Here is a 72089-nt window from a genome sequence, read left to right on the forward strand (position 1 = left end):
CTCTGTATTCCTCAGAACACAACTGTATTCAGAATTCTCACAGTGTTTTCCCATTCCAAGTGAATGCTTGTTCACGTGTCAAGGAAAAAAAAAAATCCTTCATCCTTTCTGATGAACAATGCTAAAATTGCATTGATATGTCTTTCATACAGTCATTACTGAAATCAAAGCAGTGCGTCTGCAACAAACAGAGATCAATCCTTTATTGGAGAGCTTTGAAGTTAAGTGACTCAGACTTCTCAATTATCTTACATTAAATTATGTTTCCAATTCAAAGTTGTTTGAAGCATCACAGTTTAAGTGGTTTCTGCTGTGAAGTACAGATCACATGGAATTTTTGACTCACCGCTCAACACATTTGCACTTCATAATTACTTTAAAGTTGACTGTGAATATTTTTAGGCACCTTGAATCTGTCTTTTTTCATAATGGTGACTTGAAAACAGAACAAGTAACCCAGTGTACAGTAATATCTTACTCTTTACAATTAACTGTCATTATATTTTATACATGAAAATGTAAAAATGCAAATTATCATACTGTATTTTAACACTGGACATTCAGTCTCACAATTACTGTGGCCTTAACAGCTATCCACATCAAGCTAAAAGTAATGGGGGGAAAGAGTGAGTCAGAAAAGGTGACATGGTAATTACTTTACCCTGTTCATCACAGAAGTTGTAGCATCCCAGTAGTTTTGGTTTTTGTTGTTCTTTTGTCTTCAAAAGAAACAATTGTTAAATTCAAATTCAAGTGCCATGCAAAAATACCGTGAGCATTACTTTTGGTTTTCCAGGTCGGTGCAGTATATACAGGTGCGGTTCACATTCTCCATATTTCCAGCTCTTGAGACAGCATCCCTGTAGAGGGCCGGTGACATAAACTTTCAAGGGCCAAATGTTTGAAACAGCTTATCTGTAACTGATTAATTAAGGTGTACAAAATGTCTTGTCTTAAGAATTGCAGTGCCTAGTCTGACCTTATGTTGTTCTGTGTACCTGAAAAATAAAAGACTTGAGACTTGAGACAATATGGTAGCATATTTTAGAATACCTGTTTATGTTGTGGAGGTCACATTTAAAATATAACAACAATAATAATGTGTGGTTCCTCAATCATCAAAGATTTATCATTCCAGAAGGGAGGACAACAGGCCTGGCTGTAGCCTTGTTGATGGATGATGCTGTAAGTGTAAATGTATTGTTTCCTTTGTCACTGCTGAAGCCATTGTGATAATCCCATTTAGCTCCTCCCATCTGCAAATTGCAATCTCATCACACGCATAACTACCACTGATAGCTGACTGTTTAAAAACACACAATTTATCTGCCAGTCATTTAATTTTCTCAATCTTCTTCCAGGAACCTACAGTATTCAATCCATAACATACAGTATATCTCCGAAACATCTGGATAGGTTTCCTAATCATATCCAAATTCCCAGCAAATTTACAAATGGACTTCAGGAAATCTTTTTTCTACACACTGTCCACACAAATCCTTTCCCACATCGACACAGATGTCTACTACAAAGTACTGATTATATTAGTTGTGAAACATCATAACTCACCAGCCAAATCTGGTTTCTTAATCCTGTTTTTTGAGTCTTCACTTTCTTATTATGCTGGGATTTTCCATCTGATCAAGCTCTCTAAAGGATATACACAAGGAAACAGCTAGTTAAGGATAGATGGCTAAATTCCAATACAAGGAGGATGAAAAGAGCTCTACTTATCTATGCTTTAGTGTGCCAATCATTTAACCCTGAGAAGAAAGGGGGGCATATAGCAGTATTAATAGAGAAATGAGGCTATGGGACCCTGTAATGGGAAGTTCTGTTTGGGGTATTCAAAGGACCTGGGTGGTGAAAGAGGAGGGCTGTGTCACAATGCTCCCCCTGCCACAACATCACAGATAGATTAGCTCAATTGCGTTGTGGGAATATTGTTTGAACGTGCCATTGTAAAGGAAAACATTGTCTCTTTGGCTTCAAAAAGACTTTGGATCTGTCAAAGCCCATGAACCACACACAGTAAACACAATCCAAAACATCACTACATTATTCTAGAATACAAATGCCGCTTTTTATATTTTGCATCAAACCATTTTGGGGATTTACTTTTCTTTTTGTTGTGTCTTGTGCAGAATAGTTCATCTAAAACAAAAACACCCGGTTTGCGGTGATGCACACAGTACAACCAGGTCGGATGATAAGTCAATGAGAAAAACAACAAGCCAGTCCACGTCAGTCATCTGTAAACTCTAACTGTCAATCCTCCACCTTCAGCCATCTCACTCTGACAGAGTCCTCCGTCATGAATCTCCAGCAGGATTATAGGACTATAGATCCATATTCTCTGAGCAGAGAAGTCTATTTGTCACTAATCCAGCAGCCATTCGTCAGATTGGCTGCGAGATAGAGGGAGAGGACACCTATTTGTTGTCACTAGAGGAGTTAATCCTACCTGAAATCTGGAGGGCTGTCCAGAGCTAGACATGAGGTGTGAGCTCTGACAGGAGCAGGGACAGAGAGGTGGGGAAATACGAAACTTGTTCCTTCAAATGTCACCTTGACAGTTCCTCAGACATTGCACTGCTAATTTATCATTCAATAGATTAGAGATTGAGTCTGTTATAATAATTCCCACTCTTTATGTTATGAATGTAATGTTCTGAACTTTTGGAAAGGCTTATGATGGTGTTGTTCTGTTTTCTGAGCCTGTGCACTTATGTATGATTCTGACCACCACAGTCAATGTCACATGTTACTAACATAACTCTTCCTTCACTGAGGATGGTGTAAGGAATTGTGACAGCTGAACGTGTGAAATCTGTCTGAAATATTGCTTCTCTCAAAGGGAACCTGTTTCTTCATGTCATTCAGTAGCTTTGTTTTAGCTATTAGCAGTGGGGTCATGTACGTTTTCCTGGAATCAATCATGCTGTACTTTAATTTAGCAAATGTTCGCCATGATAGATGACTATTTCCATCTAATGGTTATACTGTAAATGTATTACCGGCTTTAATCACCAACAAACTACAGTATGTGGTTCATTGGACACCATGAAGCTGAGACAGAATTTGCCACATACCTTCAATTCAACGTTACAAGGAATAAAATAGATCTGAACCGGCGTGGTGTACCAACTGCATTCACAATTATAATGATCTACTATCGACACAAGTACTGTAATATAATGACAGATATGTATTTGAGATTGCGATCCGTAAATTAACATTGAAGTGCAGTGTTTCTAAAGGTTATCTTCGTTTTCCAAGGCCATCTTCAGCACACCATTTGTAATCTCTCATTTTGTTTGCCAATGTAAATCCGTCTAAACTCGTTGTGGAGACTCCAGATTAATTTCTGTGTTTAAGACTGTACAAGAACAATAATGTGAAATAATCACTAGTGTTTTTCTTGTACAGGATTACCCACACAGTTACACTGCGGAATATGTATTGATTGAAAAATAATCTAAATTCTTTCCGGGGACAAAAGGCCAGCCCAGATTAACTGACAGGTTTAGATTCACCTATTCTACAAAGCATTTATCTATCTCAGAACGTTTCCTAAGAACTGTCTTTGTGCAGTCTACCTAACATTAATACATCTAGTTAATTTATACATGGTTTTAAGGTATTGCTAGAGCCCTAACCCTTCTCATAACCTCTACATGTCTACAATAACACATTATATATTAAGTACAGTTTAAGCAAATTGGGTGAGGATATTAAACACAAACATTTTGATATGTCTAAAATAAATTACTCAACACTGTCACCAATCTAACACAGTATTCATTTTTTCTTCTGCTCCTAAATCTTACATATTTTCCCTGTAAATTAGTCACTAATGTATTGACTGAAAGCAGAGGAAGGCAGACTTAACCTTTAATACAGGATTTCCCTGTATAAAAATTAGGAAATATGCTGGTGATTGATTTGCTACCATGATTATTAATCAATGTTTATAAACCATGTGTTAAATAGTATGCTCAGAACTAGTTAGGCTTCAGTAATTGGCCTTGCACAAATACAGTAGCAGAAAATAGTCCTGGGAGTATGCTTTTAGACTTTAGACATACTTTTACACATAATTTGATGAACAAGATATGAATACAGTTAAATTATGCATTGTAAATTAAATTAAAAAGTTCAAGTCAGTATTGTCAAAAATATATTTGGTTTTACATATCGTATTAAGTGTTTGGGTTTGCCCATATTTTGAGTCATTAGTATTAAAAGATGGTTTATATTGATCAGATTTTAACAAAAGACTGACATTGCTTATTTATGCTTCCTTCTTTTTTCATTGTCAATCATTGTTACACACTTTTTACATTTGCATGCAAAACATGAACATGTTTACAGGGGCAAAACCTTTCTTTTTTCTTTTAGGTTCACACTGTAAAAAGTATTACCAATTAGATGCATAGCATACATTCATACATACATTTTAGCTTAGCATAAGACTTCTAGGTTTCCTTACTCTTTCAAAGAGAGTTTTCTCATGCTTCTAACAAGGAAAAATTCAAGTACTTACATATAGTCCAAACATATTTATCCAATATAATGATGTATTGTTTGAGAAGTATGTGGTGACCCATTGGCCACAGATGTTCCAGCTGCTGATGATCTCTGTTAACCTACCCTGATATTCCTTTCAGATGCCTCCCGTTTACACTATACTGGAATGCTGCATGACTTAATATCTGCAATGATTCTGGCTACATGGGAAGTTTAGAAAAATAAGGTTTCAGTTCAACAGATCAAACAACAAAAATGCAATTTGTATATTGCAGTTCAGTGGAGTCAGAGACTGTATCATTAGTTTTCATAATACATGATAATTCTATGATGAGACTGAGTGGATGCTAACTCTCTAATTAAACTTGTGGAGCATGACTACGTAATAAATGACTTGAGTACATTTTTCTGTGATGTGGCATGCAGGTACAGAGTGGGACCTGCATGCTGATGCAGATAACCTGAAGGGGCTTGATTACACAGTAACTGCTTCTAGAGATGATGGAGGGTGAATACTCTGGTGAGCCATGTTCTCTCCTCTAAGATGGCTCTCTCTAAAAAACACAGGTCATGAAGAGGTGTTTTTACAGCTCCATGGACAAGTGGACAATGTCCTCCTTGAGATTCCATGCTATGATTGACTGAGCGGTCATTTAAAGAACAGATGCAGAAATGTGTTTTTTGATGTATGATGCAGTAATATATATCTTATAGGATTTATATATATATCCTAAAAACATCTTGTTTGTAGATGGGTAGAGTTCGGCTTTCTTTCTCATTCCTCAAGATTTTCTGAGCATTCTTAGCAAATAACTACATTTAACATTATTTAAGTCTAAATAGGGTCATAGGGGTGAAATAAAATCCAAAGCTTTCTAGCTGCTGAACTGGTCCCTTGCATTACCCATAACTAAACCTTTGAAATCATAGCAGTCCAAGATAATGTTACTAGTTGTAGTCCAGCTAAACAATAGATCAAGCCTGAATCCATAATGGTTTAAGTGGTGTGTAACTTCAAAAGTACCAAATAGATGTGTAGTGTGTACATTTCTTTGCTAGTGGCAGGGTGACATTTATACCATGACAAGAAAATAGGACATGATGTCAAAATTGTTCAAAGTTCCTTCAACTCCAGTCCCTGTTACTATCTCCAAGGGTGGGCTTGGGCTGGTTAAACAAATCTAAACAAAAGGAGTGCTGAAAAGGAAACATATGGCTTGCAACTGAATCAACCAATCCCTGATAACACTCTGACCCTCCAGGCATTAATATTCTACACAGCAGATGCTTGGGGGAATCATGTTGGTATTAACTAAGAGAGCCACTGGGAAAACACCACCTGATAAAGATTGGTCTCTTATCAGGGCTTAGGTTGAAAGGAATGGGTCTGATAAAACCAAAATCTCTGAGAAGTCGGAGAGAAATAGAGGAGAGATTCACATCTGTTAAACAAGAGGCTGTTTGCGAGGAGGAGATTGAGAGGAGGAAGTCGGCTGGTTCAGATGACTACCACATGTTTGGTGTATTTTATGCCTGGAGATCTCCTTGATCAGTATGGTCCATCTGGTGTTGTGCAGGGACATCAGACAGTATGCATGGAGCACAGATGTGAACATGACCAATCCCAGATTTACAGATTGCATGTTGTCAGTACAGTTATTTCAGTGATGATTTATTTGCTGTGTATTCAATTTCTGAAATGGAATGTTTTCAGTTGTGTATGTGGTGTGAGGACACAGTCACACTGTACTGCTTTGAGCAGACCATGCAAAGTGTTTGGAAGGTGTTGTGCTTTGCTAATGCATCTGCCTTCCAAGGCAGGTGATCCACATTGACAACAATAACAACATATCACATTGTTTTGCCTTTTTTTTTAAATGGCAAATGTCTAAACAAGATAAACACAGGGTAAGCTCCAGTAATGAGATTAGGATTCCTGATGGGAAATGTGAGAGAAAATAACTACATTATTTTTCAGGTAATACTGATGTGTGTCGTCCAGCTGTGGGATTGTTAATTGGGCTTTTTGAATGAAGCAGTTCCTCACTGCAGGAGTGATAATGAGCAGACAGGTGAGAGTCAGAGATCAACAAGGACCTGCTGAGTCTAACTACTCCCTCCATCTCCATCAGAGTCGGAAGCAAATGGATTGATGGTTCCTAATCCTCTGGATTGAACCATACAGTATGTTATCTGTCAGGCTGGACTGAGGCTTCAATAGGTTTCTGACTATCTGTTTCATGTCAGACAGCATTGCATCATGACTAGTGCGCATGTGTGGAAGTCTGTAATTTCTCTTTGTTTTGAGAAAAGAGGGCAGGGGTTTCTGTGATAAAGGGACAGTTATTACAACACGTGTTCAAAGGTATCACTAAAGTATTACAAGAGAACACAGGACATAACAAAAGACAATGATCAACAACATATCACAGATTATTTTCAGACCCTAAAATAAAAAAAGTCATTCCTATTCAGGTCACTATGAGGTAGCTGATGTGATAATCCAGTTATTGATTGGACTCACATCTGTAAAGGAGCCTTCATTTGTGCCCAGCCTAGCAGTAGGGGTAAGCCAGCCCTCTGATGAGCTGTGCCACAGCCAGATTTGTTTGGACTTGCTTCCAGGGACAAGGTTCCCGCGTTTGGCTCCCACCACCACTCACCCCTAACTCACTTCATGTTCTCCCCCACAGGACAGCTCTGTCATGGGCTTGCTCCCCACATCCAAAGCCCATACACACTGGCCATCTCCGATTACTTTGATGTTTCTTTGTTTCTTTCTCTGCTAGAATATAAATTATTCCTGTCATTTTCTCATTACTTGTTCACTCCTGTGATCTAACGATTCAATGAAAATTAACAAATTAAAGCTCTGCTGTAATTTAGAAATACTAAATTGTATTAAATATACAATAGCAATTTTTGTACATTTCTAACAAAATGTAAAACAAGTTTTGTCAAACAATATGTAATGATTACTGTAACACAAAACCTCCAGTGTGTCTCAAAACGGAGAGGATTTTCCAGATATAACTCTTATTTCCCATTTATAGAGGAGCCTTACATGTATTGGGATGGAACTTAACAAACCAGTGGTTTTGTGCTCTGATACTGAGACTGTGACAGCAGTTACACAGGGGCTTCAACATTGCATGACCATAATATCCTCTCCTGTCCTATGTTGTGTTTTCTCGTCTTTTGTGCTCTGCTCTACTCTATCCTCTCCTCTACTTCCCCCTCGCCTACTTGTTACCATGTGTGCCATTAGCCCTTATCTCAAAAACAGGGAAAGAGAAAGACAGAGAAAGACAGGCGTTCCTTCCCCCCCTCTATCCATCTGTCCTTTTATCCAACAGTATTTTAGTATTTCTTTTGAAAATGTAGCTAACATTTACTCAATTGATTAATACCTCACTTATCTGCTCAATAACAAATGGAAATAGAACACTTTTACTCCATGACATGGCGTGTAGAGCTAGAAGTTGTTTCTCACAATTATCCCCATGACTATGATACTCATTACAGTTATTAGGGACTAACTTTATACAGTCTAATGTTGTATGTAGTTAGCACAGCTGCTGAAGTAGCTCCTTCAGCCCCTGCTCTCCAATCTGCGCTGCCTCCAGGGTGATTAGATGTTATTGTTGATAAGTGTACTTTCTGGCTGTGCTGGCTGCCGGAACACTTGGGGAAACAGTGGCACTCCAACAGCGTCATCTGATTGGCTCCTTTTCTGTCAACACATCCCAATGCAAACACACGCACACGCAAAGACACACGCACACTCCTTTTTCATGTACTGCTGTTCTCATTAAACCGTTAATTTAGTAAATTTTGCGTGCATTAGCACGTCCTGCACTACATCCTAAACAATACACAGTTTTCATTCGAACATCATGAAGAGCATTTCAGCTTGTCCAACGTTCTCTCATGTACAATAAAGGTGTATCTTAGACTGTCCTTGAACCACTAAAACTGGATTTCTAATTGGAAGCAGGGTATTTGTCTTCTAGCTGCTTAGAGGAGAGAGAAGGAAAGGACACTTGTTTTAATTAACCTCATTATGAGTAGTCATTTTAAGATGGCCGTTCATAAATGAGGTTGCAGTTGAGGTTTCACTGCAGGTGCAGTGGTTCGCAAGATTAGTAGGACTGTCGTTGTTTGCCTTAACAAATCAAATTTGTAAAGTGTTTATTGTTATTGTCAGAGTTTGAACATCAGAAAGGTAGGTTTAATCTATTAATAGCCTCGCTGCTCTCAGTCAGGAGTGTCAGAGTTCTGAATATTTCCATAAATATGCAACAGTATTTCACCTGAACCTTTCATCAATATTTGAAATTAATGGCCAGATTCAAAGAGGTTCATAATATGATGAATGGTGTGCTCTGATCTCTGACATTACTTTAATGCCCTTTAGCACCATGCTGAATACGCTGAGATGATCAAACTCTCACCATTATGAAATCAATCAAGAATCTAAATGACCTTATTTTGCAAAGTAACCTCTCAGACAAATGAATATTTAATGACAACATTATCATTCCGAAAAAATAGCTCATGTTAAATCAGCTCAAAGTAAGAAGTACTTTTACTTTTTAGAGTTTTGCCAATCAGGTGTTGTGCATTGAACTAGCTCAACTTCATTAGTATTCATAACACACCTACTTATGAAGAGTTGTAAGGTATATGTTTTAATTAGCCAATCCTCCAGTGACTTGGGCCTGGGAGACAATGCGATTAAGTAAAATGTTAATCAAAATGGAAAAAGAATCCTAATTGTTTTCATCCCATCTCTCCTGTGTCTGGGTCCAGAAATAATTCTATGAAACGTTTCTTCTTTATTTTTCCCCCCTCTATAATCTACCACTCAAGATGAGGATGGCCTACTTAAATCGGTTCCCAGGACACCTTCTTTAAGCACACGTGTCTACCTGTGGTCTTCATTGCGGCAGGAAGGCAATCTTCATGGCTTTGTGGCTTCGTGTCTTCATCCAGAACTAGCTTTTGGCAAGCAAATACATTGAAATAGTAATCACAAGATTATGTTTTTACTACTCATGTTTGTAGGTTGTATCCGTCAGATTATGAGACATAGATTGATAAAGCTGTTTCTTCTTCATCTCAAAAATATATGTTTAAATAAATAAACATGTCTTCATGGGCATTGTTGGACGCTTACATACGTAATAAAGAGAGCTTGATCATTTGTACAAAATAAATGGAGACCATTTCAAACATAAGTTGAACACAAACATAAAAAGCTACAGCAGAAATACAATCACACAGCTCTGTCTGATATGTTTTAATAAATCAATATTTCTCAACCAACGTTCCACATGCTGGGTAGTGATCAATAACTCAGATGTTAAGAGGAAGCAAAAAAGAGTTGATATTGACATGCAGTTCATCAGCTCCTACATTGACCTTACATTATACACAGCAGGGCTTTTTTCTGTAAATTATGGCAGGTTTATAAAAATTTACAGTATCTCAGGGTCTGCTTTTTCATTGTCTTCAACCAAGGCCTACATACAACAACATCCAATGGCTGATTACTTGAAGACTGAGCTTGTCAGCTGTACAGAGATAATGTTTCACTACACCACCCTCTGAGCAAGACAGGTGGTGAACTATGACGAGAGAATTACTTACTTATCTATCACCTCAGACAGCCCACTGCTAATATCTGTTTGGTTGCACACAGTTGTGTCAAACAACATCATATTAGGACATAAATGAAACTATTACAATAAGGAAAACATATATATTGTACAAATGTTTGTGAAGATACAGCTCTGTGTAAAGACAGTCAGAGCTGTGTTACTCGACTGGGGTTACTCAGAAGCAACATGACGCATAATTATCTGGGAGCAATTATAGACACACTGGGCTGTTAGCCGTGGTCAGATTTCCTGTTGCTGCCATGTTGCTGGTGAATAATTTACTACTGTGATCTGGGTCCAGTGACAACTGTGAAGATGATGAGATAAACAGTGGAAGCATTTGTAGTCTGTTATAAGGCCGCAGGGAGTCATTAACCCTCTGTCATTGTCTTCCCACATTTTGATGTTCTCACCTGCGATAGTGACATCTAGTTTGGTGCTATTTATCTGTCTCATCCGTCCAAAAGCACTTACAGCAAAGTGAATGCACGGTTTCATAATTTATTATTCCTTTCATTATTTCTGAGGGAGTTGAATTCCCAACTTCTGTGATGCCAGAACCTTTTGAACTATCGTGCAGCACACACATGTCATAGCACAACCGCAATGTGCATCTTATAGACACTGCAAATAACACATTTGTACAACCACCTCTCCCCAAGTGCAGCTGCTGGTGTTCAGCTTGTTACGGTACCCACCTTCCCCCTTAGCCCTGCCTAAGCCTGTTGCCCCCAGCCTGCCTCGGGTGCAGCTTCTCTGCTCCCTCGTACTCTGCTAATGTGTGCAGCAGCAGCACTGTCAGAGAGCAGCCTCATTGATTCATGGCTCCCGCGAAGGAATCTGACACTTTTTTATGGATCCCGGAGATAGGAGACTGCCTCAGAGCCTGCTGGAGAGCATCGTCTGCTCCTCCCTTCGCGCCACTTCGCACCTCGCAGGGGAGAGAGAGAGGTCGAGCAGGGCCCTACCATCCCTGGGAGGAGAATTAGAGAGTCCCTTTCGGGGAAGAGAGAGAGGGGGGGGGCACGGGTGGCTGGCTGTAGGTATAATGACCGCTGAGCCCTGGTTAATGGAGAGATAGTTCAGCCGTGCGGCTCCTCTGCCCTCCCCCCTGTCCTCCCCGTCCTCCCCCAGGCCTACAGAGACGGGTGAGGGGGCAGAGAGAGGGGCCGGCCCACCCGCTGCACAGTGACAGGTAGTGGAGGGTGAGACGACGCAGCTGGCTGCCCTGGTCAGGTCTGTGAGGCCCCACACCTGAGCCAGACAGCACACTGTCATATATCAAGAGGCACTTAAGGGCCCTGTAGTGATATGCACACTCGGAACAGTAGCAGACACACAATATGACCCTGAAGTCTTCAAGAGCTCACAAACTGAACATTTGCTGTCTGTGGAGGATCCAATTTAATAACTGGGAATACTATAATAAGTTGGAATGTGTCGAAATGACGGATACAGACAATGTTCAGAAGGTTTTTATTGCTTGGTTTATGGTCATGGAGACAGCCAAATTGCTTCTTGGAGACGTGTGGCATCAAGCCTGATAATCAAACAGTGTTGACATTTGAGAAAACCAGAGAGCTCTACAGGGGTTAGCCATCTTGTCCATTTTTGAACACATGCACTTAGAAATTATCAGTGGCCTTCCTGGAAAGAGATTACATGAAAGACGAAGCAACAACATTCCTCTGAAGGCTCGAGGTTGATACAACCACAAACAATGTAATTTACTGTTGAAGTCTATGTTGATCAGTTAACATGGATGCTCCATGCCTGCACCAGCCTGGATATTCAAAATTATACTTATGTTAGCTGCTAGTCTGACATGACGACAAGTCCTCAGAGCTTAAAGCGTACATGACAAAAGCAATACCACCTTGATTAAATGCGCTCAGCTGTCTTTATTTTGAATGCAGCCTCACATTGCCAAAGGTAAAACAGGTCAGACTCAGCTAATGGATCGCTGAGTGCTCCCAGATTTGAGTTGTACAAAATGTATATTTTACTGACAACAACAACTGTGATATTGAAGTGCTTGGCTTTAGTACCTAGTTTTCTATCAAGGTCAGATATCTTGGATGTGTTTTTCTTAAGAGGCAAAAGTGAGGTAAAAGGAAATACGATGGAGTGTGTTAGACATCCCTTAGAGCAGCGGACCCTGGTTTACTGTAAAAGCTGTCTGTTGACAAGGTGTTTGTGTAGAGAGTGGGAAGAAGAAGGAATGTGGCAGGATTTTAAGAAGAGGTTGAGTGTCCTTCTGTTTAGCTCTAGTTCCCTCCCCAGGGGAAACCTGCAAACCAGCCTGGCCTCATTCAGGTTCAGGGAAGTTCAGCTCGACTCCCCCTTGCCTGTCCTCTCCTCTCTGCTGTTCGTCATTGTTTTTCCAAAGTGCACAGTGACCTTTAGCAGCGTCATGTCCCTTGGAGAGGGTGAAGGAGTACTTCTCTAGAAATGCTCAATAGCTTATTGAGTCACTGCTGGGTTCATCACAGTGAGAGGCTTACATAAATACCACTGTGTGTGTACTTTCTGTGTGTTTGTGTGATTTCATCATAAAACATTGTACTAATCTGTTTTGTCTGGGCAAATCTGATGAGATGGCTTGTCTTTGTTGAGTGTAGATCATCTTATTTGTAGATTATTATAGTATTCAACACCAAAGTAACCTACTGTGGTCCTCAGATCTGTTCTTGGTTTGTGGCATCTAGAACACACTCTTTAACAGCATGGTCAACTAGATATCACTACAGGAAAGTTCTCACTACAGATTTATTAACACCATCAATCATTTTATAAAAAGAGCATTTATTTCAAAGTTTGTCGCTTCCTAGATTGAAGCACATAATAAAGCAACAATACAATGTTCATAAAATATAAGTGTGATGCTGTAACATTTTCTTACAGGTTGAAATACTGATATCTGCATGTATACTAAAATAAGAACTTTTAAAATTGTACAAATAGGTACCATAAAATCCACATAGAAATTAGGCGTCATTCACTGCGACAAGACAGATTGCTATTTTTCTCAACAAGGGAGAATAACATAAGCCAAAATAAAATAAAATGAGAAATAAGGAGAAACAAAAATCAATAATAATAATAATAATAATAATACTAATAAAAAAAGGAAATTTTACAAGAACCTATAGGCGCAGGTTTGATCCTCAAGAGACATATTTGCACATTGTACTGTACAGACGTTATATGGACTTTAGCTTGCTTTAGGATATATTTTCCAAGTTACAAAAATGCACTGCGTTGCAAGAGTGTCCGTTTAAGGCGTTTTTTTGAGCTCACAGGTTTCTCATTGTGATTGATCATTGGTGAAATTGGGCAAGAAGAGGGGATTTCCTCGCTCTCTTCAGATTTGTGAAAAAAAACCTAAATGCTGCCTCTTTTCTTGTCCAATCCATCTTCCTCAGGGAGTAAAAAAGAGAATATCTATTTACCAAAGATACTCTGTTTCTAAGACGGAGGTGCTACAGGAGCCAGTCTCAGTCGGTTGTTGTTCTCTTAAGTATGTTTTTTTTTTTTTTACATATAAGGCAACCAACAAGTCCTCTTGTGAGTGAGCTCATTCACAGTATGAACAATTCCATCTCTCTGTGAAGGACTTCCCAAACCCCATCAATCCTATTGTAACCTATACATGACAACTAAAGTGTAATACCAAGTGTTATTTGATCCATCACCACAAACATTATGCATGTGTTAATTCTCCTCACACACACACACCCACGCACACACGCACACATACATACTTGCACCAGTACATCCCACAAAAGTGTCCATTTGTATTTTTTTATGTATTTTTTTATATATACCCCTCACTTTCTCTCTCAGTACCATTTCGCAGACCTAAAATCAGGTATATAGTATACTGTAAGTATACTTCACACATACTTACAACAAAGTTTACTATAAATAGAAGAACTTGTTGTATACTTATAGTAAACTTAAAGCGCCACACATCAGTCAGTGGAGAGTGAAATAGAGAGATGGCGCTCAAAAGAGAGGGAGGAGAGAAAGAGTTGGCTTGGAAACAAGGGTCGGGAGGGGGAGGAGGTCTTTTGTTAAGAATTGTCGTCGGCAGAGTCTTTGGTGCCGTAGAGGTCGGCCAACTTCTTGAAGCGCGGGCCCCAGCTCTGGAGGTAGTCATAGTCCAGGTCTGAATCCGTGGTCACTGTTTCCAGGGAACTTAGCGACCCGGCGATGGAACCCCGCCCCTCATAGCCATAGATCTGGATGGAGTCGTAGGGCGGGGCGGTCGGGTCGCAGTCGGCATCCGCGATGCGTGTCTTGATGAAGTCGTCCACATCCACACTGTTGGCCATGGGACGGCTGCCGGGCCTCATGGGAAACTGCAACTCTGGCTTGATGTCCTTACGGGGCAGGAAGCCGTTAGCGCCGTCAGGGTTCTGGAGCGTGGCGATGTCGAAGGCCTCCGTGTCCTCTTCGCCACCTCCCTCGTCGTCGTAGGTGATGATGTTCTCACGGATGTCCTCTTCCTCAAACACAATGAGAGGTTCCTTCTTCTGGCGTCGCAGCGCTACAAACAGGACCACGATCGCTGCAGGTAGACAGTGACACGGAAGTGTGTCAGTCAGACTAACATATTCTCAAAACTGGGAATCTAACTAAGAACCTCCCATTCATAAAAAATAAAAACATATCTATGGATAGAAACTCTAGGCTTCAGAGGAGAAATGCTTTTTTCTCCACTTAGGGGTAAGGTAGTTGCTAAATATATAGTTAATATTTAATTAATTAAGTGACGAAAATGTGTAAAGCAAACACTTAACACCATTATTCTATTACATAAATTAATCAACTCCTCTGTGACAACACTGGGAAACGTGGAAACATTGGGTAAACATAAATTAGTGTAGAACATATGGCTTATAAATTGTTGTTTTGTTTTGCGGGGGTATGCTCAATAAAAGCTTGTTTAAGGCTTCTCAGTTTTGAATTTTGAAAATATCCTTAATTAATTTCTCAGTCAGACAATGTCTAAATATTTCAGACACAATTTTTTTTTTCCATCGGTGGGTAAGAAATTCATAAAATCTTACGCAAAATGTATAAAGTTGTAATATTGGGGTAATGAACCATGAGTAGTCCCTCTCACCCAGTAGAATGACGATACAGGCCAGGATGGCGATGAGAGCTCCTGTACTGAGTCCAGCAGGAAGGATGTGAGGCTCCACATTGCAGGACAGGATGGTGTCCTTGCTGTCACAGCTGCACACGCGGATGGTCAGGGTGTTGGTGCTGCTCAAGGGGGGCATGCCATTGTCGTTGATCTCAATAGGCAGGAAATACACGTCCTGGGTCATCCTGCTGAACCCCTTTCGGGTCACGTATATGCTGGCTGTGCTGTCTGTGAAGATGGAGGACAGTGGGGACTTATGAAATGAGATGTTGAAAGTGAATGACTTGCGTGAAATCCTAGCATGAAATCCTTTTTTGCATCCTAAAATACCTGACCAATGATCAAACTTTCCCTAAGCACTCCATTTGAATCATGGTGCCCTTCCGATGAGGGCAGGCAGAAGGAGAGAGACACAAAGAGAAGAGCGTGACACTAAACTCTTGTTCTAAAAGGAGGCTTTTATCTGGCAGTGTACACGGTGCTTCACACAGGCCTGCTTCTAACTGAAGACTTTTACTTATCCAGGCAGTTCAGCAGGCAGTAGGAGGCAGACGTATAGCCCTGGAGGAAAGCAATGAGGCGCGAATCTCCCGATATTAAATTCATGTTTAATACTGTGAACATTTATCAGCTTCTGGAAGTGTAATCAAAGCTCCAGTGGAGGTAGCTGTATTGGTTTTATTTGAGACTGGAGGGATGCCAATGCTTTACCGCTCTTTTTTTCCCTCTGTCTCTCTCTTTCTCTCTTTCTCTCTCTCTCTCTCTCTCTCTCTCTCTCTCTCTCTCTCTCTCTCTCTCTCTGACTAACTCTTTGCTTATCTTCTCGCCTTCTCTCTCCCCCCTTCCATTTCTCCCTCCCCTGACTCTGGTACAAGGTACAAGGTCGCAGTCAGGGCCGGAGATGGAGTGAGTTCATTTATGTGCCTGTGACTTACTCATTTCCACCCCCCCCAAAAAGCCCTCCTCCTCCTTGCTTTACCTCTGGCACTTACCCCAGCATTGCACTCTCTCTCCTTCTCTCTCCAGACACCTGAGGTCTCCTAATAGCCCAACTACTGTATGCTGCATGCGCCAAATGAAACTCCTGGATATACTCCTATCAATCCTGCCAATCTATTACACTTTCTACATCATTCTCGACCAGGGGGTTATCATCGCCCAGCAAAAGGATTGCTGTTGTGGCTACCGGCTGAAGCTATACACTGTCTGTAGCCGTTATGTCTTAAACTGTGTCGTTTCTTTATGAGATCTTTACAGGTGCGGTTTTGTTGTTTACATGGCGTTAACATGACAATGCTATGTAGTTTGTGTATCCTCTCTAGCAAGTATATGCTAATGAGTTTTACCCACATTCGTCCCATCAGAATGCCCGTCAGAATGTTCAGAATGTTACAACTGCCTCCCAGTATAACATGCCAGATCTCACTGTTTCAGAGCCATATCCAGAAGTGTGTGTCTCACCAAAAAATAATGATCGTAGGCACACAAAGGAGCATTCCCAAAACAGTAGAAGATGCCTGTGCTCCTGTTTAAGCTACAATGTTCACCTGAAAGCTTCCTGGGAGACAGACGTGATTCAAAGTCCTAACTCTGGAGCTTCTAAACAACAGGACTCTAACAAGCTTGTTTCCCTCATTAGAGTTGATCAAATGGACCTCTTTGCCCTTTCTCAACGCCTCCCAATTTCTCAAACGCTCTCTACTCAACATAAAAAATAATAATATGTATACATATATATATATATATATATATATATATATATATATATATGTATATATATATAAATAAAACAGCAATTAACTAATTTGTATTCCCCTGTTCAGTATGCCTAACGCTGATGAGGCAGACAGTCCTAGTGATGACAGCCAAGACAGAGACCAGCACTTGCTGATGTGAGTGTGTGATGCATCATTACAGCAGAGTAACAACGTTGAGTGCTATGACACTGCAGAACAACTGATGCCAGTAACATGTCTCTGGAATTGCGATTCACACCGTGACGACGTTGTCCTCAAATGTCCCGGAAATATGCGGCTCTAATCAGAGCATGTTTCAACCCAGAGAGAGCCTTGCTTATGAAGACGCGCTATTAAGAGAGTCTGTCAACAAGCCTGATGGATGATGGCCGTCCAGTGGACATGGTTACCCTCCCTCTGAGGGTCTAGGACAAAGGATGTTGGTATGATGGAGGGAAGGAGAAGGGGCTCCAGACAGAGAGATACCTCAGGATAATTTCCCTGGATAGACAGCACATGGATCTCATCCCTGGAAGGTGTGTCTGCTCTGTCAGGAACGAGGCAAATTCCTCCTCTCCACCAGCCACAACCTTATGGAACCTCAAGTGAACTCTGAACCCAGAGAGGCATTCTACAGCTCTCTGTCCAGACCTATAACGCAACTACATGACAGGTAACAGGTACCGTATTTATTGAACCTGCTCGCTCACTTGACATCACACCATCCCATTACAGTATATATATATATATATATATATATATATATATATATATATATATATATATATATATATATATATATATATATATATATATAACAGGTGCTTCCCAACCAGCCAGCGGACCCACTGCCAGAGTGAGCATCAGTGTGTGAGTGTGTGTTTGGGATAGAGAGTGGTCGCTGGACAGATGGAGAGACATCTCCTCATCCGCCCGGAGGCCCCAGAGGCTGCCAGAGGAGAGTGGAGGAACTCTCCCCTTTCCTCTCTCTCTCTCTCTCTCTCTCTCTCTCTCTCTCTCTCTCTCTCTCTCTCTCTCGCTCTCTCTCTCTCTCGTTCGGTCTCTGCTGCAGTGTCATCTCATTCTACTTCCCCTCACCCTCTACCTAATTGCACCGTGGGATAGCAAGAGTTGCAGCTAATGAAATCAGCAGCCTGAAAACTGATCCAGCAGGGCTCCGACACAGACGGAGAGGCTGTGAGGCCAAAGAGACACACCGGCCTAATGAATAGGGGAGGAGGCGACGGGAGTATGTGGGTGTGTGTGTGCGCGTGTGTGCACAGTATCGAATGTCTATTTGTATGTGTGTGTTTGTGCAAGCCTCAGATGAAACGTCAGATCATGTCTACAGACACCTGCTAGATTATATTACATGCTCAAGTGGGTAAAAAAAGCCCATCTGGATCTGAAGTGAAGAGAACTGGTTTGATGTGGGGAGAAGAAACCCAGGTGATATACCCTGGCTCCTTTAGACTCATGGGATCAAACCAGCATCTGTTAGGACTGAAACCTAGCAGGCATTTGATCCCCTGACTGAAGTAGTGCTTTTCACTGTACTGACACCAGGTGTGTTTTTCCCATCCTCCTGTCCCTTGCAGAGATGGGATGGAAGTTCCAAAGAAATGAGTGCTTTTATGCCGTTGACGAATAGGATATACATGGTGTGGTGAACGATTGCCTTTGTGTGTGTGTGTTTGTGTGTGTGTTTATGTGAGCGGGGAAGGACACCCACCTCTGTTGTCTTTGAGGGAGAAGTTGTGGTTGTTGACTGCCTCTGGAGCAAGGCTGAAGTGAAAGTGTTGCCTGTGAGCCATCTCGTCCTTGTCCACCGCACTCACTGTCTCAATCAGCTACAGAGCAGATAACACACACCTGGTTACACAGACACTCTCGCCACCATGTGAACTCCTACTCTCTCACTCACACATCTCGGTCCATCTGCCGTATGCAGCACACTAATATGGTATAGAAAATCAAAGTATACGAGTTGTCAAAGTCATGAGAAATGTTTCACTGGAGGCTAGTGAATGTGGATGTCGAGGTGAGACTCACTTTGCCCGGAGTGACGTTCTCACACACCAGGACCTCGTTCTGGGTGGCAAACTCAGGGGCGTTGTCGTTTACGTCTTTGACTTTGATGTTGACACGGACTTTGGTATCTTGGTGATGTCCGCCTGGGCAAGCCAACAAACATAAAAAATGACCATAAAGAAACAAACACATTAGCCTTTTTAAGAGTATTGGCGCCTACACGTCGAGGTTTATGACTTGTATACAGTTGAAAATGGCGGAAAGTAAAAGGAGACAAAATGGAGACAGCGGTTGAGCAGTGTGTGATTGAAATGCCAAACAACCCAGAGCTGTTGACTGCACAGAAAACATCATGAATATTACAACAGAACGGTTTGATCTCTTTTCCTGACATTCATTTTGTTTTCAATGCATGAATTGATTTTCACATAACAGCCCTGGAATGTTACTGTGTCCACATACACTTAAAGACTAAAACTGAAAACCCACAAACTATGGAGTCATTTAGACAAAGAAAGACATAGCTGTAATCTCAAAGCTGTTTGGAACTAGTAATTTCTCCTCGGAGGGCCTCTCTGTGGTCATCGCTTCTGGAAACATCTGGCAGGCTGGCGTCTGCCGGCCCACAGAACCCTAGGGTGGAGCCCCAGGCTGGGACACAGTGGCTAGACGCCCAACCCTGGCCTCTCAGCTATTCAAAACCCAGGCCTTTCATTTCACCAAAGCTTGATTTAGTTAGTCCCCCATGTGTGCTTTGTAGATGCTCAACTCACCATGACTAGAGTGTGCAAACTAAGTATCCACTGAACCTAACTCTGACACGTACTCTGATGTTTTACTCTTAATGTTTGCTGATAGTCAACCGAGTGTGTACCATCTCTAGTTTTATGTTGTCGGTTTGTTTGGTCAGTGGGTGTAGGCCTACCAATCTCTGTGGCGCTGACAGAGATGTTGTGCCAGGCCTGGTTCTCCCGGTCCAGCGGTCTTGTGGTCCGAATCAAACCGTCTTCCGGACTGATACTAAAGAACTGTTCCACATCTGTGTAGCGAGGAATCATGTATCTGTGAACAATTGTAAAACAAAATGGCCTTATTAATTCAATGATTGATTTAAATATTGAGTAGCTTGTCAAAGCATTGCCTGAGCTGTACACCAAAGCATTTTGGAGCAATCAGAGTTAATCGTTAATTTGTTTTTGTCCTGCCAAATATATTTACACAGAAATACGGTTGATTTGATCTGCATCTGATTGACAAAAAAGCATTCCTGTTGCTGGCTCGCGTACCTGACCGGGTTGTTTGCTACATCCGTGTCCTTGGCGTGCACGCGGCCCACCGCAGTGCCTTCCGGCGCGTTCTCCTCCACCTCAAAGCTGTAGTTGGGCACCATGAACACGGGAGGCTCATCTGCATCTTCCACCATGACCTTTACGGTCGCGCTGTCCTTGTAGGGACCCCAGGCTATGAAGCGAGGGTCCAGGTGTGTGTTGGACGCCTCCACTCTCAGTGTGTATGCCCTCTTTGATTCAAAGTCCACCGGCTGCCAAGGAAGAGAGAGCAAGAAGAAGGTGTGGGAGGAGGGGGGGGTTACACATCCACCAGGGGTATTGATTGGGAAATGAGCAATTCAATGGATGACCATCCTCTACATAAATGCATGAATGAATACTGACTTGCCAAATCAAGACAGTGGGGTTGAGAACCCGTTTAATTAGTTGGTGTACAACATTAACTCATAGCAAGAAAATTGGATTTCGGATCATAAAACATTTTCCTCCCCTCTGTGCTGTTGCATCACAAAGCCTGTTTGCCTGTATAACAATGAGATGCTAGAGGGCGCTGTTGCGACAGCATACAGAACACCCTGTGCACGGTCAATGGAAGAAGGACATGCCACCAAGGCTTGTTTAGGTGAGTTCTTCTCAGAACATCCTTTATTAACTCCTTCCATTCATCCTCCTAGCCATCACAAGTGTATTCAGTTGTACCGAAATCACACATTTAACCTGAAAGACAATATTGCCACATGCAGTGGACACACACGCAGTCCTGACCCGGCCAGAGGGTCCAGAGGGGACCAATGTCATCTCTGACCCTGGCCCTCCTGGCCCCGCCCCTCCTATCCTCTCCATCTGTCTTTCTTCTGGACGACTACGCCTCAGACTCCAGTCGTCATCGCGACCAAAAGGGTTTGAACACTTTGTGACTTGAAGGACCTACTACACTGACATGCAATATCACAAACACACACGCAGTACCTGCATAGCATACACCGACGTCCTAGCACATGCAGAGCAATGTACACACACACAAGCAAGCTGTCTGTCTTGCGATTGATTTCCAGTTGCTTTCCTACGTCTGTTTTTCTCCCTTCAGTTTTCTGTTCAGCATTACTTTAATTAAGCTGCCAACAGTGGAAACAAGCATGACCCAGTTCTTTCCTCTCACAGGTTGGATCCTACTGTCTCCTGACAACCTCCCTCCTTCCCCCTACACCTTCTCTCTCTCTCTCTCTCTCTCTCTCTCTCTCTCTCTCTCTCTCTCTCTCTCTCTCTCTCTCTCTCTCTCTCTCTCTCTCTCCCCTTCTGCCTCGCTTTGTCTTCCTTATCCCTATCACGTGTTTCCCCCTTTTCTCTCCTTTTTCGTCCAAACTCTCTCTCTCTTTCTCTCTCTCTCACACCCCTTTCTTTTTTGGCACTTAATCATTTGCTAGCTGAAACTAATCAGTGGTAGATAATATTCACAATAATGCTGGGCCTCTCCTTAATATTCAGCATGCACCGTGAGCCTGCAGTTGAAACAGAATAGTTGATTAAAACCCCGGCTATTCCGTCAGTAATTTCGACTTTAATTTTGAACATGCTTTGAAGAGCCAAAGGTGATGATTTCCCAAGAGGTGTATCAGGCAGGCATTATGTTATTGAGTGGAGCAGTGTTGCATCAAACTGATTGTTGCCGGCAAGTTCTATTGTCTGTCTTTCTCCCTCCCTCCCTCCACCACCTGCCCCCCCACCCCCTACCCATTCAGCCTTCTCACACGGGCTTCCCATCAGATGGGAGAGGCTCATGTGGGGTGCTGGTGTTTGACAGCACCGAACACTGAGAACAATTACCCCCCCCCGCCCCCCGTATACACACACAGACACACTTTAATCACCCCCGCGCTCTCACCCTTGCGTCAAACTATAATTTCCCTCTGATTCAATTCTTCACCTTTCCCAAGCCACGGTTTCCATTACCCTGCGATGGTAACACTTATTGTGATTGTTGTGGCTCTGTTATGGAAATGAGTTGTGAGATGAGCTCAGCCGCCTGCCTGATCCCTGTGGATACGCGAGACCAGGGAGGACGATGTTTACACGGACATTTGACGCATTTCAATGGCCGCTGTTCTGGCTTACCTGGCATAATCCTCGGTCATGATTCATTGGGCAGCACATTATCCAAGTAACTACCCTTACCCGTGATAACACCCACACACGCACACAGAAAATACACACACTGAAAAATTACACACACACACACCCACACACACACACACACACACACATAAACACACACACAGTGAGGTGTGACGTCCAAATTATCCATCTTAAATGAATAGTGATACATTGCAGCTGTGGCAGACTGTCAAGCAGCTCGTGGTCTAGCCATCATGATGGCAGAGAGCCCCCAGAGGTGGCAGAGTGTACTACTGTGCAAGGTTGACCTCCCTAGGTCAGTGAATGTAGGCAGAATCTCAGGCCTGGAACACAGCCAGCCAGAGCAGAACAGCTTGAATACGTGAGCAGAGAGAGAGAGAGAGAGAGAGAGAGAGAGAGAGAGAGAGAGAGAGAGAGCAGAGCAGGGCCACTAGAAGCTGGCCCACAGTCACAGTGCAGTGATGAGCTCCCTTGCCCAGAGACCCAGCCATGAAAGTCAATGCTCATCCGAAACATAATAAGAAACTGAGGCAGTGTCATCGCAATCACAGAGCGGAACAGTGAAAAATCACTCTCCATCTATCCTCTTCCCTTCACTCCTCTCCTCTCTTCCTTACTCCTCTCCTTTATCCTCCTCTCCTCTTCTTTTCTCCTCTCCTAGCCTCTTCTTTCTCTTCTCTCCACCATTCCACTTTATCTGTCTCTCTCTCACTCTATTACTCGGCTGCAGTCGCACACACACACACATACACATCTGTCTAGTTATTATGTTATTCCTTCCACTGTCTTTCAGTGATTACATGCGCTTCTGCACACGTGATACACCCGCAATCCCCTTCCACAATCAAACACATGCCTGTGTTCCAGTGAACCTCACATCCAAAAGAACCACACTGGGTGAGCTTCCCCTCCCAGTAATGTAGCACGCCTCAGACAGCGCCTACACCGTGACGGCAGGAAGGAACTTGAAGGCAGATGACCTCGTCCACACACCTTCTCCCACACAGCCTCTCCCTCCCTCCCTCCCTCCCTCCCTCACCTTTTTCAGCTTAATCACTCCGTCGCGGCTCTGAGAATCAGTGGAGATCTCGAACACGCTCATGCCGTCGCCCTCCACCAGGCGGTACGTCACCAGGCCGTTCTCCCCCAGGTCGGGGTCCTTGGCTTTCAGACGGCCCACCTCCTCCCCTGGGACCTTGTCCTCGGACACAGACATGGTGTACACGCCTGAGGAAAAAAGATTCACTTATCGTTAGTCAGCCTTAATCCAATCCGGGTAAGTATTACTGGTAATAAACTGTGGGGCTGAATTAAAGGGGGGGGGGGGGGGGGGGGGGGGGGGGGGGGTTTGAGAGAGGAGGGGCCAGCATCACTGGACAACAACATCCTCCATGAAAACATGAGGTTTTTTAGGTTTAGGATACCGTTTGTGGAGAACACAACTTCCCATATTACATATCCTACGGCTTGACAAAGCTCAACTGGTTTATTCAGTGTTAAAGATGGTATGCCCACGTCCTGAAAGTCTTGATTTATAAAGAATGGTATAATAATACTCTCTTGCAGAGAAATCTTTGGAACAGTTCCTGTGAGGAGCGAGCACCTGTGGGCCTTCACTTCTACAGCGTGAACCTGAATGCGTTTGTAGTTGCCTGTTTACTGAATGTGCGCCTGTGTGTGTCAATATGTACTGTATGTGAGAGTATGTGTGGGTGTATCAATTATTGTGTGGGTGTGTGCATGCAACCATGCTTGCATGATTGTGGCTGCAGGGGTGCTGACACCTGCCTGTGGTTGAAGCAAAGCGCTTGCAGTGCATATGGTGTCCTACCAGTCTGCTCTTAATTTGAAGTATTAAGGGCCAAAAGCTTCAACTGAATTAAAAATACAACCTGACAGGGAAATGAGGCCTCTAACAGAGAGCTAACCTTGTAAAAGAGCTGGTAATTTCATCAGACTCCACAATATAGTGTACACCACCGTATCGGTGAAAATACACATCTTCCCTGAGTCTGAGTCTATGACCAGGTTTATGTTCAAGGTCCTATACAAGTGGGAAGGATGTCACTTCAAAAAGATGATGGTATTATGAAATGAAAAATGTCCTCATTCATACTCCTCCTTACTTGAGTACTTCAATGTGCTATCGGAATGAAACAAAGTTGAAGGCAAAGTATCTCAGATGACCCTTACTCGACCAATGACTATAGTCTACTTCTAATACTTGAATGTCCTATTTCCCCTCCAAGTGCACCAGTGCACCAGGGCTGCTGAACTGCAGCCAGAAGGCTTTCTGCTGAAAGCAGGAAAAAAAAAAAAAAACTGCATGGGGCTCTGAGGGATAAGGCCTTTGCCTTTCCTCGCCTCCACACACTAGGAGAAACGGGGAGAATTGATGTGGGCCATTTCCACTACACGATAAGGATAAAATCTATGTGCTTAGCTTGCTGTTTAGAGCTGCACAACTCTGCCTCTGATTCCTACACCATCTCTCTCTCTCTCACTCTCTTTCCTTCTCTTCCCCTCTCTCCCTCTTTCCCGCTCTCAAATACCGACACAAACACTGTAAATATTTCACAACTTTTTATCGCTCACAAGATTGGCTGTCACTAGATCTCCCACGAGTGCAGTAAAATCGTTTAAAAATTAAGATTTAATATATCCGTAAATGTATATGATATAATATATATATATATATATATATATATATATATATCTATGTAGATATATATACAGATATATATCTCTAACTTAATTATTACACGATTTTACTGCTTTAATTTAGTTTCTACCTCCTGTTTAAGCATAATTTGACATGGTCTCCAGGGAGAATCTGCCTCGCCTATTTGACAAGTCAATGTTGTTGCGGCGCTGGGGGCTGCAGGAGTCGGGGTGGCTGGTGGGGTGGGGTGGGGGGAGGGGTGCTAGACTAGCTAAAAGCAGAGCTGTCCCCTCAGGAAGAACACAGCACACACACGCTGACGCAAGCCCACGCTCACGGTTGAAGGTACAGATTGAGAAGAAAGAGAAGGACAGACAGAGGTGGTGAAAGTCAAAGATAAAGCGAGAGAGCGAGAGAGAGGGAGAGAGGGAGAGAGAGATAGAGAGAGAGAGAAAAAAAAAAGAAGCGAGAGGGAGTAAGGGGGGCCATGCCATCAAACCTGACATGTAAGGAAGAGACAACAGAGAGTAAGTAAAAGAGGGAGAAGGCAGGAAGACTGACTCACTTTGGGGGAACTTGGGTGGGTTATCGTTCACATCTGTCAGGGTGATTTTGACCTCGGTGGTCCCTGACAGTCCCCCCATGTGACCCCCCATGTCTTTGGCCTGGATGACCACATCGTACTCCTGACGTGCCTCGCGGTCCATGTTAGGCAGAGCAGTTCTGATTATACCTGCAGGAAAAAAAGCCATCCATTACAGGAAACATCACAAGATGTCCCTAATGTATACAAACAGACTGGGTTTCCTTTGTATACGTCCTGAGCCATCTATTACTAGTGAGAGAAAAAAATTATACTGTTACGACATTGTCCATTGATGAACAGATAAACTTGAAATTACATAAATTCGTGCCGTTATTAACATTTTCAGGCCAACATACACGCCCAGAGGGGGAAGCAAGGCATGAGGGGACATCAAGCCCATGTGGAAACCCACAGTGACAGATGCCATGTCGCTGTCCATCAACGCACCAGCTAATTAACCACATTTAGAGAGAGGGGAGTCCGGGGGAGGGGGGTGGCATGCTAACACCAAGCTAGCACTGATCAGAAAAAAAAACATCCAAGCTTGTGAACATGTGAAGTGCTTGTTCTCTGCTCCCTCTCTCCTTCTCGTTTTGAATCCTTGATTCCCACCCCTCTTTTTCTGAAAGCTAACTGGCAGTGTTAGCATCGCATGAGAATATGACAAGGAGAGTGGTTCTCCTGTGATATTTAGCTGCGCTTGTGCATGAAACGCAGATAAGCTCAAAACAAATTAGAAATGTAAGCATTGGACAGGATCCAGTCAAATATCCAGCTTTGGTTAGGATTTTCTCTCTCTCCTACTGAGTCTCTCAATCTCTCTCCTCCCGTTCTCTCTGTTTTCTCTTTGGCTGTCGATGCTCGGGTTCCCATGATGCACTGTGTTGAACCAGGATATTGCCTCTGATCTGGCGGTGAGTCACGTCTGCTTGGCAGAGGCCAGGTACACACAGACTCTGCCTTGGACATATGCCATGGCACTGCAGGGCTGGCCCACACTAAACCTCCCTAGCAGCACTGCAGCCCAGAACACAGGGAAGGCCACCGTGGGTAGATAGACCGAGATACGTGGTTATTGATTAGTCCTATTCTCGTGTCACTTACCGGTCTGAGGTTCCACTGAGAAGTAGGGCTGCCCCTGAAGGATGCTGTACACCAGCCTGGCACTGTTGCCATAGGTGGGGTCATCGGCGTCTGTGGCTGTCACCTGCATCACAGACGTACCTGGGGGAGGAGGAAGAGAGACATGAGCCAGATGCCGAGACAAGATGTGACAAGAGATCTCAAGATTCCACATTCAGATTTAGCAATACCAGTTCTCCAAAATATTTTTTATATCGTATTTTATATTGACTTTTAGTTTGAACTGATCCTATAGTCCAGCAGTGTCTACAGTAGCTATATTCTGCTCTGAGTATTTTTCTAGTCTAACCTTCAATTCATAATGAGTAGCATGTTCAGTTAAGGTCATCTTCCTGAAGCAACCTGCAGATAACCCAACTATGTATGCAAATTAGAGAAAGCCTAGCTAGTTCACCACACTGTCACAGAGGAACCAGGCCTCGTGGGCCATGGTCTCTGAGTGCATTAGGGTCCAGTCTGGACTAGTATCTAGGCAGAAGCACTATTCAGGCTGTCAGTCGGTGAAATCTCAGGATAACAGATCGTCACTGTCTGGGCAGCATTAAGGATGATGTATTACAGTGTTGCACAACACTCAAAAAAAGACACACACACAAGTAAACAAACAACCACACATACAACACACACACAGACACACACACACACACACATTCGGCAACGCAAAAAAAAAAGAAGTAAAGCAACAACAACAGAAGTAGCATTAGCAAGACAGCAACACTTCCGCCTAGACTCCTGAGAGTCAGATATCTGTCATTTTGAATAATTCATGGGGAACAAGCTCACACTTTACCTCAATCAATAGCATGAGCAGTTCCCATGATCACTCAAAAATATGACTCTTCTGAAGTACTGAAGAGAACAGCAATGACTAATTCGAATGGAAATCAATAGCTTCAACTTTACTATTGCTGGCGAGAGGAAATGAGGGTTTTCATCATTCAGGGTCGCTGTGGTCATTGATCAGTTCCACCGAGGAACCAATTCACAGATGAGGACGGGCTTGGAAAGATACGGACACTTAGCTAACTGATGCTAAACATCAGACGGCATAGCGAACCCAGCCCTTTCCTGCCCTGCACTCACCGACGTTCGACATCTCAGGCACCCTGGCGTAGTAGGGTCCGTGGAGGAACTCTGGGGGGTTGTCGTTGATGTCCTGGACCTTGACGATGAACTCGGAGGGGGGCTCCAGGGGCTTGTTGGTGTCGCGATCCACAGCCTGGGCCGTCAGAGTGTACTGGGCTTGCTCTTCCCGATCCAGGGTCTTGGTGGCGTGAATGTTGCCTGTCTTGTCATCGATGACAAAAATGGTGCCTGCTCCTTCGCCTGAGAGGATGTATTTGATGTTGCCTTTCCCCGAGTCCACGTCCGAGTGGAGCTGGAAGCACAAGGACACAAAGGTGATTCACGTGTTCATTGATCGATTCGGTTTGATAGGTTGTCCTCATTTTGGATTGGAAGATAGATGATATGATATACTGTCCTGCAGGTTGCAGTGCTATAATATTGCACACTTTTTATGAGATACTGTTGAGGGAAACATGCGCAGCATAGAAAAGGTTGTTTGCTGATTAATATCATCACTCATATGGTGACCTTTAGAGTGTGATAAAAATGGCCATCTTGACCCAGGTTTTTTTCCAGGCCAATAATAAGAACATGAGCCAATCTGGACAAATTAGGCAAGTTCTGGTCCCTATTGATAATCATAATTTCTGTGGTCCTGTGAAATGCCCTGTTCCCTGATGTCAGTGTCTTTGGGAGGAATCTTTGTTATTAAAAGGGAAATCCAATTTATAACATTTAATCAAGAGGGTCACTGATTGCTTTCGTGTAACAAATGGAGGATATATGAGGGACTGGTAGTAATGAAAAGTCTGCGACTTTGGACTTAGCGGTCAATTGAGTTGGAAGAGAACAAAGATAGAGTTATCGAGGAATGGAAGACAGAAGGAAGAGAGGGAAACTGGAAGAGGAGAGGCTGAGAGCAGAGACGATAGGCGGAGGGGAGAGGGGGGAGGAGAGGAAAAGAGAGGGGGAGAGGGGAGAGTGGGAGAGAGAGGGGGATTTAGAATTAGCAAAAGTTGGGAGAGAAGGGTAGTGAGAAAGGCCCTACAGGGATAGTTTCAGCATCAATCAGTCAACGATCAATTTACCTGTCTTTAATTCTAATCCCTTAATGGGGATAGCATTGCATGTATCGAAAACAGTTTCACTTAACCAAACATAGTGGCAAACAAAACATGTCCTTACCCTGCCTACGAGTACGGGGTCAGGTCCAGTGTACTCTTCAATTACAAAAAACTGGTTCCACACCCAGCCTCTCTTGGAGCGGTGAAGCACCTGGCCCTCCTTGCCCCTCTCTCTGTGTCTGTGGAGCGACAGTCTCCGCCTGTGGCTGTGCTCGCGTTCCCGGGGGGCGGAGCTCGCTTCAGTGGCGAAGCTGCACAGCAGCGCCCCGCCCAGGCACAACAGGAACACCCGCAGTCCCTGTCCCTCCCACATCCTGCTGACTGACCAACTGGCACTCTTCACTCTTCCTCTTCCAAGTGGAGTCCCCTGGAGAGGATCCTGGGTTCTTTACTTTGCTTGCTCGTTCACTCACGTGTCCGTTCTTGGACCCCAAATCCTCAGCACCAGATGATTTGGTTTCTGTTGTCACTCATCACAACCTCCTTCTCTTGTTCTCTCTTCCTTCCACTCCAAATAACTCCTGAAACCAACAGAAAAGAGACACATTGTTAATCCCAGACAACAACAGCAAAATTGTGGGGAGTCGTTAACAGGACGATGTCATGACACGACACATGTTTTGATTCAGTTTAATTTTGACTCTTAGTCCTACAAACTGAAAATTTGTTTCAGACCATCTGCATAATGTTCTAATTAATTGGCAGGGTCTGTAAACTCATTAGAGTTTATTAAATTAGACTTCAACCCAATGGTTGTTCTCCATTTAAAGAGCTTCCTATTTAGTGTGTCATGATAGTCCATTACAGACGAACATAGAGAAACAGCTCAACAGGACCACGGGACTACAATTCAAGATGAAGTCTTCAGCCTATCCCCTTTCAATGCTGGCCCAATCCAGAGAGATAGGTTAGCAGGTCTGATCACCTGGTAATGATGTGACAGTACAAATCCCACAATTAACCAGATGATGAGGTGTTGCTGGCAGTTGTGTGATTGGCTTTCATCACTTCCTGCTTGGTCGGCCATGGACAGACAGGGGAACAAATAGGCCTTGGGGGGATTTTCTCATCCACTGAGCCGCTAACAACCTTCAGCTTCCACTAGCCCCCCAAAACCACCACCCCGATTAAGCTTTAACACATCCTGGGTAAGGGCCCATCTCTCTGTCTGCCTGTCTTCTATCTCTATATATTGCTCTTTCACTCTCTCTCTCGGTCTTAGCGTCTCTCTCCCTCAGAAACCATCTAAACACCCATCCAGCTTGGGGGGAGGGGGGGGAGAGAAGACGGTGGGTGGGATTGAGAGAGAAAAAATAAAACTAATCCTGAGCTTGTGTGTGAGAGCTCATAAATAAGGGCCAAATAAAGTGCATCCAGCAGTGAAGTAGAGGAATGGGTGCTCTAACTCTGAACGGGCCTCCCTCCTGTCAGCGCCCATAATGAACGGCTGATAGCGCTTCATGCTTCCAACTGTCTAGGTTGTAAATTGGCAGTCCACTTGCGGGGAAAAGAAGACATTTCATGCTTTTTCTCACGTATTGACTGGGCAGCAAAATGTCAAGCAAGCGTTAGCACTCACTTCTGGGATGCGCAGCATGGAAAGGATTCCATTTCTTCCAAGCAGGCATGAAAATGGCCAATAAAGATGTAAATGTTGGATGGTAATACCAACGGCAAAATGTAAACTATTATTTGGGTATGTGATTACTTGGCCGTTTAACAGGTGTGTAAAATGGTGTTTAAGTCCCGCTGCATCCCTGTCATCCCAATCTCATCGCTCAGTCATCTCCAGGCACGTCCAGTTTGGAGTACCATCCCACGTTAACATGTATGCTCATACAGCAACCCAATACGGCTAAATAGTGCAGAGGTCATAAGAGGACAGTTTACATAGGTCCATATATGCTCTGCCTATTGATGGATTAAATAGGAAATCGGTTTGACCTTTCTATCTATTTGCCAGGCTTGGGGACCTGTACTTCTTATGAGTCCATACTTTGATTTCCAAAACGCATTTATGTGTGTCGAAGGCCAGATGCAGCTGGGATTCCAGTCCTTGATTCATAGACATCATAGACATAAAGCTTAGATTTGTTTGATGATGAAATGCCTTCCCTGACATACTGATTTCTGGGTACTTCTCTTTGATATTGCACTATAAGAATTCACCGACTTTACTTACAAGTTAACTAATACTCTTGGGGTGAAAACAAATCTGTGAAAAAGGCACAGTATTGGGGAAGGGTGTAAGAGGTAAGTGGATGTTGTGAAGATTGTGTTACCAAAACAAAATCAATGTTCTGAACAACATCAGCTTACCCCTGAATAGCCCAACCTCCTCCATACCAAGTTCAGTTGGTAAAACATTTGAAAAACTAGAAACAAGTTAACCTCAGCTTGTCAAAATAGACTAGAGCCTGTCCCAGGTACTCAGCATCAATCTAAATGTGTCTGTGTCTGGCCTCCATTCATATTAAGTGTGTTCGCTTAAGCAGACAGACTTCACCTCCAACCTCTCCAGTATTTTCTTGTACAGTGGTACAGTAATGCTGTGAGTCACAAAGCATGGTGGTGGTGGTGGGTGGACGACTATGTACTCAAGATGCATCTGTATGGAGCAACACTGAGACTGACTAAGCTGGAACAGTGTGTTAATAGCACTTACATGGAAATCGACACAGCAGAAAATCAGCCGACGAGCCATCGCTTTAAGCACTATGGCCTAAGTGGAATGTTACTGTAAAGACATCTTCTTGAATCAAACCACTACAAAAAAACGGTCAATGCTGGCTGCAAACTGTCAGATGGCTACAGATACTCAGAGGCCATACAGACATGATTAGTGGGTATAATTACTTGTGCTATTCAGAACCAACAGGTCTAAATTGTACAGTGCAATAAGGGGGCTCTATGCAAACTAGCAGAAGTCGAGGTGTGAGATATGATCAGATCTGACAGAGAGAATAAAGTAGCGCCCCTGGTCTCTTTTTCCTGGCCTGTAAAGCTTAATAGCGGCCAATGAGCTGGCACCATCCAGACAAAAGATACAGAGACATTCAGCATAGAAATATCTCTGCCCCTCTCTATATTGTTCTCTGCAGCCTCTCACACAAGGCTAGCATTCCCAGTCCAGCTTCTCAATGACAAAAAACGCATTATTAACTTTACCAAATTAGGGGTGTTATACCCACAATCCTCCCTCTTTTACAGGGGAACTCCCAAGCCAGTCTGCTTTCATTGAGTGGAGAATCCTTGCATGAGATAACTGTCACAAATAATCACAATCATCGAAAGACAGGTCATTAAGCAAGGCATCATTTCAGCAGTCGCTCATTGGAAATCAGAGAGAAATATCCTTTTAAATTATATTTTCATTCAGCAGGGCGGGGGAGGGGGGGGGGGGGGGGGGCGCACAGGGAGAACGATAGAGGGTGAGTGAGAAGGGGAGCGTGAAGCAGCCAGCTGGGCTGATGTCAGGAAAGCTCGCCTCTGCTCTCTGACGGAGGCTGGTTTGGGTTTTATCGTGCGAGGAAGACGTGTTTCCTTTAGCGCAGGTCATCAGCAGGAAGCACCGTTTGTCCCACGTGGTTATCAACAGTGATCATCTTTGAACCAAAACAGAGTCAATTGGAGCACTTTGGTCGCACCTACACTTTGTAGAACTGCAGCTTATAAATCTGCAGCTTCATCTTTCCATGTTCACGGGTCTCAGCTTCACTGATTCCATTTAAAATAAGCAGAAGTAAAAACATTGGGTCACTAAAAAAGGGGTCTTCAAAGCTTTTGATACACATACTCGTTTCTCCTCTGTCTCGCTCTCTCTCTCGCTGTCTCGCTCGTTCTCTCTCTCAAAGTCCAGTCACATACGTTTGGTTGGAACAGGTCTAGAGCAATAAAGGTGATTCATGTCTGAGTAGATTTGATGTATGCCCCTGTCTCCCAGAACCCTGTAGGCCCTGTCGACTGTTTTCTCACTGTGCAAGTGTATGTGTGTATGCGTGTTTGTCTGTATTTGTGTGTGTATGTGTGTTTTGGTGTGTGTGTTTGCGTGTGTGTGTGTGAGTGAGCATAGGTATTGTGTGACTTTACATGTTATCACAGTGAGAGAGAGAGAGAGAGAGAGAGAGAGAGAGAGAGAGAGAGAGAGAGAGAGAGAGAGAGAGAGAGAGAGAGAGAGAGAGAGAGAGAGAGAGAGAGAGAGAATAGAGAGAGTAGCTTTGGTAAAGCAATACAGATGGACTAGCAACAGCAGCCGCAGCTTTGGAATTAATTTTCAGTGTGCTGTAGCCTCTTCCTGCTTCGTGACCGGCTTTGAAGCACTTACTGAGGTGCTGGAGGAGGGTGGAAGAGGCTTTGGGTTTACTCTGCAGCTGGAGGGGATGGCAGAGACATAGACAGAGCGGATGGATTCCTGATATGTGACTGGTTCTTAGCTTTGTGTCTTAGATTTGCATTCAACGGTGCAACCAACAAAGGATGGTTTGAATTATATTTTAACCGTACTGAAAGAACATTGAGGAAAAACAAATACCAGGTTGAAGAAACACACAACTATTTCGATTGACGCGTAGTTACACTGAACTTGAACATGTTAAACGTTCCTTTGGTAGATGGGGTTAAACGTACACTTGAGCTCTGGGTAGACCACCGTGCTTTACTGTAAGTCGGAGCTTTGATGCAAAAATAAGTTGCGTTCTGAGAACTGCTTCTCTACTGCACTGCTCTGCTGTTCCACGCCTGACCTCTGGTCATTACCAGAGGCGCTGGTGCTCTATTGAGTTTCTAACACACACATACACACACATAGATCTTTGTTTGGATTGAAAAACAGATGAATAAGACCACAGCTGCAACCAGGATGGGAATAGAAGCATTTCAAGGTCAAGTGATGAAGACTTTAAGCTCGCACAGCACTCGGAGCCCTCAGTACATGCTGCTCCTCACACTGCCAGGTAATTGCTCCCCCTCTCCTGCTGAACACTGGCTCCTCTCAAATAAACAAGCTACCTTTTTCTCTTTGTGCTACATGTGTGGCGAGGCAACAACCAGCAAGACAACACAGCACACCTTGTGGCTTCTGGTTTAGATTCACTCGGTCTCATACTGAACAGCTGGAAAACTTCGACCACTTGCCCTGAGGCTAATAAAGAAATTTGACAGGAACTCAAGCGTCCGCCTTGGAGGTGTCGACATGGTGATTATCTACAAAGCGCTGATGATTTGTAAGCCTACTGTTAAGAACAGCGTGGCGTTGAATATGTGGTACATCTTTCAGAACAACATTGCAGCGCTCGGCAGGGAGTCCTCCGATCTGTAAGAGCAGATATAGGGAGGCTAAACCCTGCGGAAATGCTTATACTTGATATGGCCACATGGAGAGAGCCTTTGAAGCTGTGTGGAGAGAGAGTGGTTTTTGGTTTCTTGTTACTGCACACTGCTTCCTGTGGCCTTTTAATAGCAAAAAAAAAAAGACAAAGCGCAAGAAAGGAGAGGAGCTGGAAAAAGAGGAAAGCAAACGATTTTGCGCACTGGGCGAAACCTGACTCTTAATTGCCATTCAATTACATAGACTAATCGGTGTAGGTGTTTCACCAACAGACTGCGTCTGTCTGGCTCTCAAGCCGCTCCGCCGCAGAGCCAAGCATCTACAGGTGACTGATGCTCGCGCTCTGATCAGCCTCGGTAATGAATATGCTAATTACATCATCCATCCATTTGATGCTGCAGCCACAGGTATGGCAGGGAGGATGGGTGCACACAGCAGTAAATGCAGCTAACGGTACAAATTTCACTTCCTGTGAGTGGTGCTGCATTGGTCGAGAGAGAGAGTTAGGGCGGATGACACCACGAGGTCAGGAAGGGACGGAAGAAGAGAGAGGATGAAGGGAGGGAGAAGGAGAGAGATCGAGTATGTAGAGAAGTAGGCGGCAAGATCAGAGAAGACCCGATCTGACACCGATGATATTTACAAATGGCCCTGGGCCGAATCATTCCCTCTATATCTCTCTGTCTCTGTCTTTACACACATCTCACTCTCTTTCTGTGTCTCCCTCGCTCCCTCTTTCACGGTAACATTCTCTCGCTCCATCCATTTCCTCTCCCTCCGTCGGTCGCTCGAGGAGTGAGCTCGGCTCAGCTGAGGCCTTACACGCCCTTGGAGTTGAAAGGTTTATGACAGAGTATCACTTTACTGAGGCACACATGGCTCAGCACTATGGTTAGGTTACCTTGAACCATGTGAAGGTCAGAGTTCTGAGACACCAGAGATGGAGAGGTGGACTGAGGTGTATGGAGAGGTGGACTTGGCTAAAGCAGACTGAGAGGACATGGGAGGTGGGATGATGAGGCAGATAGAATGGGATGCATCGGTCACTCATTATGGATATGAAGACATGGGGTCATTAAGTATGTGTGTAGGTGTCTGTGTGTGTGGGGTGTTTCTTTGTGTGTCTCTGTGCGTGAGTGTGTGTGTGTGTGTGTGTGTGTGGATAAATGGGTGCTAGAGGTAGGAGATTGCCGATCCCTCTTAAGCCATTACACAGAGTCAAGTACTAATTATGACCCAGAAGGACCTAGCTCTTCCTGTTTACATACTGCTGGTCTTTAACATTATTCATCCACACACACAGGCCATTATACGGCTATTTATGTATGGAGGAGCATACCTGAGCATTCATCACACTTAGATGCTTTAGTCCAGGTCACTGACCTCAGGAATCTAGACCATATATGTTGCTTTAATATCTACAATAGAACAGATGGCATGCCATGGTAATTATTGAAATATGGTAAGAAATAATAAAAAGTATGATTGTGTCATTCACCAGCACAGTCAATGGCACAAAAAGGACAATTCACTCAATTTATTGCAATAGATTGTCGCATGGCCGTTCAAGTAACCAATTTACACCAGTTAACCAGCTGAAAAGGCAGTGAAAAGAAACAATAAAGACATTCAGACAGCAATTAACAGATAGTAATAGAAGAGAATGGAGTGAATTGGTCCATGGTGTTGGCAACTGGAATCTGGAACGGCATATATCGAAGACATTCATTAACAGTTTGAACTTCAATTTACAATATGCCAGTGAAATATCCAGCCATAAAGCCACACATATACTTTTATAAGTGAGCATTGCTCAATTGACGACAGTATAAGAACACACACCAGGATGTCATTTCCAGAAATGTGAATAACCAATGGTGTCTGAAATTAGTCAAGGTTTCTTTTTTTTCCCTTTTTTTGTCACGCTAGAAATGTAATAATTATGTCTTCAGTTATTATGTCAATGTAATTGCTAAGCCAAATATTCTGTCTGTATATCCAAGAATGTTAATGACTAGATACTTAAAAAAGAGAAAATGTATTGAAGACATCTGCATCTTCTTGGCAATTCAATCAGCCACTATAGCTCCTTGAACCATAATTAAAATGTGAGAGGTTCATAAAACCCATGTCTCAACCCTTTTGTCTGCCACTCACAGTCTCAACGTATTTTCGTCACAAAAGAGGATGTGACAGAATAGCGTTCTTTTTTAAGATACACACACAGACAGACACTTGAGCGAGTGTGGAAGTGAGCTAGAGTGCTGGGCCCGGGTTTCCAAACAAAGCCCCAAATTCCCCAACCATTTCCATTCCTGGAAATGTGGGGAGGGAGGGATTAGCTAGCTAGAGATTCAGAAAAACCCAGGATCCAACTGGGGGGGGGGGTGGGGGGACAGGAAACTGCGGTGTCTGGAATTGATTTGAGGCAAAGGGAAAATAAAATTGTTGGGATTCTTTAAGCTAGGGGACAGGAGACGAACGGCCACAGATCCGAACCACTGGTCTGGGGGAGGACACACGAGAAGGAAAGTGGAAAATGAGACACTGCTATAGACTCTGGGGCTTAGTTTAATGCTTTGTTCAAAAGCCATGGCTGGAAAATGAAGCCCAAAAATGAAAGAGTCCAGATAGACTACTAGACAGTTTACACAAAAAGTATATTTTAAGATTTGTTAGAGTATTCACACATCATTTCAACCAACTGATTTAGGTATTCTACTGAAAGTTAGATGCTAACAGAATAGCTATGACTGACAGCATCATAATACCCTATTTATGGCAAAGTGATTAGAAATCCCACATTGAGAGACTCTTTTGAATGGCTTTTTCAAAAAGTGCGTCGACTCTGGGGCAATTATTGTGATCCATTGGTTAGGCAAACAGAACATTTAGCCACTGCATAAGTTAATCAATCTGGCCCAAACCCTCTCCCGTACTGTCCACCCACCGACATCCCCACCCCACTTCCAACCCCCCCCCCCCCCCCCCCCTCCAGCATATCTGCATGGAATGCTAAGTAAGATTGGTCCTGTGACAACCAGATAGGAGACCAAAAAGTGTAATCAATGTGGAAGTGGAGGGTCAATGTTTGGCTCGATTCTCTCTGAACATAAGTGATCTAGATCTAAAGACCACTGGTGGTGGGCACTGCCCCTGTATGAATATTCCAGCCACCATCCCCTGACTATTTGGTAATAGCCATTTCCGTTAATTACATTGGCCAACAGTGATGGAGAGCAGAGTGTCCAGGATTGGCTGTGCATGCCTTAGGTCCTGTGGTTGGCTACCATAATGGTTCAGTCATGCACATGCTCGGTATGATTCAAGCTGGTAACCTGCCTTTTCTGCTGTGGGAAGAAACAAATATACTAAACTCACAATTTCATAGCCAGTGAACTGATTTTCTTCATGGGCAAGGTCAGCAGACCTGAAACAGTCTCCATGGTTGTTAAACAAACACAGAGGAAGAGAGAGAGAGAGAGAGAGAGAGAGAGAGAGAGAGAGAGAGAGAGAGAGAGAGAGAGAGAGAGAGAGAGAGAGAGAGCGAAAGAGAGAGCGAAAGAGAGAGCGAAAGAGAGTGAAAGAGAGAGTGAAAGTGAGTGAGCAAGAGAGAGAAGAGAATGAGTAATGTCAACAGGATGGGCAAAGACAAATCAAAGAGAAGGCACACAGTGAGAGACCACTTCAGTGCTTCACATTTCCTCTTGTTACCGTAACACCAAGAAAGAGACCACACCAATGCATCTTCTGAACCAAGAATTTCAAAACGAAACAATAAATAAAAAGTATACAGTGTAAGCATACATTCATCATCTACATTTGACATTAACTCATTTACGAGTGGAAGTAAGTTCATTACTTAAATGCTACCTAACTAGTCATCTGTATAGCATCTGCCCTGTTTAAATGCCCTGTGGAAAACAGCCATCCCATTTCTGTTTTAAAATAAGGTTAAAGCAACCCTAACCCTCAACAGTGCAGCCACTAGGGGCCCTTAACAAGGGAAGATGGAGGAGGGGAAACATGGTGCCAGTAGTTATCAATCTTCCTAGGTCCACGCAGTTCAAGCCAACCACCATTAATTAGCAATATCCTCTCCGTCTGGGCTTGATATGTCTATTTGTGAATAATAATCCCATACATCAACTATTCCACAGACGCAGGTTAATGACTCATATTCCAAAGTCAATTATATCCAGTTCAGGCCTGTGGGAGTCAGGAAATTACCCATCAGCCCCCTCTCTCATACGTCCCTGATTGTGAGGACTAATTGGAGACAAAATGAACGATGGTGTGTTGCGACCTGCCTCTCTAAAGATTTTCTGAAGATTGAGCACCGGCTGGGAAATTTGCTGGTTTAAAATGAGATATTGACAAAGATTTCCATCTCCATCAGGTTTCACAAAAGATTGTTTTATCAGCGCAAACCAGAGAGAGATGAAAGAGATTATTCTAGGAAAATCAAACAAACCAATAACAAAAGCAGGACACTTTTCTCCTTTGCGGTTTCTAGCAATATTTATAGGGATGCGATGTGGTGAAAATGTACTTAAAAACATTCATTCCAATAGAGTATTTCAATCATTAAACTTATAAATAAACTACAAAAAACATCACAATTATCTGTCAACATCTTCATGCACTATGCTCCAGTGTATCTGTTAGAGTATGCTATGGTTATTAGAGACATAATAAAACCGTGACAGCAGTAACCTTTGGCAGGGGTTTGTGAGGCGGACGCTGGCGATACGGTGTTATCATTAGGTCTGTCTCCAGTAGACCCGCAGCCCAGGGCAAGGTATATTCTCTGGGTCTAATCCAACATTTAATGCTGCATTACTGGAGCCCTATCTTGGCAATGGCTTTATCCCCTTCGCCTTTCTATATACTGATCTTTTTTCTGTTAGTAAAGGAAAAAGGAGGACGGGTGGGGTGGGGTGGATTGGGGGTTAGAGAACGAGTTGGTGCTTACGCCCGACAGGGGCATTCACCCTCAACACACAATCCGCCATTTCAGGAACAACACAAAAGGAGACAGAAAACGAAGTGTATCTCAAGCCCCGGCTCAATTTGACCTGATCTGCCTTGGCTTCAGTGCACATGGCTCTGATATTCAACATAAATTGTAGAAATTAATAAGATATTAATATGACAGATATCAAAGGGAAAAGGGAAATCCTCTTTTTCATTCTTCCAAGCAGAGAAATTAGATTGTTAATCCTCTGAGGCTTACATTTGTTTTCTGTATCTCTGAGTTTTGATTCCTTTGGGATTTATGAAGCATGGTAATCCCACAGGAAGTCAGTTTAGCTTCTTCTCTCCACCCCCTTCAGGCTGCTCTGGGACAACAGAGGGGACATTGCTCTGAGCTGTATCCCTCCGTATTCTGACACATGTTTGTGGGACATTTGGGTTTGATTTTGGCACACAGTCAGAATAGTAATGACTCCAGGTGGCCTGGACGCAGAGTCAATCAATGGTCTACTGAGGCGTAATATCTCAGTTTGACCTCCCTGTCCAGTCTGAATAGACATGTTGTATTGTTACAGGTTCTGAAATGTGCCTGAGTTCTGGAGTCAACTTGAAACTTAAAATGAATTGTGGTGAGGAATGTAATTACTGAAACAGAAACCATAACATGTCCAGTGAGGCTAATCTGTAGGATTCATCTGGAGAGGGAAACTAGCAGAGTGGAGTGAATACCTTGCTGTTTCCCCTCCACTACAATTTCTATTGATATGTCATTGTTGGGCCCTGGTTCTATCAAATTTCCTGCAAACAATCAATAGTACTGGTGGGCATAAAGCACATCAGTGACACAGTAAAGATCACAGAAAATCCTTTCCAACAAGGAGATGGATTTAGCAACTCCAGTCAGACCACAGATCTTTAGACAGAAGGAAGCCTGTTTATCTATTTATAGTTATGAACTAAAAACTAGCCGAAAGACAATCTGTATTCTACCATGGCAAGAGGATAATAGAGTCGTTCTGCTGCACAGCCATGAGTAAAAACTGTAATCCCCATCTGAAAACCCTACAACGTAAAGCTAAGCTAGGCTATGCTAAGCGCTTTTGTTCTAGTTCAGAGCAGAGTTGAATCCCCACCCCTCCAGCAAGATATCCTGTAACAAAAGAGGTCATCTGCATATGAAGGAGTCCAGGCCTCAATAAATGTCTGCATGGATGTGATTGATCTGGCTTTAGGAACAGGGGTCAATGGGTGAAGTTGAGAGGATGGGCCAGCTGCTGACAGTGCTGCCATTAGCATGCTAGCCCCATGGCTAGTTAGCATAGTCTTTTTGTACATCTTTTTTTTCCCTTCCATCTCCATATAGGTAGTTCAAGGATTATTGTTGTCAGTCTGACATCTGACATTAGAGCTGTCCTGGGATTGAATGATAAAGTAAGCCCATTTAGATTGTATCTGGTAAAATCCTTAACTTTTCAAGGGAATACAATATGTAGTTTAAACACTGATTACGCTCTATGTACTCAGGAAAGCCAGGTTTATAAAGTTGAATTATAGATAGGAGAGAGAGAAAGAGAGAGAGAGACAGAGAGAGAGAGAGAGAGACAGAGAGAGACAGAGAGAGACAGAGAGACAGAGAGAAAGGTGGATGAACATGCTCTGGATTAGACCGTCTGCTAAATAAAAAGAGATGCAATTCTACATGCAGTGTGAACTAACTCTGATTACTTCTGAAAAGCTATCAGGGTACAGGGTGTCACAGGCAATTTGCAGGCTTTTAGATCTCAAAACATAGAGACATGCTCTGAAGGGCTGGTTCCACCTTAAAGTCATTATTAATGTCAAATATAATGACAACACTTTTCTTTCACAGCAGCCCCAGCCTCTATTGATCCCTCCATCATGAATATGGGAGCAGACCTCTGGACTTACACATACAATCTCCACATGTAACACACATGAGAGGAACATTTCATGGCCGTCAATCACGTTATGACACTATGAGCCATGGTGTCTCATAAATTGTTAGTATGCACATAAAGTCTGCTAGTATGCATGCTATGGAAGACATATATCAGTCTGGATGCACAGAGGAGTGTTCACCATTTTATCCTGTACTAAACGGATTCAAATTCAGTAATGTCACTGCTATACAATTAAGATATTTTTTTCCTGCCTCACAACCCATCAGTGTATAACAATTATGTTGCTTTTGTTTCAGTAATACCTGGCCTTGATAGTGTACAACCTGCTTCACAACAACACTACCTGGCGGAGAGAGATTTCTACGTCCGAGATGGGGGCCAGAACAAGGTGAATCATGTTTTGTTCAGTGGATTATGTCTTACATATCCTACCACATATAGAACACCCACAGTTTCCAATAGGAGTACAACCCTGTCCCAACAGAGTCTTCAGGACGACTTCAGTACACAGCATGGTTTCATAAGCAGTATGCACAGGAATCATGCTGGATATAGCAAGCGTGCACGAGCAGCGTGCACGAGAGAAGCCATGGAGGCAGGGAGTGAGCAGGACAAGGCAGGATGATCAGCAGCAGCTTTCAGGAGAAACATGCAGGTCACAGCTGTGCGGCATCGTCTGCCAGTCAACGTTTCCATGCCTACTGCACACACACACACACACATGACCAGCACGGCACCAGCACCAGGCCGCCACGGCCAAACGTGACACAGCGATAAAACAGAAGTGCTCAGTCTGAGGCCTGACGTTTAAGAGGAAGGCCAATGTGTCACAGATGAACACAGACCCAACAGTGAGGACACACATCCTCCCACTGAGCAGCCGTCGGAGGTACAACCCTTCAATATGGTTCCCAGTTCTTACGCCTCCTCGGCAGAGGAGTAAACAGAAGTATCCCTCTATCACAGGGACATGATGACTCGCTGTCTCTAGTCGCCATCTTGATGTTTGTCATTTACAGCGTCATCTCACACATCTCACCCCCCCCCCCCCCCCCCTCATCACCCTTGAGGAGAGCTAGAGCTACAATGGTTGCTTTCTACACAGGAAATCATGTGTCTGAGACGCTCAATGGCTAACCCAAGCCATTTTGTCCATTAGGGTTCGTACAAAAGACATGCATCATGAGAAGTATCCGGAAAGGTAAATGTGTTCCAAAGTCAATATATGATCAAAGCAGCACAACAATCGGTGCCTTAAAGGAACCGTCAGTGTGAGCGCGGTGTTCCCTGGAGATATGTGCTCGCTGCGTCACTGACAGCAGCCACGTACAGACCTGATTCTTCTGAACTTCAAATAGAGAGCCAGAGAACAAACTGAATAAGTAAGCACTCGCAAACAATGGAGTGCCATTATACATAACAAGTGCAAGGGTAACAGAAAATAAATCCGAATGAATTCACCCAGCCGGATGTTATTGTCCTAATGTGAGGATTTAGAGGGTAAAAACACCCATAATTAATTGAGCTACTGGACTGCACATGCTAATGTGTAAGAGATGAATAAACACCTCTTTACATAATCTGGGCGACATGGTTGTACGAGTTTTAGGGAACAAAACAAGTTTGGATGAGATCCAGCATCCAAGGCTTGATAATGTTCTCAAACGCAAGTGTTGATGATGGTTAGAGATCATAAATAGGGTCACGAGAGAGAGAGACATTTTTGCTCAGAGAAGTTTTCACAAGCACGTCATCCTTCAACTTAAACTCATCCAAGGGTTAAACTAACCTTTCAGCCTATTTCCACTAAGCGTTTCATGAATACTTCATATTTGATTCAGCCCCACTGATAAGCACTAATCATTAGATTGTTTTAATGCTATCTATGGCAGAATCTCCTAAGTCTTTCCACAAGCCACATCCATTTCCATTCCCTGTCTTTGATAAACCCAAGAACCACATAAACTGAGAAGCTGTGATAGAAATGGGAATAACCAGTCTTGGAGCAGTAACCAAGCAGATCCTCCCAAATGTGCACAGACGCATTAAAGGAGAACATCTTCATGATAATACCCAGAGCGTCCTTCATACCTACAGTATGGTATGATGCAATACCAGCAGCCATAATGAGTCAACACTTGGATGCCTACCGCAACCAGTTTAAACGGGGTGGTCACTGGTGTGGAGGTGACTGTAGGATGCAGGGGTGAGATGCAGAGGATGCAGACGTCAGGGGGAGAAGCCTGTCCTCCAAGCAGATGACTGATCCTCCACCTGGGTTGGTATTCAGGAGCGGCGCTCTGGCTCAGCCCGCTCTTGTGGGGGATCATGTTTATGGATCAACTCGTGAATATGTATTTGTCAGATCATGAGCCTTTGTGCCATCAAACAACCTGTATTTCTCCTGATAGAGGTCAGTGACCTCTGCTGCTGACTGTCACCCTTCTCCAAACCTTAATTAAATCCCTCCACTTTTTCCCCCTTGACTGAGGTTGAGTGCTGAAGGAGATGCCACCACTGCATTGCATTAGATGACCTGCGTGAAAAGCCGCAAACGAGGGAAATTCTATCTGCTTTCAACATGCATTTAGCCGCCACAGCATTGGAGTCAGGTTCGTGTTGGATAGGCCGGCTACACCTGACTGAACAACACAGTGTTGGAGCTGGAGGGAGAAATGAACACAAACTCATTTAAAGCCCTGTTTCTGGTTTCATAAATCGGAGGATGTTTTTGTAAACACTTCAACCCGTAAGGCTGCCACCTAATGAGATTAGTTTTGTCAGATATTTTATTGTTTCTAGTTATGCACAGTACCTTTTTCAAACAGAAATTGGCTACAGTGAAAGTTGTGACAATTATCAAATGCCTCTTAAGATTTAAGATGGTTTAAGTATGTATGTGTATCGCTGCTGCTGTGCCCTGGTAGTATGGATTCTGAAATGAAAAGCAGACAATATAGCCATGCAGTGAGTACATAGTGATTAGCTGACAGATAAAGATAGAGAGTGTTGCAGGCTTGGAGGACGTTTGAAGAACTCCTTCGAAAGCCCAGATTAAAACAACAGCATGTAATGAGATAAGCCCATAGTTGGTCTGCCGTACATACTTACATACTCAGTCAGGGTAGTCAACGTAAATGTTTATTTTGCATAAAGTTTTTTGCATGAAGGCACACACACACAAACACACTCTCTTTGTATGGAGGCTGAATCTAAAAGAAACAAGAAACATCAGTCCTGGAGGATAAGCCATCTCTCCTCTAATGATAAGGAAGTGCAATTTCTCTTCTTTGCCTTTTAGGTGTTGTCATTGGTAAGTGACCTATAGTATCTCTCTCGCCCTTCTCTCGCTCCCCCCTCTCTCTCTCTCCCCTCCCCTCTCGCTTTCAGCCTCCCTCCTTCTTTCGGTCGCTCTCTTTCTCTCATTTCATTTCAAGGAGTAGTCAAAAGAGGCAGTGCCGCTGAATGGCTATCTTGATAAGAAGGGGCTGTGAGCTAGATGCACCGAGACAGCCTCCAATGAATATCAAGTGACATGAGTCAGGGAGGGAGCGGCATAGGGAGAGGCAGAGAGAAGCCGAGGAAAAAGACAGGATGAAAGGGACGGAGAGGAGCACAGAGAGCAAGAGAATGAGATGGAAACGAGGGGAGCTCGGTGGGAGGAAGGTAGACAGATAGAAAGGGGGGAAAGAAGGGGAAAAATAAAGACTGCTCTTCCATTAGAGTGGCCTTCCTCATTTAAACAGCCATTACTTCCCTACCCCCTGGATGGAGGTGAGTGTGGGGGGAGGGGGGTTGGGGGGAGGGTTGGGTGCTGACATACACCCGCTGGCACTTGCCAAATTAGAAGAGGCTGCGGCCTACCAGGGTGAATACTAAACGTGTCCACTTGGCTTTCTCTGTATGCCACTGATTCATCCCCTCCGGTTAAGACGTCCACCATTCACCCCAGCATTCATCCGCACACCTTGCAGCCCTGCTACACGGCTCGGTGGGGGGGTGGTGTGAAGGGGGGGTGGTGTGGGGGTGGCTGGATGGGTGATGTGTCGGTGGGTGAAGGCAAAGATAACTAGCACACATGAATTAAAAGATGTTCAAAAGTTAGGGGGCCAAAGGGCTCCCCGCCACCATCCTCCTCTCGTTCACCATTTTTGTCTCTCACCCTCTCTCCCTTCCATTAGTTTTTTTTCCGTCTGTCTTTCCCTCATTCCTTCTCCAGACCATAGGCTGCAGTGTAATCGTGCCCAGTCGGGAGTCATTCATCACTGCTGGCGCCCCTCCCCATCACCCACCCCACCACCCCCAACACGCCCCCATCGCTAAGGAGACGGGGGAGATGTAACTTTCACACGGCAAAGCTTCTCTCCTCTTCTCTCTGCTCTGCTAATGACTAAATCTGTCATTTTCAACATTATGAGGATTTCTATGGGTCCTTCCTACAACTCCATCATAGCTGATTTGTTCCGGTGTGGCAGATTCACTGTGAAATAAGCTACTTGCTTTCAGACTTCGTCTAACTATCTCTCTTTCTCTCTCTTTTTCTTTTGCCACAACTCCTGATTACTGTGCAGAGTACATTGTGAAATAATTCATAACGTAATGAAAATGGTCAGAGAAAGCCAACTCCTCACCATTTCAATAATGCATTGCTCAATCATTTTCATTCAAAAAGAATAGCACTCCACCTTTGAGGTACATTACATGTCCGGAATCGTATTAGTTAAATTGCAAAGAAAAGGCTTCTCTTCATGACTTGACTTGTAAAGAAAGGAAAAAAATAACATTTTACCTCATCGAGACTTATATGTGCAATGTCATGTTCAGACAAGGGAGAATCAATAAAGTGAATGGTCCTGAAACTGTTTCATTCTACAATAAATATGTCATCGACATCAGATGAGAGACCAGAGTACAAAGTCTAGCAAAAAATACACTTTACACTGCGTCTCATGAAAACACAGAGGAGAAAAAACCAAAATACATAATTCCTCTGGGAAACAGAATCAAGGAAGACATTGGCCTTAAAAAAAATAAGGGTCAGACAAATCAATTGTTCACTTATCTTTCTTTTAACATACACAGTAACTTTCAGTACATAGACTGTCTCTGTCTCACATGTACGCACACAGACATACACACATACACCAACATCCAGTTCTGCCAAGCAGTACCCTTCTTTTCATCTCATTCACAATATTCTGAGCTCACAGTATATTCAGAGCTTCATAATCTGTTATTGTTTCCATGAAAAAATGTGTGATTAATATTTATTTGAAAATGAACTGCCCATGTTGCTTATACTTTGGAGGCCAAGATGGAGCTGCACTATAAATGGTTTATGTCATAGCCCCAGTCAAGTGTCTTTACCCTGCAGCCCAATGTAATTGAAAAGGCAGTCCAGAGCAGAGTGGAGTGGGGGCAGTCTGACCGGCTGTTGGGGCATGGCGACAGGAGAGGTGGGAACACTGACCTTGAGTAGCTATGGCCAACTAGCCCCAACCCTTACGCTGTACAGCTATCAGCTGAACTCTGACCCTAGGACAGAGGTCATTATGGGAATTTCGGATGAACCTGAGAAGGCCGAGTATTCCATAACAGACGTAACACAGAGCAGCAGAAGACCAGTAGGTACACGTGTTCGTTCAGTTCCCTCGGCTAATCTCACCAGATCCTTCAACAGATCCCTGGCCTCACTGTCTAATGGCTTAGGCAGACACCAGCATTCCTGTGTCTCCCAACCTCCCTTTTTTGCTCTCTCTCCATGTCTGTCTGTCTTTATCCTTTTCTTTTTAATGTTACCATAGTATGTCCTCCCTCCATCTCCCTCACTCTCTTCATCTTTCCCTCCTTAACTTCGGTCCCTCCTTCCCTATTCCTCCCTCCCTCATTTTCTACTCCCTCTCTCTCTTTGTCTCCCTCTCTCTCTCTCTCTCTCTCTCTCTCTCTCTCTGTGTATTCCTCTCAGTCCAGTAGGGGCCCCCAGGTGCTGCTTTGCTTGCAGAGCGAAAGCTAGAGATGAATGGCCACATCTGCCTGTCTTTACTGCCACAAGGAACATCTCTCCCTTCCCTGATGCAGCCACTATCTCTCACTCTCTTTGTCTCTCTCTCTCTCTCTCTCTCTCTGTCTCTCCCTCTCTTTCTCTCTCTCTCTCTCTCTCTCTCTCTCTCTCTCTCTCTCTCTCTCTCTCTCTCTCTCTCTCTCTCTCTCTCTCTCTCTCTCTCTCTCTCTCTCTCTCTCTCACACACACACACACGCACAGACACACACAAATATGAATTCAAGTACAAACACATACAAACATACATAGTCTTGTGGGAACAAATGAGCTCAGTATGTATGCTTCAGTACGCCAGCCGCATGGTATTGGCTGTGACAGTTCAGGCGTGGCCCATCCCTTAGCTCTGTCTATGGTTACCTGCTGATGCCTGAGTCAGAGCGAAAGGTATACAACCGCCCCCAAGGACAAGGGCACGAGACACATCAGCATTTCCAACAAGCACAAATGTAACGATAAGACACACGAGTATATCCCTTCTCTCTCTCCCTCCCTCCTACTCTCCCCTTCTACCTCGCTCCCTCTCCATCTCCCTCTCACTTCCCCCTTGCACCGCCCTCCTTCTCTCTCTCATCTCATATCCCGGGCGCCCTCCTCCCCTGTTTTGAAATGCTTTATCTAACTATAAAGACAGGAATGTGTGTGTCTGTCGCTTGGTTATCTTGAGATCAGGGCACTGTATGAAGTTGAAACTTGCCAGGTCTTATTGCTCAGTATCCAAGGAAGTGGGCAAGCAGCTTGCAACAAATCAACATAAATACCAAAACGCTTTTGCTGCCATGTTGAATTGGACTGAGCGATGGCGCCATGGATCTTGCAGGAAGTAAATATACACGTTTATGTCATCAATGGGCTTTGAACTAGCGTGCCACGCCAAAAAGCACCATACTCGTTTTGTGTTGAAGTGCTGGAACCAATGCTACCACTCCTGACAACAATCCTGTGAAGCCATTTGTGAAAAGGGCTGAACAAATAAAGTTTGATTTGACTCTCTCTTGTATGCTTAGCCAAAAACTTGAAGCCACACTGCAACAGGAATGAATAACCTGCACAGTCTTGCACTGTTAAATGACAATTCACAGCAGCAGCAAATAAAATATCCAGTGCAGTTTACAGTACAGGGAAAAAAAAGTACATACATGTTGTCATAATTAGGAATACAGGGAATGATGAAATCCATCTGCAATAGCTAAATCTTATTTCACAGACCATGGCCTTAGTGGTCTAAAAACATTCTGTGCCATTAGCTGCTTTTTCAAAAGAGGCATCGGTTGTCAGGCCCAGCAACGACCATGCATCTGTCTGTACACAGGGAACAAGGTTTTCTCAGACGGTAAAGGAATAAAAAGGCATATGGTGTGATTGTCAGGAAGACAGTGCTTTGTGCTAATGGGAACAACCCTTTTGGGGCAGTGTACGAGAAACGACTCTGGTTTTACATGACAGTATGAGGAAGCTGGGCTTGTTTGCTCTGTGTGTGTACTGGTGGGAGTGTAAGAGGTAAGGAGTGGGTGGTCTTCCATGGGGGAGGAATACAGGAAACACACACACCCATACACACACACACACGTTTTACTAGAGTGTATGTGAGTGTGATGATAATGAGTGGCCTCCTGTACATGACAGTCGTCCTGTTGTAAAAAGGGTGACAGGCCTTGTCCAGCCTGCCCTCTGTTTTTGGAGGCCCCAATTACCCCACAACTACGGCAGTGGCTGTACTGATCAAAACCACAAAGCTTCCCTTCTGAATGGGAAACAACTGCTTGTCATATTGAGTACCCACCCCAGGGCCACCCACAATGTAAGTCATTTACAGAACGCATCTCTAATTACTTGATGTTACAGACTGAACAAAGGCCTTAGAGAGTTAGGAAGCCAACTGCTTCGCATCAGTTGAATTTTCATCTCAGGACATTCTACTAGTCACAATAAATGTTTCTAAAGTGAAGCGCAAAAAATGTATATATTTATATATATTTTTTCTCCCGATGAGAGAGAGCTTGTTTATATAAAACCACAACAAAGACATAAAAATCCATGGTAGCATATTTACTTAAAACCTTGGCGTCTAATCTCTAAATACCTTGAAGCGTTTTCCAACCACAGAGAGCAACGCAGTGCAACAGCTACGGAAAATACATCAGAAAACCAGGCTTTGGGACAAAGAAAAAAAAATGGCGTCCTTGCAGTAGACAGAAAGATAGAGCAGAATTGGCCTGTGGGGTCTAATAGGTGCCAATTCCCCAGCCATGAATGGGTTCACTGATGCAAAGCTAGCCTGACAGTCTGCACCAAAGCAACCAAGCAAACAATAACAGATGCAAGTCCCCCCAAAAAAATATTTCCGCTTTATACTTTTTTCTCTCTTTTCCTCTGTCTCACTCTAGCTTTCTTCCCTCTGCTCTCCTCCCTCTGTCCTCATTGCCTTTCAACACTCCATCCTACAATTCTTTACCATTAATTCACAGAGGGAAATCATGAAACACCTTGCAGAAAAAAGGGTGTGTGAGAGAGAGATAGAAAGAGAAGTAGGGAGAGAAAGAGAGGGGAGGAGGGGAGCAGCCCATGCCGGGTTAGCTAGTCAGGATGGGTCACCATTGACCAGTCTCCTTCCCACTGACCTGAATTAACAGGGTCTGGCAAAGAAGAAGCAGGGCTGGGGGGCTGAGGCCTTCTTTGTTGTTGTCTGATAAAGAGATTAGGGCACTGTGAAAAGAGCCAGGGCAGAATCTCCCGGCATCTCAGATGCTGGGATGAAAGGCCCATTGTAACACTGCTACACATCCTGGCTTCCCTGAGCACTTGACAACCAAAACAGTGGACAACAGAATTCCTGTGTCAGACAAAACGTTCCTTGTCTGCCCCACCAAAAAGGTTGATGAGCCTCATTTACAAATGTATGCCTTTGTGACCACGTAATTCTCCATTAGCAGAGCTAGTAGAGGCAGAACTAAATTAATTATTCACATATTCTCTGGTTTCTAATAGTTAACAAAAGGAATAAAACGTTCATAGCGATCACATGACTGAGTGCCCTTGAAGAAGGAAATCTTTCCAAAAGAAGCTCAGCCATCAGCAGGGAAACATGTGGTGGCAGTGTGTGTGTGTGCGTGTGTGTTCTCTCTTGTCTTTGTGCCTTGCAGTCTTTGACTGGTTTGTGTGGTTAAAATCTGCACGTCAAAAGCAGGGGAACTATTTGAGAGGGCCACCAGATGTTCCTGTGAAATCGGGTTCACATACATGCATGCAGCCTTCTCTTCTCCTCTCCCTTCCCTTTCTATTATCCCCCACTTCTATTTATTTCCTCACCATTTCCCTAAGAGGAAATGAGAACTTTAGATGTGCAGAATCAAATAAACAAATGTAATCAATGACACTCCATTTCTTATTATAATGACAAACACACATGGGGGAGGAAAAAAAAAAAAGGACGAAAGGAAACAGAAAGAGATTTGCATTCCTATTCAATTTTAATGCATCCAGGATGGAGGCAGACCAAGAAAGGGAGCGAGAGGGGGATAGAGAGACCACATCATACCACGGTACACAGCCTCCATCCCTCTTTCCTGAGGAGTAAACAAACCAATGATGATCACAAGTAGCAGCAAGTTTTGTTTCATAATTCATTTGAGACAGATTTCCTGCCATGGGTAATTGAGAGTCTGAAGACTTCTAGGGACAAGGGTGTGAATACTGAGGAGTGAGGACCACATAAAAGCATTCAGTGATTTTCAATGCATCCACTCACTGCTTCCAATGTCTTCCTGCTATATTCCTTTATGTTCAGTCTGCTGACACCCTAACAACAGAACACTCGGCTAGCTTCAAACACTTCCCTTAACCAACACACACTTGTGTCTCAAAATAAGTGAAATAAATCTACTTCTTTCACCATTTTCCATTCCAGAAAGTCAATAACCTTCTACAACCAAACAGAAAATGTACTGGAAACAATTAAGAAAACAAACATTTTTTGATGAATTCTATTGATTTTACCTTTGCTACGACTCAAAATCGTTTCATGATGGACAACTGCTAATTGTCCTGTGGTGAGGGTATTTTACTGTGACTAGTAGAGTTGTCTCCTTGTCTAACCTTTGTCACACTGTGACCCCTGAGTGGGGGAAAGAGTCAGGGGACAGGGACCAGAGGCTGATTATCCACGCTCTACTGAACAGACTAAAGAGTATTAGTATACATTACCAAAGCCTTTAAGACCCCCACATACATCCCGATTGCACCATGAAGGCCCTGTCAATCAGTATTTAGGGCCCACACGCCACACAATGTTACAAACAACATCTAACCAGGTGGAACATCTGTCAAGTTCCTATTTGGACCCTTTAAACATGGTCCAAGACAAGCGCACATGACAGACATCATCAAACCCTGTGTTCTGCCTTGTCCATTTTGTTGGAGCTGCTGGAAGGAGAGGCAGGAAGACTTGCAGCTAAGAAGCCCATGAAAAGGTACAGTAATACCAAGAAGAGTTTTAGGTTGACTGTTGACGCAGGGGGAAGGTTATGGGAAAGTAACAGGCCTGAAATTCATTCTAACGGAACATTTGGAGAGAGCAAAATACAATGACAGCCAGCCAAGACGTGGATAGATGCTCCGAAATGAACTTTACACATGGTGCTGTTTACAGAGTGAATTTAGAGTCCTTGTGTGGGATTGTTCTTGCATGTTTAAGACTGGACTAAACTCATGACTTTCTCTCGGATCAAAACAGACCCCTCGAAGCGAGACAAAAACACATCTGAAGAGAAGTACAGGTCTTTGAGGGTGCAACAGAGAGATGAAGGACAGCGGGCAAGAAAGGCTCTCTCTCACAGTGCCAATCCATCAAGCAACCAATTCTGCCCTTTATGTGGGATGTATTGTGTTTCCACCGTCTCTATCAAGCTCTTACTTTCTGTCAAGATAGGGGAAAAACACATCCCCAGTCCCACCTCCCATGGCGAGTCTGCAGTGGTGGGCAGGGATACGAGCGCTTAAACTGTTTCTTACACACCGTGGGACGCTTCTGAAAAGGAGAGCCAGTGAGTGGTATCGGTCTCTCTTGCCAGCTCATTCAAATATCAAAAAATCCTGACAAAGTGAAAAAAGCCAGCCTCTTGTTTTCTGTTGCTTTTGCCAAAACCCTGCTAATTTCACAGTCTGTTGAAGCAAACTCGAATAAGCATGAGAGCTAACACGGGCCTTTTCATATGTCGAGACAACTTTTAAATAGCTCGACATCAACAAGAATTAGAACAACAAGCAGGTTGTGATTCTGGGTTTGGTATCTCAGTTCTTTTATTATCCTCCAAGACTTAATTAGACTACAGAACGCTGAGTGCACATCTCTGAATAGTTTAATTGCACTGAATCTTACACTGCCAATGGCGCAGCAAAGGATAAAAGGGAGAGGGGTTAGAGTAAGCATTAGCTGATTATGCAAATGTTTCACCATATGCCAACCGATAATGACTGAACCATGTGCACTTAGCACTCTGATTGCAGACTACGGGTGATTTATAAATCAAAAAGATGTTAGCTTGGAGATAGAGTACGGGAGCGGACCGGCTGCACACTTAACCACCGTGTGCTCCATCTTATTGGTCCCTTTGAGCAAAGGCGTGACTACTTGTGTTCTGTTTGCTTTACGAGTTAAGGATTCTCTTGTGTGACAAGGAGGAGCTAGAGAGGGGTGCAGTGGGAAGACGGGGGGAGGGGGCACCAATTAGGGTTATTGCAGATGTAGAGAGGGAGCAATAGTGCACGACATTGCTAATCAATCCCCACCCCGCCCCCTTACCATCCCAAAAAGTGGAGGCCAGGCGGCTTGATTACAAGGTGGAGCAGATGATTATGGTTTTCTAACAAGTAGCCTGTGTTCTTGAGGCTAAGGCGGATACAAAGAGCTGCCTTGTCTTCTCCACTGTCTCGTTCCCGCTGAAAATGGAAACCATGACGACATATGGCCTCTGTGTAGCACTATCTAAATGAAAAGCAGCGTGGTCCAAAGCGCAATTGTATAGCTGGGTCATCTGTTAACTGTCCCTCTGACCTTGCGTATCTAACATAGTCTACAACTGGATTTATATCGACAACTTCCATCAGAATAATACAAAGATCAAATACAACTGAACAAACAGCGAGGCTCCACGGCAAGAAACGGCGGAAAGAGGGAGGAAAATGCACCTGAAAATACAGACTGTATAAACAGATATCATAGACAGTTACAGTTGAAATTCAGTGTTGCATGATTGTGGTGAACCAGAGATGGATGGTGGTCTACATCTAGCTGCATGGTTGAAGTGCAGGGCAATAAGGGTGCACGATGATAAATACTCTAAGATGCAGACCTTGAAGCAGAGATGAAGTCTCTAAAAGGAGGTAGATCTAGACCATGGAACAATGCCAAGTATGCCAGTCTTTATCTTGGAGGGGCTTAACAACAAGTGAATGAGACACGGGCTGTCACATAGATATCAGCTCCTTTACAGAGGGGATATTAGCTTCCATGATCAGACCAATTCTTATGCAACTGCAAGTCTGCCCTAAATACACACACCACTTTCCAAGCTGTCCTTGGATGAAAGAGCCAGAAGACAATGAGATTCAAACTGTGATGAAAGAGATGCTGATGTTTTACGGAGCAGAGGCTGAATGGTAATGAAGTTACACATCAGTCTGTCTACAGTAGCCTCTCTATCTCTCTCGTTCTCTCTCTCACACGTTTTCTGTCTGTCTGTCTGTCTGTCTGTCTGTCTGTCTGTCTGTCTCTCTCTCTCTCTCTCTCTCTCTCTCTCTCTCTCTCTCTCTCACTCTTTGTCTCTCTCTCTCCATAACTCTCCATCTCCTTTGAGCGTGGAGGTTTTGTTCAGGGTTAGGGTGACACTGAACTAAAACCAACAATTTACAAAAATGCTTGGTATTAACAACAAAATACCAACTGAGGTAATGTAAAAGCCCTCATTAAAAAAATAAACAAACAAAGTGTATGAATCTTGAGTATAACCAGCTAAATCTACTATGAGACTAAAGAACTGGGCAAGAGAGATCAGGACAAGCTGCACGCTGCAAGGCTCTAACAAACAGTTATATGATAATGCAGCACTTGATCAAAGTGTGGCTTTGACATCTGAGAAGGGACAACGCATGTTGCTGACACTGCATCAAACATGCTCCTTCCATCGTAGGTAAAGGTTAATAAATACTGTACATTTGCCAGTCCTTAAGGGGCGTGTTTTAATGAGTGAATAATTTCACTAGAGCAAGCAGACAGTATATTGTGAATCAGGCTAAATAAATCTGAACTTGTAATCAGTTAAGCCTTGTTGCAGCATGTGGCTTTTTCAAGCAGAGTCATTGTGTACTAAGCTGCTGATTTTGACACGCATATGGGCACACGGGTTCAGAGCATGTGCACACTCATTAACAGTCACACAAATAGAACTTATATATTTACTGAGTACATCCACAGCATGTGCTTAGTTTAGGTTCATCAGTAATACTGGAAAGTATTTTCATATAATCGTCCAAATATTCTTAACATTAACGTAATTAAAGGGATTGGATAAAGTGAATAAGTGTTAATTTATGTTCAGTTTACAGTAATGACCAAAAAATGACTTTGATCAATTGACTCCTGCCCATCTGACTAAATGAAAGTTCACCCAAATACTGTAACTTGTAATAATTTGTACGTGGGAGCCAAAAGGACACATTAATATGAACTCTATTTTGTATGTTGTAAAACATATCATGTAAAACATATCATTTATAACCTTCACTGGAGGTAACAATTAGTGCTGTCAAACGATTAAAATATTTAATTGCGATTAATCGCATTAATGTCATAGTTAACTCGCGATTAATCAATTAATCGCACATTTTTATTTATTCTAAATGTCCCTTGATTTCTTTTTGTCCCATTCTTTTTTCAATTTTAAAGCTCTTATCAACATGGAAAAGTGGTTCGGATTGCTTCGTGCAAATATTTTTTTATTGAAAACAACATTGCAATCGCCTGGCTTTGACGAGGGGGCGGAGAATTCGCATGAATCGCATCAGCTGTGTGCTTGGCCATCAAGTGGTATTTCAGACTGGACGTGCTGCGATGATAACTCAGTTTACAACGACAAAACACACAGATCACTTTGGTCTTGTCAATGGAACCATTTGGCAACTTTTTAAAAGTAAACTTTCCATTCAGAATCTTATTGGCATCCATTTCGGCGTCTCGCGCTCGCCATCCACTCAAAACGTAACGTTAGCCTACTACCAGAGAATGTCTAATATCCGTAAACGGGCTCTGCTACTACTCTTTAGCCGGCTCGCAAGCCAAACAAGTGTGTGTGTGGCGTGCCTGTTGTTTTATTTCCGGTCTAGCTAGATCCGGTGTGGTGTTGTAGTCTTTCTAACGTCGGTAATTGTTGCAACAGCATGTGAAAAAAACTACAAAGTTTGCTAGGCCAAAAAGAGCGTTAATCGCGCGATAAAAAAATTGACGCCGTTAATTTGGGTTTGCGTTAACGCCGTTAATAACGCGTTAAACTGACAGCACTAGTAACAATATAACCGCTCCTAGGTATTAGAATACACTTACCACTCAAACACTATTTCTGCAAAAAACTGCTTTTGCTACAGCTAAAACCTCTTTTCTGGTCAGAAATGTCCCCTTTTAGTACCCTAGCAACTGGCAGTATGGCATGTGTCATGGGACTTTCTACATGTCATGCCACCTTACTGTCGGCCATTTCTAATACATTAAACAACAGAAAACACACTCAGCAATGCGAGGCAAACACATACACAAAATGCTGGGGTGGGCATCATGAAATGAGTCACATATTCTGTAGAAGATAAGATTTTTGGGGTGTGGTTGATTGATCTGTATTTTCATGAGCACTAAGCACGCTGGCAGGCTCTCAATCAAGCACATGAATCTCATGTATATATATATATATATATATATATATATATACAGAGAGAGGGAGATAGAGAGAGAGAGAGAGAGAGAGAGAGAGAGAGAGAGAGAGAGAGAGAGAGAGAGAGAGAGAGAGCTGATGTATTGTATTGTACTAAATGGATTTCCGTGGCTAAATCCTCAGACCCACAGGTTTACCCACTCAGGGACAGGTTTTGTATAACCACTGGAGTAGAGGACATCCAAGGAACATGGAGCTGAGAAATGTGTGTGTTTGTCTGATTATATTCCAACAGCCTGAAGCCACGACTGCTTTTTAAGAGCAAGGTCAGACCCCCCCCCACACACACACACATACACACACACACTGTGTGAAATCTATCAGAGGTTTAATCACCGGGGATTAATACCAGGTCAGTCTGAACATTAAATTCATGCTCAAGGGCATAGAGTAGCAAACAGAGTATTGTAGTGTAACTGCAGATGCCAGTGACATATGTAAACGTGAGCCTGGCAGCAGTTTTCTTTTTTAGATGGAAAGTTGGAGGCAAGCTGTGCACCTGAGTTCACACCTCACAAAGGACAAACTTTTCCACAGTTCTCTCCCCATTTTCTTTTTATTCTCCCTGAAGGATAAAAAAAAGAACTCCTTGAAAAGCTACTAGCAGTCAAAATAACAAATGCCTTTATTTGTTGAGAATGATTGAGGCTCTTCTCTATCGACCCCCAGTAATGTGGAATTGGAATAGCTCAGCGTCACAGCAGCAGAGCACAGGGGCTGGGAACCAACCAACCGCCGACTGCCTCATTCGTTTTCTCCCCCCCACGCTACTTCTCTCCCCCCCTCCATGGAGCACCAAGGTGGTAATGTGACACCGAAGGTAACAGAAGCCACTGACTAGAAAGATGTTAATCCTGACAAAGTGCCACAGCATTAGCCGGGGCCTCTGTTAGATTGAATTCGGTGTCCCGTGGGACCGTGGGCTACACTGGCGGTGGCTCTCCGTCTTCCTGAGTGGCCCTTGGAGAGTACAGGCACATGGAGGTAAGCAAAATGGGACAGCTCTCCAAAGAACAACAGCACCCTCTATTGATTTCTTGAATACATTTATTCTCTGCCATTTCTGTCTGGAGGGTGTTCTGGACGGTTGCCCTGCTGGAATCTTTCTTTTTTTGTTGAGAATATGAAGGATATTTTTGTAGAGTTGGGTTACCTACCTTCAATTACTGTTACACTTTCCTGACTGAATATTACCTCAATTTATTGTTGGAAAATATAACTAAATATTACATATTTAAATAGGATATATAAAGTACCTATATTTGACTACAATGAACCTTACAGCACATTGGGTCCAGTATTAAGTACAACAGTATACCTGTTGTGTCCAAATCCTACATGGTCATCGAAATACTTAAAATAAAGTATAAAATATAATCATAGATCAGAGGTATCCTTTGCTGAGAGAAAAACTTGTATCAGGAAGTTTCTTTGACATCTTTATGTCTCTACTGTTATATCTCCTCCTACAGTGAGCCAAGCTACACTACTGCACGTACACAGTAGCCAGTGTTTCTTTGAAGGATGGGAGCTAAATGAGTCTTCCCTGACTCATGTGTTTGGAGTTGCGCAAAAAGAACAGTAGAACATTTTCATAAAACTTATTCCAGTGGGTAATAGATATTTCCCATGTTAAGTACCCTAATGTTAAACAATAGCAATCCCTGATGTTATATAATATTGAATTGTTCCTTAAATGGTCCAGACAAAACACACAAGAGCAGGAGGGTTTTTCCACTGAGCAACAGTGCGGAGAGGAAAGCAAGCTAACAGAGATTATTTCTAGTTTAGAAGCTTTCTAACAGTGGACATAATTGCCGAGGATTTTGTGAACAGTCAATGCACTGGTATAGCAAATGACATGACATTGTCTTCTTACCATCACTCCATCAGATTAGTTAAACTGAAATCAGTAAGATTTTCCAGTAGGGCTCGTTTTTTTTCTTTTTTCTTTTTTTTCGAACCAGTTATTGCTTATTGTTTTGCCATTTTCAATCTTTATTGCGAGAAACACTTCAGGAAATTAACTCAAATTTTGATTTCATATGAATACAGTTTACAATTGCTACAGCAGGCAACCAACCAACCGGGCATCTCAATGTATGATGGCTACATAGTGAATAACTGTTTCACAGCACCACATATTTTGTGGTTTGTAAATGTGTAAAAATATTTACAGGAAATGTATATATTGCCAAATAAATCAAACGATGCACAGGGAAATAGAAAACAAGTAGCCTAACAGTGGCGCTCACAGTCTCGGCAATATGATTTGGATTCCTATTCAGTTCTAGCCGGCCTATTCGGCCATTGATCATCATAATAACATCCACGCATTTCAGACGCACACAGAAAGTTAGTCTATCGTAATTTCGAATCCTGGAAACTGATTCTAGGGCAAAAGATCTGAAGAGGGGGTCATATAGGCTACGCAGTCAGCTGTTTGTGCAACAAGACTATGATGCTGAAAGGGTGGATTAGTCTATAAACTGCGAAGTCTATACAAAATAATGTAATAATAAAGTCAGCTCACATATTTTCCTGTTTTAAATGGATGGGGCATAGCCTACAATTCGTCGGAATCTGTAATGGCCCCATCTCGACCTAGGAGCCAGATGTAGGAGACATTTAACATGTCACCCTATTTTCCTTCAGGTTGATGAATCAAATCAACATAGATTTCGATTTAGGGGAGTTCTACAGTGATAGTTCCATCGATATTTAAAATTCCAAAGCATCACATGCAGGGATAAGTTACATCGGGACGCGCCAACGGCTACAAAAAGTACAGGGCAAGTGAAAAAAGAAGACCAGGTAGTAATATCTTACCTTCGGACAAAACCAGATTATTGCAGTTGCTCCACTGATTGTGCCATTAGCGGTGACAGACAAACGGCCACTTCTTCGCGACAGGCTATGAACATCCAACAAGACCAGTTCTCTCTTATTACCACTCCAGGTCTAGACGCCTCTCCAGTCCGCACGGTTGGGTGACAGAAATACCAACGAGCTGTTAAAGGAACTGTAAAACAGAGAAAGTCGGCACCTAGGAGGAGTAGACTATCGAGAGCAAAGGATAAAGAGTTAAGGAATGGAATTGTAGCATCCCCTCCACGATCAGTCCTGTGCTGCCTGCCGCTGAGGAGCGCGCGCGTCCTCTCTAGCTTCCCAGTGAAACGGAATGAGCCACGCAGATCTCAGCAGCAAAGAAACGCAAGCGTGATGTCTTGCCGAGGGCGGCTAACTAGAATCACCCCTCTCCATGCGATACCAGATGGAGGCAGTTTCTCATCTGTCGCACGTTCCCAGCCAGCGCAGGAGAGCGGCTCAAATGGTTTCTTTAGGTTCAGAAATCTCCGGCCAATCAAAATTGTCGGATGGAAGCAAAGCCCTCCCAAGGGACCAAATACCCAGGGGAGATTGGAGAAAAACTCATCTTCCAAAATAACGTCGAGCCAACATATGTGATAAAGAAATACTTTTCATTTCTTGTAAAGTGAAAACAGCAACATTTATAGCCCCAATTTGAGTCTTCAATATCCGGTAACCTTTTTAAATTGGTCAATTCAGTGGTTATTCAACCTGTTATATAGTCGTTAAGAATCCAGCCCTGGTAACCAATGGGCTTCGCTCATATGTAGGCTACTCTAAGGAATATATTCAGCAACCCGAAATGCAGCAAGTCCAATAAGTAAAAAATGTAGTTACATGGTGCTTCAGAATAGACACAAAACACAACAACAGGAAATGCATTGAGTGAACTGACACAGTGCTCAGTGAAACACTGTCCTTTAACCCACCACCTGTTTTGGTTGAGGTTGTCTTGGAAGCAAAAATAAACGCAAACATTGGTATCAATGCTTGACATCTGTGTCATTCAAGTGCTAATTAAGTATGCCATATTCTAAAATACTTATTACAATTAATGTGAATGTGTAAGTTACACTAAGTGAATGGTTACAGCTCAAGCTCTGGTCAATGTTTTGCATTGGTGAACAGGATGGAACAAGTATAAATGTAACTTTTAGTGTGTATAGCTTTTATGACCTCACAATAATACAACAGTCATAACACATGTGTCTGTCAGTTCTTATATTACAATAGGGACCTCTGGACTTGTGGCTGTGAAAGCTCTATCCACCACCCGAGAATCTCAAACACCATCCTCCCAGTCTAGGCCATTTGGCTCAGAAAATAGTGAACAATCAATTCCGTCAGATTATTAGCCCGCTTAATAATTGAATTGTGCTGTCGCAGGGGTAATGGATTCACTGCTCACACAGCCAGACACATTTAGCACTGACTTTCTTTAAAGGAGGAGAGCTAGGGAGAGGGAGAGAGAGAGAAATAGAGGAAGACAGAGAGAGAGAGAGAGAGAGAGAGAGAGAGAGAGAGAGAGAGAGAGAGAGAACCCTTCTTGGGTGACAGTAGTAGATAGCACAGCAATCAGGCTTGTGCCAGGTTTTAATCAGTTCTTTAACGGCTCAAATTAGCCTTTGGGTAGAGAAAACAACATTACCCATCCAATCAATCTCATGGACCTGCATCATCTGTTGTATTTGAATGTATTGAGAGCAGTGGGTTTTCACTTCAACTGCAATGAAACGTTATCGAAAAGAAAAACACAAGCACTTCAATTGTATCAGCAAGAGCGAGACAGATGGAGACACAGACATGTTATCAGTTGGAGGTGAGCATCACAGGGAGGTCTGTTTTTTTTCAAGAAAGAGGGAGATGGATGGAGATAGATCTGATTGGTTTAGAAGACAGTCAAAACACCCACTGTACTGCTTCATTGCCCAGACCATTCCAGGGTGTAATTGCTTAAGTAAACAGAAGGGATCTCATGCAAAGGGTGGAAGTGTGATTCTTTGACATAAGTGAACAGTGTGAGGTATTTGACACAATAGCCTTAACTTTCTTCTCACCCCTTGCCATAACAACTTTGATCATTGAAAACAGCATTTTAATTAACGAGCCATGAAGCAGGTTTTACAGGAACTCTACAGTATACAAATGATGAAGACATGCATGATTATCAGACATCCGTGTGGGTGTCTGTCTGGGATCATTTCAGCCTTTCAGATCAAACTTTGGCTGATTACTGAACTGCAGCTGTTGTTACAGTAAGTAGATACCCGACAGACACTTCGAGTTTCTTAACTCCTGTCATTGGAAGACAAGCAGTGCATAAGGCATCTGCCTGCCATAAGATACCAACGTCAATGCTTATGATATTTCAATGGAAATTACACTGGTTGTGTTTTCAGACATATAAATCCTTTGCGTTTCAAAGTAATGATATTATGTTAAGAGGGGACCCTCCCAAAGCATCCTGTTGGATTATAACGACTAGAGTACCGACGCGCTCTTCCCACAAAAAAAGCATTGATGAAAACAAAAGAAACTAGGACATAAGTGCATGTAGGAGTACCTTTATTGAATTGATTCTGTTTTTATTTTTGGCATCCACACTCTTAGACTGATTACTATGTGTGGACAGATTGCCCGCCACATTGTTCCGCATGCCTGGACGGCCCGGTTGGAGTATCTATCTGTCCGGGAAGGCTTCGGCGCAGGGGTGGGAGGCGGGTGGGCCATTGACAGGTACAGTGGGTGTAACTGAATGGAGGTGGGCCTGCACTGCACCAGTTAATGGAAAGGAAACAAGCTGCCGGGATGAAATGGGAATTCCACCAGCACAGATGTGTGTGTGTCTTTGAGTGTGTGTGTGTAAGTGTGTGTGTAAGTGTGTGTGTATAGGTGTGTGTGCTGGGGGCCTACTGTGTGGGTGATATCCAGTAAATAGGATAGAGCCCTGCAGGGATCAGTATGCAGGGGAAGGGGGCAAGGGGGTAAGGGGCAGGGCTGTGGGAAGGACCTTTGAGAGAGAACACCCCCCCTCCCACCCTCATCCCGCCCTCATCCCTCTTCTCTCCCATTTCTGCCATGTGTGGTCGGCTAATCTGATACCATGTGGTGAGATAGCCCCAATATAACCTTTCTCTGATGATGGACTTGGGTCATTTTGTGGAGAAAGGGATAGAATACGTCGATTACCGTTAGCTAAAAATAGCATTGTAAAGAATTAATTATGATAACAAGGTTTTGCGTGATGTGCATGAATCAGCCAGATAGTCACGTTGCTGTCAGTCTTCATCACACTTGTGTGAAAATTAAACAAACACAAACTTGAAAGCAATTTGCATTTTCCCCTTGCTGTGAACCCAGTGTTGTGAGAGAAGCGTTCTTTGGTAAACAAAGTTTCAGAGCCTCAATACAAAAGAGATAAACATGGTTTAAAAAAATAAAATCTATTTAAGTCAGTGTCGTAAGGGTTGATGATGACTTTACAGACTGAGGGTTCAGATGAAAGACACAAAAAGTAAGGTGAAGTGTTTATTTTTAGCTAAGCACATGAAGTGCATCTTTCACAGTTGTGTGTCAATGACCCATTTATCCAGGCACACATACATTTACTCTTTCCCATTCACACGTTAATCCATTCATGTAATCTCTTTACAATCATGTTTGAAAATACTTGGACAACAAGGAGATGGACCTTTATAAAGTATTTCGAACTAAATGAAAGCAAAATTATGAATTGTGTTTATTCTTAATCATAGACGTCTTACAGACAAAGTTTGAACTGAATTGATGTACAGAATCTGTGAAGCTCATAGTGGTTGATTCTTGCTCAGGTTTGGTATATTCTGAACAAATCACCATGTGAGCTGAACCAGCTGTGGAGAGAGACGAGGGAGTCTGCGTAGGCGGCCATTCTGTGGTCTTCCCCCTGTCTGTCAGCCTGGGAGAACGGAGGGCCTTGTCTCTCAGCCCTAGCTGCTGGAGGCCGTCTGTCAATCAGGCCTGATAGTAGCAGCAGAGCTAGCCTGTCAATCAGCAAGCCTGTGTGGAGATCTAGGCCCTCTCCTGCCCAGCTGGGAGCCCTGGTCTGAACCACATTAGGCCCTGCCAGTGACCCTCACCCTCAGTCATCCATCACCTCTACAGTAACAAAAAAAACAGACAGATTGTTTCTCTCATGTTGGGTTTCATTCTGAGGTTTTGCACCATTAAATTGTTGTTGTCTCTGTCTGATGTTTTCAACTGCCTTGTTTTCTGACAATTACTGTTTTGTCTGTTTAGTTTGTTTCTTTGGGATAAAAGAAACACTCTTTTATGATGCACGTACTCTTTCCTACTGACAGAAGCAATCATTCAATGCCAGGTGCAGGTGTTTTGATGAATATTGACCTGTGCCTTGCACACAATCTCGGTTGTGTGAATACAACAATAAAAAAGCACTAACATATTTCATACTGTTTCACATGTTAGATGTGTGTATACAGAATATCTTTGGTATGTCCCCTTTTTTTCATGACAACTAGCATGGACTCATTTGTGCTAAACCTGATCACCTTTGTCTTCCCAGTATTATTTGTTAATGTTCCGAAGAGCTTCTTGTGATTTCACAGAATGGTTGACTTTCTCAGTGTTCAATTTCCCCTTTAAATGTTCATCATGGTCTCATCCTTTTGGGCCCTACTACATATATATATATTGAAGAGATTCATTGGAAAGTTTGAATTTCACTGTCACTATTATCTGTGTCCCCCCATTACTAATAAGACAAAGATAACAGTGTCTGCTAGTTAAGCATACTGAAATCCTTCAAACCTTGTGGGACTTGCCTTGCCTGTCGCCAGCTGGCAGACGAGGGCAGCCATTTTGTGCTGCCAAGAAAAGGGGTTCAGAGAGCACAAGCACACCAGGGCCAACCCAGTGCCACCCAACAGCACACAAAATAGACCCAACCAAGAAGCCTGTCATTAGACACGTTATTTCCACTCCAGGACAGACACACACCTGTGCTCCGTGCCCCAAGGAAGTAATTTACATGGCACCGCCTCTAACTCCAATTCAAATTCTCATCCATTCTATTTCAGTGTTCAGATACCTGCCGGTTACTGGTTAATGTGAAAGGCTTATGTTGTTGTTCTGTTGGTTTTATCTTGGTGTCTGTAAAATGAGAAGACAATGCTCCGGTGTGACTCTACCTTTGAGACAAACGTCCATACTAGATGTGCACACATCAGTTCTGTTTGGCAAGGCCAGGCTGCTATTGAGGTGGAAGTTTTCAAATGTCAAGCCGAGAGAGATTAAGTATCTAGTGTAGAGGGACTGCAGTCTACTCTGTTCCACATATTTTGATGTAGATATTGTGGAATTTGGTATCCTCGATCGCGATGAAAAAAATCTGAGAAATAAATTCTAGGAAACAGTTCTTGAAAGAAACATGGATCTCATTGTTATGCATGAAATGTCTCTGAGAGTTATGTGTGACACTAGAATTGCTAAAGGTATGATGCTCACTGTATCATAAGTTCTGGGAACATTCCCTTTACAAATGGAGGTCATCAGAACGTCGCAACATATTATGATACGCAGACAATTGCCAAACACACTAGTTCAACGCACATAATCAGGACAATTAGTTAATTATTCATAGAAGCTGATCATTGCCTGGGAGCTATGAGCTAGATACAGAGAGTTACAGAAAGTCTCATAGAGTCTTGAACAGAGAATTGGAACAAAGTGTATGACTCAGACATGAAATGGGTCCTTTACTAACGGACTTCTTCATGAACACGTATGGAAGGTTTCACAGAAACAGCGTTAAAGCTTGTTCCCTAGTTATTTCCTCTCAGGAGAAAAAAACCTAGTCAAAAAAATGTCCTGCATTGTTGGGGGGTGGAAGTAACCATCTATCTGGTGCAGTGCTTCTCTCAGAGCTGCCAAAATCAAATTCACCAATCCAAGATAGCTAAGGCATCAAGAGATGGTGTGAGCATTCTAACTATACATGAGGTGCAGAGTCTAGAGGGGAAAGAGGAGATGCTCTCTACTGCTGTCAGGAATCTATTTACTACAATGGTGGTGCTGCTGGATGAAGAGATCTTAGTCAGACTAGGTTTCACTTGGACTAAGTAGTCAATGTGTAATTCATACTGAAAATTGACCAGGACAATCCTTGATCATGTATGATTTGTCAAGGATGGAGCTTGTACTAGGCTTTTCAATCGTATTTGTCCTGACTGTCCTTCCACACCAAACAGCTCCCATGTGTCTCAGTTGCGATGCTAACAAGTGGGTGAAAATGGAGGGCCGCTAACCCATTAGAAATGTCTAGCTAATTGTCCACTGCTGGGCCCAACACATTGATTTGGATCAGTGCCGGCCCTCGTTTTTTTTCTTTGTGTACGTGTGTGTGTGTATACGTGTGTGTATGTGTGTAGGTGTGTGTGTGTGTGTGTACGTGTGTGTGTGTGTACATGTGTGTATGTGTGTACGTGTGTGTATGTGTGTAAGTGTGTGTGTGTGTGTACATGTGTGTATGTGTGTACGTGTGTGTGTATTGTATACATGCCCATCTGTGTGCACTCCTCTCTCATTTTCTCGGCAGGCTGATGTAGCATCACTTGAGCACAGTCACATTCTATTAACACACTTGTTTCCTCTTTCCCCTTCTGGTAAAAACCCGTCATCCTGCAAGTGTCCACGGACCACAATTCTACAATATATTCAGTGTGTACAGAAATTCAGGACATTATACCTTTCATCCCTTTGCTTGACTTCTCTGTTGCACTTTGTGCCCACTCAGCCTTCTGTGACATCTGCACCACACACTACTAAAGTATATACACATGTGAGGCACAGAGAGACTGCAGGTTTATCAGTCGGCACTAGACACAGATGGTGCCATGAAAGCCACACACCAGCCGGATGATATGGTGCTGATGTGATGCGAAATTAAACAAACAACTGATGCTAAATCAAAGCCTCCACCTACCATACGGAATTGTTAACTGGTGTGTGTGTGTGTGCGTGTGTGTGTGTGCATGTGTGTAGGGAAAATGTGTGTCGTCTGTACTTATTTCATGCAGCCAAGTTTGTTGTTTGATCGTGTTTATTTTCTTTTAAAAGAGCAGCTTGATGTCTTCTGGTCAGCTGCCTGACTAATCTCTCCATCACTGTAATTAGGGGTCAAACATGTAGAAGTTTATGTCTGATTGCTCTCAGCCAATTATTGCTTCAACAGATGCATGTCAGTGGAGCTTTGATGTACACTTGCTTTTCCACTGGGCTATGGGAAAGATGTCTGATATTCTACGATTATGTTGACGGAGAATGAGCAACTGAAATCAGCTACATTTGTTGCAAGAAAAAACATGCAGCACTGTTTACTTTTAGTGTGTGAAAGAAATAAGTAATGAGAGAGAGAAAGATGTGTGTATATATATATATGTATATATATATAGAGGAAGAGACCAATGGAACATTACTATTTAATGGTAACATGACTTCCTGACAATACTCCCTACAGCAGTCTTCAACGTGGATTTAGATGCTGTATACATATACAACAAATGATAAGAAAAATATGAAGCATCTATAAAATACGGATGACTATATCCTATATCCTTCATGCATAGTATATATCGGTAAACATGTGATTTTGAAGTCTGAATGTTGTGTTGTGGTCAATGTGAAAGACAAAAATGATGTTCATGCCATTGGAGCAGGTAACAAACATACATGGGTACTGTTTACAAAGGATGTTGGTCAGTATTGGGACAGCAGGTAATGTTCTCCAAGAAACTTGTGATGAGGAAGTGTGTGTGTGTGTCTGTGTTTGTGTGTGTCTGTGTGTGTTTGTGTGTGTGTGTGTGGGGGGGGGGGGGGGGGGTACGTTTCCTGAGTAATGGGATCAACTCTGTGGCAGCATTCCTGTGAATCTCTTCGATTGGAATCAGGTGCAAAGATGTGCCATCACTGTGGTCAACACTATGGGAGACAGACAGATACTGCTAGCTCAGGTCCTTCATATTTATGTGCACACAAAGGCAGCTGTCTCTGAAGAGCCTTTTCACAAAATAAACATGTTCAACCTCCTGCCTTTCCGCATGTTTGATGGAAGGTAGAGAGATGAGACTGGACTCTGGGGAACCTGGTCAGTTGAGAGGAGAAAGAGGACAGATATCACCCTTGCCTCTTGTTTGTTTGAGAGGCCAGACAGGCCTAATGGCACACTCTCTCTCCCTCTCTCAATTCTTTTCTCCACTTTCTCTCTCTCTTTCTCTCTCTCTCTCTCTCTCTCTTTCTCTCTCTCTCTCTCTCTCTCTCTCTCTCTCTCTCTCTCTCTCTCTCTCTCTCTCTCTCTCTCTCTCTCTCTCTCTCTCTCTCTCTCTCTCTCTTCGTCTCACTCTCTCTCCCTGATCGTCTGTATTGCCTGGGAAAAGGGTCAAGAATGCAGACGCAAAGAAATGTTCCGGGAAGATGGTGCTGGAAAGAGTGAGAGCAAGAGAGATGTCTTCTGAGTCACTTTTAAAGATATTTGTTATTGTGTGACTCCAGTGTGAGGCCTATGTAATAGGAAAAAGGCACTATATATTCTGAAGATCATAAACCGCATATGAGGCACAAATGTTTTTTCACCCCAAGGGCTGCCTTTTTGTATGCCTCCACAGAGCTTGCTCCAAAACAAAACAATTAGATCATTTGATTACTCTCAGGGACACTCAGACGACTCCAATCTATCAGTACCTCCAGACCTTATTTGTGGCCTCGGTGTTTAATTCTGTCTGAACAGGAACCAGGTGACCCAAGCCTTGCATAGCCAAGTAGAATTAACAATTGATCTAAGCCTGGAACACACAAACACACATTCAGTCTCCTCCCTCAGCATGAGTGCCACAGGTCCAGTGCACAAAGCAAATGCACTTAGTCATTCAAATTTAAAGTTGTTGATGACTTCAATGACTTCATTAACCATCCAGACTTCAGTGGCTTCTGTTCCAGATAAACAAAACACATTTTTTTCAATGTCTTGGAGTGAGTGAAGATACATAACATACATGGCAACAGAAGACATCCAAGTCTTCTGTGGATCAGCAGCAAGCTGTTTACCACAGTGACACACGAGAGACTGACTGTCATGAAAGGCTGGCACAGAGAATGCCATGCCAGAAAGAAGAGCAAAGCCTTCCCAACCTATGTCCTTTTATACGAACTAAGCCCAAACAACAACATGCGTTTTTACTGCTATCGGAGCAGCAGCTTACATTACGAACTGTGTAAGCTGTCTGCACCACTGTCAGGTTGAGTTGCACGGGACGGTCCTTGCATCTTTCATTATGATGATTCCAACCATCTGGGTTTAATAGGCGATGTTGCTGCTTCAGACGTGGAGTCTGGACCAGGTTGAAGAGCTCTGTTTGTCAAGGGGCTCCTATCATACTGGAGGGTGTGTGATTGTGGACGACTCATCTGGTAGATACTCTGGCTCGAATACATGAATTTCTGAAGTCCCATTCATTGATCCCTGGCACCTTCCCTGGGCTTAATTAAAGTCAAATGATCCAGTCTGTTTGTCCTCCTTCTTCTCCATGGGTGGGTTAATGGACCTCTCTGTAATAGCCCTGACTGTCAGCTCACCATTGTACAGTCTCAGCCCTGGAGGCAGACCTCATATGGATCTCATTTGGTTGGGAGAGTCTGAGGGCTGCTTAAGGAAATACAATTTAGGAGATTGGTCGCTATATATAGAATAGAGGAACTAAAGGCGATGGCACAACACTGGTAGCTGAAACTGAGGCTAATAGTTCTCTGGTCAAAAGTTTGACTACTAGTGAAATTGCTTCTCCTATAATGATGAGTATCCTCTGCATGGAGTTATTTCCACAAGGCCCTCTTGTAGCTTTCAGAATAAGCTTTACCATCTGCTCTCCATGACTAGCACACACACTCACCGCCCCAAAAAGTTCATTAAGGAAAGGTCAACCATGCTTATTGTGTAATAAATGCACCACCACAACAGAAATACGATCCTTAGTTTACATGTTCAATCTGTCCGTGAAACAACTGGAACTGGTAGACGTGGCACCCAGACGGTGGTACACAGCCGTTCTGTCTCGATGGTTATCAGACAAAGTAGCCTGGGCACGCTGTATTTCCATAGGACATTTCCTGGACAGAGAATATAAATCTTACGTTAAGGTTGCCCTTCCTCGTTCCCATTAAGATAGAGCTAGACAGAGAGAGAGAGAGAGAGAGAGAGAGAGAGAGAGAGAGAGAGAGAGAGAGAGAGAGAGAGAGAGAGACGTTGATGGAGTGCCCCTCTTTCTCTCCATCCTCCTGCCCCTTTAACTAACCCCTCCCTCACTCTTATTTAGTTGGAGAGACAGAGACAACAACAACAACAACAGCGCTGGCTTATGGCCAGCTGCAGTCTGAGGCCAATGGATCCCTCATAATAAATGAGAGTGTGTCAGTGGGGGGAAATAGGATGGCGCAGATGATTAGTGAGCTGCTACACTCTGGTAAGGTTTGACCTTTCAGGGCCACCATAACGTCCTGCCCGAGTCAAAGTGTGCGTTGATAACTATTGAGGATGGAACGGAACAACAAGAGTATAGACGAAACAGGTAACAAACGGTTATGTTGTGGCGCCTGACAAGTATTTCCTGCGCAACACATGTCAAGGACATTGCAGGCTAAATGACTTATAGTGTGTCTGTGTGCACATCTCCCATGAACTATGTTACGCCCATGTGATGGACATATGTTCACTCCATTTAATGCAGCCCCGGCTTCTCCAGAAGATTTAGAAGTGCTTTGCGGTGCGGCAAATCCAAAACCTTGGCTGTTGGCATGATAACATGCGATTTCTCGACAGGAAGGCGTACTGCAGATTGCTTTCTGGAATGTAACTATGTGCCTATAAACAATATAAAATAAATAAACTACCATGACACCAAATAGATCAATACAAATCCACCTAATTAAACACAGTCTAAGTGTATTCAACTCATGCAGAACTTGTAAGTTCCACAAGGTTTTTTCATGTTATCAACCCATGTCAGGAATCAAAGAGATGTTCCGACCCCCATTTTCTGAGATTAGATACGCAGCCCGGATATTAGTCAGCGGGCTCATCTGTCTGTCCAGGCCTGTGGGTTTCTTATCCAGCTGGGGAAACACTGAGTGTCTGTGTGACACACACAGTAGGCGAGGCGCTCAGTGGAAGGGAATAGCTGCTGCAGGCCCTGGCCTTCGCCCTCGTTAATTGCTTTAAATTATTAAATTGCAACTAAAACCGAGGACGGCAAACAGAATGAATGCTTCTCGAGTGAGAGTGTGCGCGTATTTACAGAGATGTACTGTCCATATCTATATATATGCATATCTCTATGTATATCTGTGTGTGTGTTTGTGTGTGTGTTTGTGTGCCAGGTTGGCTGGGCACAGAGCAGCAGAGCATGCGAAGAGGAGACTTGTCACATGCTCCAACCCGCCGCCTACCACTCACACAGTGTGACTGTTCTAAAATGATAATATACTGCAATTCAAGACACCGGAGATAATGTCACCAAATGTTTGCGTGTAAAACAAAATGGTTCTGAAGACTACATTTTTGGGTGGGGAAGGTGTGAAAGCACTTGACATGTTGTCTAATCCAGACAACATTTCCTCATGCATGTGATTATGACAAAACCTGTTACAGATTGCAGTCTCTCTCACACAGATATGGTGACATTTGTCATTCACACTGCAAATAGAAAGGCCAGAGTAGGGCTGGCCAGTTCAATAACACCGTCCAATGGGCATCATTCACACAAGCCGGCCACCACATCTGTCAGACATAATTCAAGCCATTATCAGTCTTATATTATTGATTGGAAAGACTCATCCATTTGTCTTTGCATGCTCACATGGGTTAACTTGTACATATATCAAAACAATTTGAATGAGAGGGAGTTCAGAGGATGTGGGGCCACAGAGAATGTGTGAGGTTACAATGATGCAGCTACTCAATCTCTGGGCTGCTTCTCATTCACCATCCACCATGGAGGCAACATTATTTAACTCAAGAGGATACATTACATGAACATTAGGGTCTTATTGTAGTCAGGAAAACAGGGGAGAGGCAGGGAGAGATAGGGGGAGAGAGAACAATCCAAGGCCATAAACATTAGCGTATTAAGGAAGAAATTGGTGCACAAAGTCACACACAATCATCTATGCATGAGCACTTCAATAATGTATGGGCAACACTTTTGTTCCTTGTCATTTAAACACAATAAAAAAGTAACATTTATGAGCCCCATTATAGGAGCATGCAAGCAATACTAGCCCAGTCAGACCTGATTAATTGAGTAGGATGGGGGCCTGGTGTTACAGATGGTGGTGGCCAATTGTGCATTGTGAGGTCCTCAACTTGCTCCACATCATACAGACTCTGTATGAGATGTTATACAATGGGGCTTCAGTCCCTTTATCTGACATGTTATCAGCAGTGGTGGTGTAAACAAGAAATCAACAGCAAATTCAACAATGTACTCCATTTTATCTCGACATTTCATATTCCATCTCCGAGTCATTGGCAGGTTTAATGCTTGTTTTTGCAAAATGTACTGATTACAATTCTATGTGTAAATACATACATGTGAATGTGTTTTATGTTTATGTTTCAGGCATCCTTCGAGGGGAGAAAATGTGCTCACTTTGCAGGATGAGAAAAAAATACAGACAGCACTAACACTTTTTCCAAATCTTACTTCTACCAAAAAAACACTTCATTGCTGAGTCAAAGTTTTCCAGCGGCTAACATTACGCTCTTTTAAATGCCTCTCCCAATGCTTTGAA

General features: G+C 43.3%; 1 protein-coding gene across 1 annotated transcript; it reads right to left on the reverse strand.

Annotated features, from left to right (window-relative positions):
* Positions 1 to 12948: 12948 nt before the first annotated feature.
* Positions 12949 to 59725, reverse strand: cdh11 (cadherin 11, type 2, OB-cadherin (osteoblast)). Its single transcript, XM_047041799.1, has 12 exons — positions 59211 to 59725; positions 29182 to 29641; positions 28012 to 28306; positions 26890 to 27009; positions 25765 to 25932; positions 23577 to 23764; positions 20402 to 20655; positions 20041 to 20177; positions 19137 to 19258; positions 18817 to 18934; positions 15325 to 15576; positions 12949 to 14766 (listed from the first exon to the last, which is right to left on the reverse strand). The coding sequence occupies exons 2-12, from the start codon at positions 29431 to 29433 to the stop codon at positions 14270 to 14272; spliced, it is 2403 nt and encodes an 800-aa protein (XP_046897755.1). The 5' UTR covers positions 29434 to 29641; positions 59211 to 59725; the 3' UTR covers positions 12949 to 14269.
* Between the last annotated feature and the right edge of the window lie 12364 nt (positions 59726 to 72089).

Source organism: Hypomesus transpacificus, chromosome 19, assembly GCF_021917145.1.
Source record: "Hypomesus transpacificus isolate Combined female chromosome 19, fHypTra1, whole genome shotgun sequence".
In the NCBI taxonomy this organism is placed as follows: Eukaryota; Metazoa; Chordata; class Actinopteri; order Osmeriformes; family Osmeridae; genus Hypomesus; species Hypomesus transpacificus.

Excerpts from the sequence above, each read along its gene's own strand:
- cdh11 (XM_047041799.1), bottom strand. The coding sequence starts at position 29,433 with ATGTGGGAGGGACAGGGACTGCGGGTGTTCCTGTTGTGCCTGGGCGGG. Across the intron at positions 20,656-23,576 it reads GAGTGATTAAGCTGAAAAAG|CCGGTGGACTTTGAATCAAA; the intron begins GTGAGGGAGGGA and ends CTTCCTTGGCAG. Across the intron at positions 15,577-18,816 it reads CTCCCTCAAAGACAACAGAG|ACAGCACAGCCAGCATATAC; the intron begins GTGGGTGTCCTT and ends CCATCTTCACAG.